General features: G+C 40.8%; 1 long non-coding RNA gene across 1 annotated transcript; it reads right to left on the bottom strand.

The window, feature by feature from the left end:
* Positions 1-25,231: 25,231 nt before the first annotated feature.
* On the bottom strand, positions 25,232-68,100 carry LOC114310543 (uncharacterized). Its single transcript, XR_003646162.2, has 6 exons — positions 68,022-68,100; positions 34,589-34,709; positions 33,053-33,905; positions 26,903-32,348; positions 26,732-26,808; positions 25,232-25,712 (listed from the first exon to the last, which is right to left on the bottom strand). It is a non-coding gene; the product is annotated as an uncharacterized LOC114310543 (long non-coding RNA).
* Between the last annotated feature and the right edge of the window lie 3,989 nt (positions 68,101-72,089).

Below are 72,089 nucleotides of genomic sequence, written 5' to 3'. Positions count from 1 at the left end.
GATAGCCCAGCAAATAACCAGCCATCACTGCTAGCTGAATCAAGTATACAAAAATAAATAAATAAATTGATAACCAATAAATATAATTTTTTCTACAGTTCAATAAATGAACAATTATTTGTAATGTGGTTTCATAGCAAAAAATAAACAATGTACAATACATTTTAAATGAAAAGCCAACAAGATAATTCAAAGTAATTCGTTGTTCAAATCGATGGTTTGATATTTAGATGGTTCAATGATTTGATTCACAAAACCCAAGTCTTAATGACTACGGTCACTTAGCCCGTGACAAGGCCCAGAACCACACATAGGCCGGTGGTAAAGCCCCAAAAGAAACTAGTTTCTGTGCCAATAAATAACCCCCATTGGCTAGGGTCCAAATCATAGTCAGACTAGAGTGATGTTCAAAATTCAAACAATACACAACTTTTAAATAAAACATTCGATATTTTCAGAATAAACGTTTAATACAATTTTCAGAATAGTTTCACCAGATATTCAAATAATTTTCATAATAATATTCGATGTTGTTTTATACTTGACCCATATTTTATTTTAAGAGAACATGAAGGCTATAAATAAATATTTATGATTTTAGACGATTCGATAGGAATAAAAAAAAATGAACCAACAGTGATAAATGGTTACTTACCTCAAACAGCTAAAATAATATTTCCCAAGCTAATCTCAAATTACCAAGATCCACCTCAATCTCACAAACCTAATAAAATATTACACCGCTTAAAAAATTATTATGTGCACCCATCCATCTCTTCTTGTAACAACAATAGAATAAATTATCCCAATAGTCTATTAGGAACTCCCACGATTTTAGCATCAAAACAAAGCCATCACGGCTTCAGAAATTCTCAACCCATATTATTCTATTGTTGTTTATATACATGTAAAAATTTGTAATTGCTTGTAGTCAATCGTGTATCTCACAAATACACCACCATTAAACTTAACCCATCACATATCAATCTCAAAATATGAACCACCCAAACGGAATGCAAAATACACTCTAAAATTGAGCAAAATCGAGACCCCCAACATAACTACATCAATATATCTATTTAATCATATATGCCCATAAAATCTTCTATTGATATATTAACACCAAAATCATAGATAAGAATACAATAAAATAAATCTTACCTTAAGTGATGAATAAAGAAAAATCACCACTCTATGAATCCTCCTTCTTCACTATGGTTTTGTTTTGTTTTCTTTAATTTTTCTTTTACCTTCTCAAACCCTAGCCGCCTATGGAGCAATTCACAGCCTCCATTTTGTTTTTTTCCCAAGACTTAAAGCCACAATATGTGGGCTTATTAACCTATTTTCTCAAAGTTACAAAATTACCCATCTAAGTAATAGAAAATATAATGCCATCTCATAACTAATTCTTTGATATTAATAAATGACCCATGTAAATTAATTTAATTACTAATTTATCCAATAAAATAATCCTACACACAACTTGGGTTTTATAGTCTGCGAATTGGTAATGAAATTTCAAAGGCTTGGAATTAGTTGGAAGGCTGTCGATGACATAAACCACATATAATTGGAGAAGCCGACACACAGTGGTTGAACAAAGCAAGTGAAATGTTAGGATGGCTAAGGGAAGAATTGACTTCTTCATATTATATCTCTTGGAATGTCAAAATTATGTCAAAATTATACGTAACATTTTTATTTTAAAGCAATGTTGGATATAATTCATTTCTTATCTCATTTTCTCACACTTAGACAATAAATAATAGGGGTGTACTGTCACGACCCAAACCCGGCCCTATGGGTTTAGCACCGTAACCGGCCAGTAATTCGAGATTACCGAAGGCCTGCAGAACAGTAGTACAGTAAAACAGAGTACAGGGCCTGGCGGAAGCCAAAACAGTAAATAAACAATACCCAATGAGCTGTGACAGTCTGTATACCACTCTGTCACGACCCAAACCCGGCCCTATGGGTTTAGCACCGTAACCGGCCAGTAATTCGAGATTACCGAAGGCTTGCAGAACAGTAGTACAGTAAAACAGAGTACAGGGCCTGGCGGAAGCCAAAACAGTAAATAAACAATGCCCAATGAGTTGTGACAGTCTGTATGCAAAAAGACTTTCCATACATTTAGACGTAAACAGTACAGAACGGTATGCACAATAGTTACAATCATTCAGACTAGGGACTCAACCCTAGATAACAGTACGATAAACATTCAGTCTATACAGAACAGTAAGACAGTACAGAAGGGGAAAATCTAAAACACCCCTAAGCCTTAACGGTTAGGCTCGGAACCTCGCAGTGAGGCACAAAGGCTGGCTTGACAAAACTGGAGTTACCCTGACGCTCCTAGCTCCGATCTGGTGCCTGTACACCTACATATATATATGAGCAGTGAGCTAAAGCCCAGTGAATAACATAAAGCGTAAAGGGGTTTAGAATGAATGTCCTTACAGTAATGAAAACAGTTCAATTCAATCAGTATTTCAGTTGTTCAGTACAGTAAACAGTCATATGTGGTACATCCATTAGCATAACAGTAACAGTAGGTCTTAAAAGACCGAACAGTAATGATGGCCATCAGTCAGTAAACAGTAGTGGCTCCACGAGGGAACAGACAGAGATCTCTGTAACAGTAACAGTAACAGTAAACAGTAGGTACTAAGGATGCCACAGTACAGTTCAGAAATAAAGGACATTCATTCATTCAGTAATACCAGTTCAGTAAACAGTTCACTTCAGTATTCAAAAGATATCAGTTGAACATATCTTTACACAATTGTTACTCACAGAGTTTGGGCTACGGTATGCTAGAGCGTGTCTCCCCAGTCGCCAACCCTACACAGTTCACAGGTTGAACACACTAAGCTACACAGTTGGGAAATATCATAACTTAATCCCTAATTTGCCTTGGTGTGTTCTACAACGATATCCTCATCAAGATGTCTTAAACTAGGCCTAAGAATGCCTAGGATGGGATGAGGATGCAAAAATGTACACTTAAAAGCACTTTCAGAAAAACAGAGTTCCGCTCGAGCTCAGGTTTCCCCGCTCGAGCGGTAATGCAACAAAGGTACACGCTCGAGCGTAAACATTCCCGCTCGAGCGTACTGTAAAAGTACTGGGTGGGTGAAATCTACGCTTGAGCTCCCAGTCCTCCGCTCGAGCGGACTGCAAAACAGTGCAGAGAGATGCTGGATGCTCGGATTCCACGCTCGAGCGGCACTTCCCCCGCTCGAGCGGAAGTGCGAAATCTGGAAAACCCAGATTGCACCTCCAAGCTCCAAAACCAAGTTCAAAAGCATCAAAACTCAACCTCTTGGGCTAAATTTCCAGAAAACACATGTAAACTCATAGTTAAACATGATTCAAAACTCAATTTGAGAGATCAAAGCCCAAGGGTGTTTTATTCAAACCCAATTTCAAACCATTTTCCAAGGACAATCCTCAAACATGACATGCATGATCTTTAAATCATTTTCAAAGCTTTAATGCTGTTTCAAAAGAGCTCAAACCTTCAAAAACAAGATGAACTCATACAGTATGACCAAAAGATGGACATGCATGTGAGGTATTATGAACTACAACCTCAAAACTCCAATATATGTACATGCATGCAACAATCAAGCTTCAATTCAACAACAATGAACCAAAACAAGACTTAGTTCTACAATGAAGCATGAATCATGCAAGAACAACTCAAGGACACCATTAAGATGATGAATGATCTACCTTAGGTGTAGAATTAGAAGTGAGGGAGCTCAAATAGGCAGATACACTTTAATTTCAAGCAATTCTTCAAGTTGACTAAGCCAAACCCCCAAGAACAATTCTATTCTCTCCCACTCTCCCTCAAGGTCGGTGATGTGCTCAAAATGAGCTAAAGAAATGTTTTGATAAAGCATACACAAGGCTCAAATATGAGTAAACAAAGGCCCCACTAGATGGCAAAAGTGTAATTACGTCAAACTCTTTAATTGGCTTATTTTAATCTAATTAAATCATACCTAATCGGTTTTTCAGATAATTATACCATAAAATCACATTAATTATGAGGATCATAATACACTAACCCATTTCCGGTTCGGCCGCCGATAAGGCCTTCAATTAATAGTTTAAACGTAACACACGAACAGATCAAACAAACAGTCAACAGATAAAATGCAATTCAAACAGATGTATTCACTCAATTCAGTTTCAATTTCGGTCAGTCAGTTCAGTACTTTAATCAGTCAATTCTCAGTTAGTTATCAGTCATTATCAGTTCCGTTTAACAGTAATCAGCAGTTAATCAGTCATTAATCGGTAAACAGTATGAGGGTTGTTACAGTCTCCCCTCCTTATAAAGAGTTTAGTCCTCTAAACTCGAGTTACCTTCAGTCTGGAAGAAAACAAGGTTCAGTGGAAACAGTTCAGGATATCGTTTGGCCATGTCATCTTCCCTTTCCCAAGTGGCATACACGCCACCGTGGTTTTGCCAGTCAACTTTCACTAACGGGATCTCTTTGTTCCTCAGTTTCTTGATTCGTCTGTTTACAATCTGTATGGGCCGTTCCTCGTAAGTGTAGTCATCACTCAGCACTACACGAGTAGGCTCTATTACATGGAAAGGATCCCAAAGGTAGTCTCTCAACATAGAGATGTGGAAGACGTTATGCATGTGCTCCATTTCAGGAGGAAGCGCAACTTGATACGCCACCAGATTGATTTTCTCAATGATCTCGTATGGTCCGACGTATCTCAGTGCTAACTTGCCTTTGACTCCAAAATGAGTCTGGCCCTTCATTGGTGTCACTTTCACAAAAACGTGATCACCCACTTCATACTCTCTGTCCCGTCTTCTGACATCTGCATAACTTTTCTGTCTACTCTGTGCAGTTTTCAGTCTTTGCTGTATCAGTTTCACTTTTTCAGTTGTTTCATACACAATCTCGGGCCCAAGCAAAGGCCCATCTCCAACTTCTGCCCAGCAAATCGGAGATCTACATTTTCTGCCATACAATGCCTCGAAGGGCGCCATACCAATACTCGAATGGTAGCTTTTATTGTAGGTGAATTCAACTAATGGCAGATGACTTTCCCAGTCTCCCTGAAAATTAAGGACACACATTCTCAGTAAATCCTCCAGGTTTTGGATGGTCCTTTCTGATTGGCCATCTGTCTGAGGATGATAGGCACTACTCAGTCTCAGTTCAGTACCCAGTGCAGTTTGTAGGCTTTGCCAAAACCTCGATGTAAACTTCGAATCCCTGTCAGAAACAATAGACACAGGCACTCCATGCAGTCTTACAATCTCATCAATATAGATAACAGCCAATTTGTCCGCATTATAGATTGTCTTGACAGGTAAGAAGTGAGCAGATTTGGTTAATCTATCAACAATAACCCAAATTGAATCCATACCTTTTCTGGAGCGAGGTAACCCAACAATAAAATCCATCGTGATATGCTCCCATTTCCACTCTGGTATGGGTAAGGGTTGCAATAGTCCGGCAGGTCGTTGATATTCGGCTTTGACCTGTTGGCAATGAAGACATTTGGATACAAAATCAGCAATTTCTTTCTTCATTCCCGGCCACCAGAAATTCTGTTTCAGATCTTGGTACATCTTCGTATTCCCCGGATGGATAGACAATTTCGAATTGTGGCCTTCTTGCAGAACTCTTCTTTTCAGTTCAGTATCATTTGGTACACACAGTCTTTCTTGAAATTTCAGTACATTATTCTCAAATTTGAATCCTGGTCTCGGTTTGGATTCTCTTTCCTCGATGATCTTCTTCAAGAAGTCATCCAGTTGCTGTTTCTCTTTAATCTCTTCAATCAGTGCTGGTTGGGCAGAAATAGCAGCTAAGGTTCCACCTTGTTCTCGCAAAACAATTTCGATTTCAGATTTTTCAAGGTCACAAAGCAACTCTTTCTGTCCGGTAAGCAAACAGGCTAAGTTTCCAATCGATTTCTGGCTCAATGCATCGGCAACGGTATTGGCTTTTCCCGGATGGTACAATAGAGCCTACTCGTGTAGTGCTAAGTGATGACTACACTTACGAGGAACGGCCCATACAGATTGTAAACAGACGAATCAAGAAACTGAGGAACAAAGAGATCCCGTTAGTGAAAGTTGACTGGCAAAACCACGGTGACGTGTATGCCACTTGGGAAAGGGAAGATGACATGGCCAAACGATATCCTGAACTGTTTCCACTAAATCCTGTTTTCTTCCAGAACGAAGGTAACTCGAGTTTAGAGGACTAAACTCTTTATAAGGAGGGGAGACTGTAACAACCCTCATACTGTTTACCGACTTATGACTGATTGATTACCGATAACCATCGATTATCGTTAAACTGAATTGATTATGACTGATAATTGAACTGATTAAAGTACTGAACTGACTGACTGAAATTGGAAACCGAATTGATTGAGTATATGTTAGTTAAATTGCATTCTATCTGTTTGACTGTATGATTATCTGTTCATGCTTATATGTTTAAACTGCTAATTGAAGGCCTTATCGGCGGCCGAATTAGAAACCGATTGATGTTCCATGACCCTCGTAATTAATGTGATTTTATGGTGTATTTACCTGAAAACTGATTGGGTATGATTAAATTAGATTAAAATAAGCTAATTAAAGAGTTTGACGTAATTACACTTTTGCCATCTAGTGGGGCCTTTGTTTACTCATATTTGAAGCCTTGTGTATGCTTTATCAAAACATTTCATCAGCCATTTCTTCTTGTTCTAGCCGAATTTAGAGAGAGAGGAAGTGAGAGTCTTGAGTTCACTTGTAGAATTGTTTTGATAAAGCATACACAAGGCTCAAATATGAGTAAACAAAGGCCCCACTAGATGGCAAAAGTGTAATTACGTCAAACTCTTTAATTGGCTTATTTTAATCTAATTAAATCATACCTAATCGGTTTTTCAGATAATTATACCATAAAATCACATTAATTATGAGGATCATAATACACTAACCCATTTCCGGTTCGACCGCCGATAAGGCCTTCAATTAATAGTTTAAACGTAACACACGAACAGATCAAACAAACAGTCAACAGATAAAATGCAATTCAAACAGATGTATTCACTCAATTCAGTTTCAATTTCGGTCAGTCAGTTCAGTACTTTAATCAGTCCAATTCTCAGTTAGTTATCAGTCATTATCAGTTCCGTTAAACAGTAATCAGCAGTTAATCAGTCATTAATCGGTAAACAGTATGAGGGTTGTTACAGTCTCCCCTCCTTATAAAGAGTTTAGTCCTCTAAACTCGAGTTACCTTCAGTCTGGAAGAAAACAGGGTTCAGTGGAAACAATTCAGGATATCTTTTAGCCATGTCATCTTCCCTTTCCCAAGTGGCATACATACCACCATGGTTCTGCCAGTCAACTTTCACTAGCGGGATCTCTTTGTTCCTCAGTTTCTTGATCCGTCTGTTTACAATCTGTATGGGCCGTTCCTCGTAAGTGTAGTCATCACTCAGCACTATACGAGTAGGCTCTATTACATGGAAAGGATCCCGGAGGTAATCTCTTAACATCGAAATGTGGAAAACATTATGCATGTGCTCCATTTCAGGAGGAAGCGCAACTTGATACGCCACCGGATTGATTTTCTCAATAATCTCATATGGCCCCACGTATCTCGGTGCTAGCTTGCCTTTGACTCCAAAACGAGTCTGGCCTTTCATCGGTGTCACTTTCACAAATACGTGATCACCCACTTCATACTCTCTGTTTCGTCTTCTGACGTCAGCATAACTCTTCTGTCTACTCTGTGCAGTTTTCAGTCTCTGTTGTATCAGTTTCACTTTCTCAGTTGTTTCATAAACAATCTCGGGCCCAAGCAAAGGCCCGTCTCCAACTTCTGCCCAGCAAATCGGAGATCTACATTTTCTGCCATACAATGCCTCGAAAGGCGCCATACCAATACTCGAATGGTAGCTGTTGTTGTAAGCGAATTCAACTAATGGCAGATGACTTTCCTAATCTCCCTGAAAATCAAGGACACACATTCTCAATAAATCCTCTAGAGTTTGGATGGTCCTTTCTGACTGTCCATCTGTCTGAGGATGATAGGCACTACTCAGCCTCAATTCAGTACCCAATGCGGTCTGTAGACTTTGCCAAAACCTTGATGTAAACTTCGAATCCCTGTCAGAAACAATAGACACAGGCACTCCGTGCAGTCTTACAATTTCATCAATATAGATAACAGCCAATTTGTCCGCATTATAGATTGTCTTGACAGGTAAGAAGTGAGCAGATTTGGTTAGTCTATCAACAATGACCCAAATTGAATCCATACCTTTTCTGGAGCGAGGTAATCCAACGATGAAATCCATCGTGATATGCTCCCATTTCCACTCTGGTATGGGTAAGGGTTGCAATAGTCCGGCAGGTCGTTGATGTTCAGCTTTGACCTGTTGGCAATGAAGACATTTGGATACAAAATCAGCAATTTCTTTCTTCATTCCCGGCCACCAGAAATTCTGTTTCAGATCTTGGTACATTTTCGTATTTCCCGGGTGGATAGACAATTTCGAATTGTGGCCCTCTTGCAGAACTCTCCTTTTCAGTTCAATATCATTCGGTACACACAGTCTTTCTTGAAATTTCAGTACACTATTCTCAAATTTGAATCCCGGTCTCGGTTTGGATTCTCTTTCCTCGATGATCTTCTTCAAGAAGTCATCCAGTTGCTGTTTCTCTTTAATCTCTTCAATCAGTGCTGGTTGGGCAGAAATAGCAGCTAAGGTTCCACCTTGTTCTCGCAAAACAATTTCGATTTCAGATTTTTCAAGGTCACAAAGCAACTCTTTCTGTCCGGTAAGCAAACAAGCTAAGTTTCCAATCGATTTCCGGCTCAATGCATCGACAACGGTATTTGCTTTTCCCGGATGGTACAATATCTGTAGGTCATAATCTTTAATCAGTTCTAGCCATCTCCGCTGTCTCATGTTCAGTTCTTTCTATGTGAAGAAATATTTTAAACTCTTGTGGTCGATGTATACTTCACATGTCACCCCGCACAGATAGTGACGCCAGATTTTCAGTGCAAATACTACTGCAGCAAGTTCCAGATCATGGGTCGGGTAGTTCTTTTCATGCGGTCTCAGTTGACGGGAAGCATAGGCAATTACTCTCCCATTCTGCATTAAAACACATCCCAAACCCTTATGAGAAGCATCACTAAATACAGTATAACCATCCGTACCTGAAGGTAAGGTAAGAACCGGTGCAGTCACTAATCGAGTTTTCAACTCCTGAAAAGCAGATTCTCTTTGGTTAGTCCAGTCAAATGATGTCCCCTTCTGAGTTAACTGAGTCAATGGTAGGGCAATTTTGGAGAAATCTTTGACAAATCTTCTGTAATATCCAGCCAGTCCCAAAAAGCTTCGGACTTCAGTCACATTTATCGGTTTAGGCCAGTTCACTACAGCTTCAATTTTCTACGGATCAACAGAAATTCCATTTTTGCTAACAACATGCCCCTGAAACATAACATGGTCAAGCCAAAATTCACATTTAGACAGTTTCGCATACAGTTTCTGTTCTCTTAAGGTTTGTAGGGCAAGTCTCAGATGATGTTCATGCTGTTCTATACTTTTGGAGTAAATCAATATGTCATCGATAAATACAACAATAAAGTCATCAAGGTATGGTTTAAAAATTTTGTTCATGAGGTCCATAAAAGCAGCAGGGGCATTCGTGACTCCGAATGGCATAACTAAAAATTCATAATGGCCATACCTCGTTCTAAAAGCAGTTTTATCAATGTCTTCTGGTTTAACCTTCAGTTGATGATACCCCGATCTGAGATCGATTTTGGAAAACACTTGTGAACCCTGTAACTGATCAAATAAATCATCAATACGCGGTAATGGGTATTTATTCTTTACAGTTACCTTATTCAGTTCACGATAGTCAATGCACAGTCTCAGTGAGCCATCTTTTTTTTTGACAAACAAAACAGGAGCACCCCATGGCGAAGTGCTAGGTCTGATGAACTTTTTGTCTAACAGTTCTTGCAATTGCACTTTCAGTTCTTTCAGTTCAGTTGGAGCCATTCGGTAAGGAGCTTTAGAAACTGGTTGTGTTCCGGGAATCACATCAACGGTAAATTCAATCTCCCTGTCAGTCAAATCTCCTGGAAGATTATCTGGAAAAACATCTGGAAATTCTCTGACTATAGGAACACAATTCACATCAATTTTAACACTATCATCAGTAGACGCAGTCAGCACAGAACACAGATACCCTTTACACCCCTTCCTAATTAATTTAACAGCTTTCACTGACGAAATCAAATACGGAGGAGGTACTACTCCACTCCCATTAAACACAAATTCAGGCCAACCAGGTGGACGGAAAACAACTTGCTTGGTCACACAGTCAATAGTGGCATGATATTTTTGTAACCAATCCATCCCCAATATTATGTCAAAATGATCAATGTTCAATGGCAGTAAATCAATAAACAGATGCATATCCCCAACAATGATTTCACATGCGGGGTACATATAAGCACATGTCATGGACCCTCCTACGGGTGATGATACGGCTAGCAGATAGTTCATAGGTTCTAAGGGTCTATTCAATTTCCGTGAGAAAGCATGCGATACATAAGAATGTGTAGACCCCGAATCAATCAATACATATGCATTTTGTGTACAAATAGAGAGAATACCTGACACAACGGTCTCAGTATTTTGCACGTCTCCCGGTACTAGGGCGAACACTCGGCCCTGCCTCATGGGCTCTTTCCCGGTAGCTCTGGGATTAGGCTTTGGTGCTACAGTTGATGCTGCTGCGCTTGGTGCAGCTTTACTACTGGCTTGTGGAGCAGAGGGGCAGTCTTTAACCATGTGGCCCACCTTGCCACACCTGTAACAGGCTCCAGATATTCTGTAGCAGACCCCCTTGTGCTTCTTGCCACACTCAGGACAGGGTGGTATGAACCCACTCCCTTGGCTGGGGCTAGTTGTCGACCCCGTATTCTGTTTCTTGTTGGCTGGGTTGTGCTTGCCTTTCTTGAATTTGAAACCCTGCCTTTTACCATGCCATTCGGTTGTTGGTGTTTCAGATTGTTTCACTGCTGCAATGTTCGACTCGGCCATCAATGCCCGGTCGAGAACACCCACAAAAGTCGGTAGTTTCAAGACATTTATTGGATCAAGGATTGCAACATTAAGGCCACCTTCGAATTTCCTGGCCTTCTTATACTCAGTATCCACCATATGCGGTGCATAACGGGCAAGTTCAGTAAATTTTGTTTCGTATTCGGCAACCGATGTGGTGCCCTGTTTCAGTTGTTCAAACTCAGTTACTTTCCTATCCCTGACACATTGTGGGAAGTACTTTTCAAAGAAGGACTCCTTGAACTGAGCCCAAGTCATAACAGTATTTGTATCACGGATCAACATCCACCACCTTCTAGCCTCTTCTTGTAGGGTGAAGGTAGCTAACAATACTTTGTTCGCTTCTGAGCACGGAAACACTTCGAATAATTTTTCTGTTTCCAGAACCCAAGCTTCAGCTTTTAACGGTTCAAGGCCTCCCTGAAAGGATGGCGGTTTCATTTTGCTGAACTTCTGGGTCAGAGCAATTATATCCCCATCATTCACATTCACATTAGGTTCCGGCTGTACCGGAGGAGGAGGAGGCTGTTGGTTCTGTTGTTCAAGTCTAGCAGTTATCAGTTCCATCATTCTTTCCATTCTTTCCATTCTTGCCTCAGTAGATGAGGACTCAGGTTCATTTGCATTGTCCATTTCACTATAAGCAGTTATAACAGTTTTAAACATAAGCAGTCATTTGTTTAACAGTTTACCACATTAGCATGTATTCAGTCATAACATAACCACACACTTATCATGCTCATGAGATGCCCTAAAACAGAGTACAGGGCCTGGCGGAAGCCAAAACAGTAAATAAACAATGCCCAATGAGCTGTGACAGTCTGTATGCAAAAAGACTTTCCATACATTTAGACGTAAACAGTACAGAACGGTATGCACAATAGTTACAATCATTCAGACTAGGGACTCAACCCTAGATAACAGTACGATAAACATTCAGTCTATACAGAACAGTAAGACAGTACAGAAGGGGAAAATCTAAAACACCCCTAAGCCTTAACGGTTAGGCTCGGAACCTCGCAGTGAGGCACAAAGGCTGGCTTGACAAAACTGGAGTTACCCTGACGCTCCTAGCTCCGATCTGGTGCCTGTACACCTACATATATATATGAGCAGTGAGCTAAAGCCCAGTGAATAACATAAAGCGTAAAGGGGTTTAGAATGAATGTCCTTACAGTAATGAAAACAGTTCAATTCAATCAGTATTTCAGTTGTTCAGTACAGTAAACAGTCATATGTGGTACATCCATTAGCATAACAGTAACAGTAGGTCTTAAAAGACCGAACAGTAATGATGGCCATCAGTCAGTAAACAGTAGTGGCTCCACGAGGGAACAGACAGAGATCTCTGTAACAGTAACAGTAACAGTAAACAGTAGGTACTAAGGATGCCACAGTACAGTTCAGAAATAAAGGACATTCATTCATTCAGTAATACCAGTTCAGTAAACAGTTCAGTTCAGTATTCAAAAGATATCAGTTGAACATATCTTTACACAATTGTTACTCACAGAGTTCGGGCTACAGTATGCTAGAGCGTGTCTCCCCAGTCGCCAACCCTACACAGTTAACAGATTGAACACACTAAGCTACGCAGTTAGGAAAGATTAACAACTTAATCCCTAATGCCTCGGTGTGTTCTACATCTATATCCTCAACAAGATGTTTTAAACTAGGCCTAAGAATGCCTAGGATGGGATGAGGATGCAAAGATGTACACTTAAAAGCATTTTCAGAAAAACAGAGTTCCGCTCGAGCTCAGGTTTCCCCGCTCGAGCGGCAATGCAACAAAGGTACACGCTCGAGCGTAAACATTCCTGCTCGAGCGTACTGTAAAAGTACTGGGTGGGTGAAATCTACGCTCGAGCTCCCAGTCCTCCGCTCGAGCGGCCTGCAAAATAGTGCAGAGAGATGCTGGATGCTCGGATTCCACGCTCGAGCGACACTTCCCCCGCTCGAGCGGAAGTGCGAAATCTAGAAAACCCAGATTGCACCTCCAAGCTCCAAAACCAAGTTCAAAAGCATCAAAACTCGACCTCTTGGGCTAAATTTCCAGAAAACACATGTAAACTCATAGTTAAACATGATTCAAAACTCAATTTGAGAAATCAAAGCCCAAGGGTGTTTTATTCAAACCCAATTTCAAACCATTTTCCAAGGACAATCCTCAAACATGACATGCATGATCTTTAAATCATTTTCAAAGCTTTAATGCTGTTTCAAAAGAGCTCAAACCTTCAAAAACAAGATGAACTCATACAGTATGACCAAAAGATGGACATGCATGTGAGGTATTATGAACTACAACCTCAAAACTCCAATATATGTACATGCATGCAACAATCAAGCTTCAATTCAACAACAATGAACCAAAACAAGACTTAGTTCTACAATGAAGCATGAATCATGCAAGAACAACTCAAGGACACCATTAAGATGATGAATGATCTACCTTAGGTGTAGAATTAGAAGTGAGGGAGCTCAAATAGGCAGATACACTTCAATTTCAAGCAATTCTTCAAGTTGACTAAGCCAAACCCCCAAGAACAATTCTATTCTCTCCCTCTCTCCCTCTCTCCCTCAAGGTCGGTGATGTGCTCAAAATGAGCTGAAGAAATGTTTTGATAAAGCATACACAAGGCTCAAATATGAGTAAACAAAGGCCCCACTAGATGGCAAAAGTGTAATTACGTCAAACTCTTTAATTGGCTTATTTTAATCTAATTAAATCATACCTAATCGGTTTTTCAGATAATTATACCATAAAATCGCATTAATTATGAGGATCATAATACACTAACCCATTTCCGGTTTGGCCGCCGATAAGGCCTTCAATTAATAGTTTAAACGTAACACACGAACAGATCAAACAAACAGTCAACAGATAAAATGCAATTCAAACAGATGTATTCACTCAATTCAGTTTCAATTTCGGTCAGTCAGTTCAGTACTTTAATCAGTCCAATTCTCAGTTAGTTATCAGTCATTATCAGTTCCGTTTAACAGTAATCAGCAGTTAATCAGTCATTAATCGGTAAACAGTATGAGGGTTGTTACATGTACATTCATGCATGTATGATCCACTCACACTTGTATCTTCGAGTGAAAAAATGAGATAGAAAAAGAGATTATATGTAATATTTTCCAAAAAAAATAATACATAATCCTACTTTTAGGGTCTAGTAAAACATTCAATTTTATTAAAAAATAATTAACAAGTATATACTTAAACCCCACACTTCCTTTTAATCAAATGAAATTTATAATATTATGGGGCGTTTGTAGGAATGGCAACGGGCCGGGGCCAGGGATCACACTCCTCGTCCTGGATCCCCGATGGTAAAAATTGTCCTGTCCCCAGTCCCAATCCCCGACGGGGAACCTATCACTGTCCTTGCCCCGCCTTCTCCCCCCAGCGAGGATCGGGTTTCCCTGATCCCGAAAATTCCCTGGCCAAAAAAAAAAAAAAGCATCTGTTTCGGCTCATCAACATCAACATCAACAACAACTACCGTCCACAAAATCATCATCAATGATCATCATCATCAACATCAACAACAACATCAATGAACCAGTGTATATATATATATATATGTATATATATTACCTCATATCGGAAGAACAGTGAGAGAGGGCTAGAGGGCAACCAGTGAGAGAAGAGCAGTGGCGGTAGATCTAGAGACGAGGTGTAACGCCTTGAAATTTCTCACAAAAATCGACTAAAACAAGCACAAGAATATACTCAAGAGTCATCTTTTTCGTTGAACTAAAAGTTAAAGGATTACAATTCATCATGTACATTCTCACAAGATTCAGTACTCATATTCCAGTTCAATGAACTAGATGGTCTTACAAAATATAAGCCTCTAGGGCATACAATAATGACAAAATAACTTGATAGTCTTGCTACAAAAATTCCAATTCAAAATAATCAAAACATGCTTGAGTTAACTTCTTCCCAAAAAGAACTACAATTGAATCCCATCCATCAAGGGGGTGGTACCTCATCAATTCTTGATAAAAAAATAAAAAAATAAAAAACATATGATTGAGCTATTTGCCCAGTAGGAATACATTTATCCAAGTATTTAATCTTTTCAAAATGGATGATGATGTCCTTGTGACAAAATAGAACAAGGAAATATATTTTTTCGAATGGTCTCAAACAATCATAGAGATACATCATGACTCAGGAGTAACAATTTGTAATTTATAACATTAGGTACCAAGCAACTCATGTTATCAAGCGCTACACACAAACAATCACAACCAAGGAAGGCAAGCCATGAGTTCACCTGTAAGTATCCAACACAAAATACCCTTACCCCTACATTTGCCGACTATTATACGGCGGGACTGTGTGGACACCCAAAAACAATTTTTCCCACATTCGTCCAGCGATGAGCCAAGAAAGGGCAATTGGGTACCTTTTAAACTCCCCGCGGGGCTACCAACATAACACCACACTTTCAAAAATGACTCTTACCTGGACTCATGCACTATCAATAATTCAATCACATTTTATTCCAATCAACAAGCATCTAACATAGCCAAGGAATGGAATACAACACCACATTTTGAAGAAATTAACATCCAATCCTCAATTCATCTACCATAAACAACTTCCTCATCTATCACCTTTTTATTGTTCACAACATTCCAAGAGTTGAAGGGAATTTCATTCAATTAAGGGTTTTCAACTCAATTGGGAATTTAGGGTTTCACCAAATTTGGGGGTTTGTCTTGTTTATCATAAAAATGGGTTTCAATACTATTTATATACAAGTTTAGAGAGGAGAGTATAAGAAATTACAAACAAGAATCAAATAAAATGGTTTCTTATATAGAAATTGGGAATAATCCAACAATATTCTCAAATTGGTTCATGAATCACAACCACACCATGAAATCCGTACAAAGCAAAGAAATGCAAGCATAAAAGTATCCCTACCTCGTTAAATAGGAAGAGAATGGAGCCCCCTAGAAGAATCCTTCGCCAAATCAAGATCCAATCGGTGGAAGAGTATGATCTCCAAGTGTTCTTCAGTTTTTGCTAGGTGATCCAAGCCAAATCTTAGTGGAATGGAAGGTATTTTAGAGAGAAACTAGGGATTTTTGGGTAAGAGAGGAGGAGAGGGAAGATAGAAAGAAAAATTGGAAGGAAAGATCTCGTATCGTGTTTTTCAAGCTGCTGAATTCGCGCAGTCCGCTCGAGTGCCGCTTTTCTCGCTCGAGCGTAAGACACAAACTAAGAGGCTCACTCAAGCGACAAGTCCCTCGCTCGAGCGTAGAATGACATGCCTCAGAATTTTTGCAGAGCTACAAGAGAACCACTAGGAGACAACATTCCCTGCTCGAGCGCCACTTCGTGCGCTCGAGCGTCCTACCTACAAACTCGAAAGATACTGAGAGTTAAGATTTTTTGCTCGAGCGTGTCTTTTGACGCTCGAGCCGACCCAGAAACAAAAGTGTCACACGAGGTAGCAAACAGAGGTGTGTGTGTGTGAGAGAGAGAGAGAGAGAGAGAGAGAGAGAGGGTAATAGTGTTGTGATCAGTGATTGACGGTGGTACTAAGAAATCTTCATCGCGAATTCGCGGCGACGGTGACGCTTAGAAATGCTCTCTGTTGCCGATCTCTCTCTAGACTTCTCCATCACAGCTTAGATTCGGAAGGTGCTCAGATCAGAAATGTCCATCTCTCTCACAGAGAGTAGATATAGAGGGAGAAGAACGAGAGAGACAGTGTGTATGTGAGAGAGAGAGTAAGTTGAGATAGATATTATATTAGATATAATATAATAAAGCAATAAAGCCTAAACATATATATATATATATATATATATATATACGGGGGCACTGGTCGAGGATTTTGGGGCGGGGCGGGGCTAGGGAACCTATCACCATCCCCGGCCCAAAAATCAACAGGGGTTTAATTTTCAATACCATCCCCGGCCTTATGGACTTATTAATTGCTACTGGAGTGTTAGACCCGACGACTTTTATATCAGCAATGATAGGATGACATTTAAGAAAATCAATAACTGGAATCCTTAATGATTTTATTTAATTATGATATTTGAGCTTATGCATCATCCATTATCTTGTGTTTGGCTTATCAATAACTTAAATGCAAAATACTATATATATATATATATATAAAGGTTTTAGGAATTGACTATGAAAGTCACAAACAATGATTCATTTTAGTGGAGAATGATTTTGTGAATGTCTTTGAGAGTTTAATTTTAACCCTGAATGTAGTTGTTGAGCTCTAATAGTGGAAAATGCACACATTTGATCCAAAAATTAAAAACTAATACTACATGTATTAAAACTCTTACTAAAAGAATTTGTGTTCACATATCATTGGATTTGCAAAAATATTATTTTTTGACAACCACCAGTCATATTTAGCCTCTTGTGTTTTTAGTAAGATTTTTAGTAAGAGTATTAGCATCTACAGAATTATTCAAAATTAAATAAAATGACTTTTCTCGAGCCCATTATGTAGCTTGTAGTGTGTCCAAGCTCATTAGCACCTATGCTAATTTTTCAGTCTATCTAGGATAGAAGAATCTAAAAATAAAAAAATAAAAAAAAAATCAGTAAGAATTCACTAAAGACCATAAAAAATAAAAACAAAAAAAAATTAACTATTTTTTTTAGTGGATTTTTTTACTAACTTTTAGCTCATGTAGTCAATCAATAGAACCTATAAGACAAGAATCATATATACCAGTTTCTTAAAACAAAAAATTAAAAAAAAAAATCATGTCTACTTATAGTCTTAGACTACGCCGTCAGTGTTATGATCATTCGAGAAGAAAAAGGGGAGTAGAAGGCTGTGTATTATGTGAGCAAGACCTTGGCAATGAGAAACGAGATACCTACCTCTAGAAAAACTAACACTCACCCTGGTAATGACATCAAAGAAACTGAACCATTACTTTCAAGCTCACAAAGTGGTAGTGCTCACAAAGCATCCACTGAAGTCCCTACTGTAACATGGGGACTTAATATGCAAAGTAGCATGATGGGCTATGGTTCTAGGTCAATATGACATAGAATAAAGACCAAAGATAGCAATCAAAGGTCAGGTTTTGGCCGACTTTGTTAGTGAGTTCACACCAAGCGCAATCCCGAAGCCCAGACCAGCAAAACTCAGCCCAGAGTGCACAGAAGAACCAGAAGAAACACAGCTGGCGCCAAGAACTCCACGCCAACAGAACAAAAGAAAGACTAAGAGAAACCGGAGCCTTGTGATATCTACATCGGTGAGTCATTCCGCCTCTTTGTCAATGGTAGTTTAAACCGACAAGGAGTGATAAGAGGAGTAGTGTTGGTCTCACTAGATGGACAAATGATAGAGCAGTCAATCCGATCGGGATTCAAGGCCTCAAATAATGAAGCAGAATATGAGGCATTGATTGCTGGATTGAAATTAGCAGCAACAGTCGAAGCTGAGGAGGTGGTAGTCTATTATGACTCCCAACTCATCATGAACCAAGCAATAGGAGAATATGCAGCCCGAGATGAGAGAATGATGGCCTATGTTAGAGAGGTCATCAAGTTGTTAGCACAATTCTAGAGTTGTAGGTTGTAACAGGTCTACTGAGAAGACAACAGCCATGCTGATGCCCTGGCAAACCTTGCTAGCGCCATAAAGTTAGATACGCTAAGAACGATTATGGTAGACTATCCTATCAGGACCTAGCCTAGAACCCCTAATAATAGAATAGGAGGCATTGTGCATAGAGTTAAGCCCAAGATGGATGAATGCCCTAGTAAAGCTTATCAGAGATGGATAGCTACCAGAAGACAAAAAGAAGGCACACAAGATTAGACTGAAGTCGGCTAAATTTGGCTTATCGGTAGAAGGCCATTTATACAAAAGGTTCTTCACTGGACCCTTGCTGCGATATGTGAATCCTTCCTAAGTGGAAGACTTTCTGTATGAGACCCATGAAGGAGTTTATGGAAGCTACATTGCGGGTAGATCCCTTACCCATAGAGCCATATCACAAGGGTATTAGTAGCCCTACTTGCAAAAGGACGCCAAAGCCTATGTCAAAAAATATGAAAAGTGTCAACAGTTTGCACCCTTGATTCATCATCCAGCTGCAGATCTAAACCCAGTGTAAGTCCCTAGCCATTTGCCTAGTGGGGCATGGATCTGACTGAGCAATTGCCCAAGGCGACTGGGCAAAGAAAGTTCTTATTGGCGGCCAGGGACTACTTTACAAAGGGGGTACCAACTGAACCCCTGGCCAAAATTTGAGACGTGGATGTCAGGAATTTCATATGGAAGAATATTATTACCAGGTTTGAGATCCCAAGACCAATTGTGGCAGGCAATGGCACCCATTTCGATAACAAGTTATTCAAGGACTTATGCACAATATATAAGATCAAGAACTACTACTCAACTTCCAACTTCCCTCAAAGTAATGGCCAGGATGAGGCCTCTAACAAGACCATCTTGGATGGAATAAAGAAGAGATTGGAAGCTGCCAAGGGCAAATGGATGGAGGATTTGCCTAATGTTTTATGGGCATATCGCACTACGCCGAGAAGATCTACTAGAGAATCTTCCTTTACCATGGCTTATGGCACCGAGGCCGTCATACCTCTGGAGATCGGCATTCTTGGAATTAAAACTCAAGGAGTAGAAAATGGGACAAACGAGGCATTCCTTACCCGAGATCTGGACTTAATTGAAGAAATGAGAGAAAGAGCAACAATTCGGCTGGCGGCAGACCAGCAGAGACTTGCAAGGGCATACAATAAGAAGGTGAATCCTAGGGAGTTCCAAATTGGGGACCTCGTCCTAAGGAAGGTTGTTGGCAACAGAAAAGATCCCAGGGAGGGTAAGCTTAGCCCAAACTAGGAAGGATTGTGCAAAATCATCTCAGTTGCAGGCAACGACGCTTACCTATTAGAAGACAGTGATGGCAAGGAATTGCCAAGACCATGGAACATCAGCAATTTGAAATTCCTTTATCATTTATTTTTTCAGTTTTTGATACGTAATCTAAGTGATTTAGCCGAAGTATTAATAAAATACCAGTTCGATTTTGTTCTTTGCAAAATGTTGTTGAAATTTATAACTGTTAAATAAGACTGAAAAGTCTTAAGCCGATGTTCATAAGGTGAACATGACGATTAACTTAGACTTGCTGTGATGGCAAAGTTTAACTAAGTTAAAGAGATGTTTCAATGAGAAACAAGATGAAACCGACCACAATTTGGCTAGTTTGTGCGAAAAGATGAAGTAGATAGCACTCTCAGTACAGTAGGGTTAAGCCTTAAGTGTTTTGTTTGGGCGAGCTAAACATTATAACCTCGGTCATGGATGTCTAAGTCAAACTTAGGCAAGATTCAGACAATGCATCCTTAATGTGAACTTAGTTGATACTTAGATTCACATTAGAGGATAGAAAGTATAAATGAGTTAAGTGAATATGATGTGATACTTGTAAAAAAAAATTTAGACAATTTTGCAAGTCAAAGTTATTCGAGATGAATTCTGCAAGTTGAAGTTATCTGAGATGATTGATCCGAGATGATTGATCCGAGATGATTAATAGTGGTTCTATTCGAGATACATTAACCCAACATATTAAGTTCAGATGATGTCATACTTAGAACGATTCATAAGATTATACAAGGTGTATAAAAGCAGCAAGAAGAAACAATCATACAGGACTTACAACTTAGTGAAAAAAGAAGCCAAACTTGCATTTGAAAAAAGAACTTGTTCTATTACATCAGAAGGCACCTCGACCTGAAAAGGAAAAGAAAAGTACAAACTGAAAGAAATAAAAAAAAATCCTAATTGCTAGGTTCTTGGGCATTGTCCTCAGCTTGCTCCGCAGCCTTCCTAACCTCAGCCGCTATCTCTTCATCAATCTCCTTAAGAGTCTCATCTAGACTCTTCTCAGTAGCAGTGACCTCGGCCTTCTTTGGGGAGGTTCTCTTGATGACCTCATCCCCATCATCCTTAGTTAGGTCTAGGACTCGATCATTCGGAGTTGGAGACTTGGCCCCAGTAACACTGGCAGTAGTGTCGGCAGTAGCCTCTTCTTCTTACTCTTTCTCTTCCTGTTCCTCGGATAGGACGGGAGAAGGGGGAAGGTCACGTCTAGCTAACTAATATCACGTAGAGTGGAGTCCTTAGGGACAAATAGCTTCTTAATGCAACAACCCAGCCAAGGTAATAACCTTTGTTGTAGGCTAGATTGACCTGCTTTTTATATTGATCCTGAATGTCGGCTTGCCCCTTCGCGTATGCCTTCTCATCGGCCACCTTGATCTCAGTGTTGGCAGCTTTATTGTCAGCAACCTTGGTAGCAGCCATGGCGGCAGCCTCGGCCTTATTTTCAGCTGCCTTGGTAGTGCTGGCCGCATCCAATAGGCTCTTGATCTTGGCCTCGACTTTGTTGAGTTGGGAAAAAAAGCCCAGCAGCCTCCCTTGTCTTTTGGGTGAGGCCTTTCTTTACCAACTAAGCCTTGATTGTGTAAAAGTGCGCGTGATGGATGGCCTGCAAAAAGAGAAGTGAATTAATAAACATTTACCAAGTATAAGAAAAACAGAATTTGAAAAGCGTATGGATAAAGAAAAGTTACCAGGACTGAGTGCCTTATCATCAAAGAGAAATTCACGTACTGGTTATAGTCACTGATTTTGTCCATGTCCACGGGCAGGAGTAGGCCCGTGGTTAATGCAGCTCCAACTTCAACATCCTTGATAGAATTATCACTAACTTTCAATAGACGATTTCCCACCCTAATCTCAGGGAGCCAAGCATCCTTGGGGAGGACGTCTCTTTCGCTGCTAAGGCCGACGAACCTCAACTTCCTTATTGGGAGGCCTCGATTGAGTCAGTCGAAGCTGGCCTCTTCTCAGCCTCAACCAACTTTGATATTGGCTCTAAATATTTTGGGTCCCTCTCTTTGTCAGAGAGAACAACGGTGACCTTGGCCTTAGCCTTGGCCTTTTTCACCTTTTTTGGCTTGTGAACAGATTGAAAGGAGGGAGTGGATTAAATGGTAATGACGTCAGGCAGACAGGCGAGTAGGTCCTTGGCTCTTATTGGTTACGACCCATCTCGGCAAAGGTGGCAGTGACAGTCACTCCAGTACCGAGTCTGAAAGTAGGGAGTGCGATAGGAGGGTTAGCAGGATCGTATGCCAGAGCGTTTGAAGCTCGGTGCTTCTTGCTATGCGTCCTCCCAGTTAGAGCGTTTGGAGGTCACGGACAATGCTAGTGTTGGCCTGGTAGAAGGTAATATGATGGGGCTGATGTTGATGATTGGTTTATTGGGTCAGAGGTGGAAGCTTGGTCTGTTCTGGGAGAGGATGCGACTGGTGGAGTTGTTACGTAAGGTGGAGTTCTGCTCCTGGCTGGGATGTCAGGCAGAGGTGATCGATTTGTTGGGATGTAGTTGACTAGAATGGGGGCCATGTGGTCCTAAACAGGTAAGTCCCAAAGTTGGGTTAGGTCAGGGCTTTGGACGTATGACTTTCAGAAGGATTTGCTCGGTTAAGTTAGTAATGCGGAAAGAAAGTAAAAGGAGAAAAACATCAGAAAATGACTAAGTATACAAAGCAGTGTGGGAAAATACATGGTTTGGGATGACTAATTTCTTACCCTCATCCTCCCTAAAAACTCCTCGGCGCAAGGGGAAGAGGTGGAGATCATCATCTGGCGCAAACACTCAGTTGCCCGAGACAATGAGATAGTCTTCTCCTGCTTCCTTGTTGGAGTCTGGAAGGTCAGCTATCAAGTTGTATGCGGTAGACCAGGGTTTGCGAAGGTAAGTGTAGGCATTGGTGGATTTGAGGCTACACATGGTATAACAGTACTGGACATCGACAAGGGCGATCATAGTATTTTGACGACAACACAACTCGGCTATGCCATTGATAACCCTAAAGGTGTTTATGGCCAATTGCATAGGATTGAGTCTATAGAAGTGCATAATCTGATCCCACCATCGATAATTCATACCACGACAAAGGGCATGTAATTCTCCCTGGGCATAATGAAGTCATTCTCACCAGCAAGCCTAAGGTGTACATCGGCTGGAATGTTAAACTCTTAGCGGAAATACTCAAGTTTGCTAGGGGAATCTACCCTCTACTTGAACATGCCCATTATCTCGGCTAGATAATTGGAGATCTAGGGTTTCCAATTGAAGGTAGGGTTCTATGAGGCCAATATTTTAGTTTTCCTATGGTTCTAACAAATCCCAATCCTAAATCTATAGAGGTGAACAAAGAGTTGGATAGAATAATCTGGAAGCATAAAGAGAAATAGAGACAAAGGTAACAAGATTTAGAAATTGAAGGCTGGAGTAATTACAAAAAATATAAAGAAGTAACAAAAATGGACTCAAAACTTGGCATAGAAGTGCAAAAGGCAGAATTTGAATAGAAACATGAGATGCGAGCATAGCAATGGTATGAATGAAGAAAAGCATAATAGCAAGAAATGGACATTATCTCGAAGTATAGCATATGCAATGTTCAAATTCCTAAAGAAGATCAAATATTCATGGAAGTGTGCTCAAGAACATGAAAACATGTGAAAGAGTAGAGTTGATACAGAAACGAGAGACTTACAGAAGAAATGGACATTGAAATCATGTTTTTCAAGGTCAAACGATACTCTTAATCGAAACGAACTGACTGAATGCTCACCGGAAGTAATGAACAAGGAAGGTTGCAAAAAAACTTCAAGGGTCGTTAATGGGGGTTTTTAGAGAGAGAAGCTCTGGGATAAGAGAGAATTATGGATGCAAAAGTGAAGAGACGGAGAGAGAGAGAGAGAGAGAGAGAGAGAGAGAGAGAGGGAGATTTTGTTGAAAAGAGAAAAGGATGCAAAACCCTAATTGAACCGCCTAGGTAGATGTGCCTATGATGACGTTAGACGGCGTGGGTCAAAGACGAAGGGAGACATTTGACGCGTGACGAGTACGAACCAGTTGGGCAATGCCAAGTGGATGAAACGGTTAGGAAAATTATACGTGACAACTCGTGTTTTTTTGGGATTCTTGGAATTCTTGAACTAGTGCGTCATGATGTCTCAGCTAGTAGTACGATCTCAATTGTGATGCTGATCTTAGGTAAAAGAACACATTGGCTCTTGATCCTAGGTTCTTGATTTTTGGTCCTTGGTTCTTGGTTTTTGACGAGTAGACACATGCAAGTCCTTGTTTCTTGATGTCGACAAGTCATGATCTCGATCGGAGAAGTATCTCTAGCATATTGTTTATCCGACATGTTGGAATATCAAACGATATAGGTTCCATCACCTCAGGTTGCCGATGTAATCGAACCTATGGGGCAGTTGTAGTGATATAATTTTAGAGTCCTGCCGTGTGACCGAGGTGCCACGTGGACAAGCCAAATTATCGAGATGATTGTGGTATTGCTAAGATATGGTGTGGTAATACCAGAATCTGAGATGTTTGGATGGAGAACAAGAGTCCTTGATAAGTGAGGCGCTTAGTTCGGATAGGGATGGGGCTCTTATGGAGTTTATCCATGTCTAACTAAGAGTTTGAGATAAGCGTTGTGCTTGAGTCCTATGAAGTGAGATTTCTAGAGGACGAGGGCACTATTAGCTAAAAAAGTGACGCACTACCATGGTTCTAAGGTACGTTTTAATTGACATTTATGTTACTTGTTTGATATCTTTGAGAGATAAGTTGGCTCTCTTGATTGCCGGTGTGTCTCGAGTGGACGAGCCACTACTACAACAAAAAAGGGTTTTTATTACGCCAAATGCACGTCATGGATACAATTCTACGACGTGCAAGGTAACATCATATTATGACCAGTCATGAAAAGTCATTCACTTTCAACAGCATGCCATATCATGCTGTTAAAACTTTTAACAGCACATTTTATACACCATCTTTAATTTTTCTATGACTACTTTCGCACGTCGTTAATTCAAGAAACAAACTATGGCATTCATTGTTAGTCGTTGAATATTTAATGCAATGGCCTATTTTGCCTGTCGTCGATAGCCCAAGTTTCACAGCATTTTCTACAAGTCGTGGAATATGTATATTTTTTTTATAAAAAAAAATTCAACAGGTTTTATTTCACTTGTTTTGTACAATCTAAATATATATATATATATATATATCAATCAACCACCAAAATATTGTTTCAAACATCCAAAAAAAAAAAAAACTACCCATAAATTTTGAACATCCAAAAATGATCTATATATTCCAAACCATCCAAAAACTATGTTTCTAGACATCAAAAACTATCCATAAGTTCAAAACCATCCAAAACATTCAAAATAATCCCCAAAAAAAATCCTTAAGTTATAAACCAACCAAAAACTATCCTTAAATTCAAAATCGCTACTGAGGGGCCTTCTGTCTTATTATAGGCCATGTCGAAATATCATCCCCTCAAGGGCCAGCCAAGGGAACAAGGAAGAGGCTTAGCTCAACACCCACTTTGGAAAACCTGGTAGCTTGACTTGGAAGTCTCACAATCTACGAGAATGAGTACAAGAAAGACAAATGGAAACACCCTGCTTATTAAATGAAATTTAGCAAGTGTTAAAGAGTTAAAAAAACCTTTCTTCTATAGATCATAAGGTATTATGAAAATGAACACGCATGCATGAATGCAAAGCAATCAATGCCAAACTCGGTGTAAACATGATCTTTATATTTGGAGTAGCACCCATAGAGTGCAAAGTGAGGCTTTTATTCAGAAACAATAATAACAAGAAGCACAACCTTTCACCCCTAGTAATGATGCAACATAAAATCAAATTAATTATGAAGGTTAGCTCTATTGGAACTTCATCTAGTATCATGTACCCAATTTTTGAATAGTATGCACACACAAATTGAAGGGAGAAAAAAAAAATCCCATTAAGCATGGGTCCTGAAAATACCTCAAGAAAAGGGAAAAAAAGGGAAAAAATGAGAAACTATTATTTAGAAGGAACCAACTTGTCTGTAATAATTTATATAGTATTGTGAAGAAAATCTGTCTATATACTTGACTTAGAGGTTCATTGTTATTCCAATCAATTAAATTACTTAGATTGAAAGAGCTAAAAAAAACTATTATATTATATATTGTCAGATGGTAGCCATTTTGGTACCAAGCAGACGCTGCATTAAAACAGTCAAATCAGATTTGAGTTTCTCTTACCCTAACAACTTATAAAAAATTGTGCACATGCCACAAAAGCTTAATAATGTTTGGAAAGTCCAATGTTAGTATAACACAAATTTGACAACGAAAAAATATCATACTTGAAGCAGCTAACACGTGCGAAATATGCAGTGGTTTCATATAATGAAATAATATAAAGGACCAGAAACAAAGGGGCATTGTTTTCAATCAAGCATATCAACAAATTTGAGTATTAAGCACCTCTTCAATTATTAAATGTACACATAAAAGATTTAACCTACACATACATACACACACAAAGTATCTATTTGTGTGGATACAAAAAAAATCACATAATAAGGAGATGGAACCTATTAGTCACATGACAGTCAAAATTTCATATAGGAGTCAAGAACAAACCAGTATGCGAGCTGACTCTGGGGACAATGGCTTCCCCTCTTCACAAACAATAAAGTCTAAAACAAGCTCCACCAGCCCTGCTCAGCATGAGCCAGGTCAATGATATATATATACACACGCTACATAATTTGCAAACTGAAGAGAAGAAAACAAAGTAAATCAGTCGCAAACCTTTGTTCAACCTAACAGGCATCCTTTGCTTGTGTAGGAAGGGTTTCATCTCGTATGTGAACTGATCCAAAGGACCTTCTTGAAGCTCCACCTGGAAAATAAGTATAATATACGTGCAGTTTTTGGGAGTTGGGATATATGAGACATACATAATACATAGAATGTATGTCAAACTTTAACAAGCGTTGATCGCTTTATATAGCACAGGCTAAGTGTAGCTTGCTTTTCGTGCTCCTTGGAGGGGTTTAGTCGCCTTGGATATGATAGTCCTACAGTTCGAACTCCTATGGTTCTGAATCTTGTTTCACATGTGCAATGTGAAACAGAGAAACACAAAAGAGTCCAAATGCGGCAATCCGTTTTAGAAAATTAATTTTTAATCAAAAATGCCAAAAATGGACTGTATTGTCAGATTTCAGAGTCGCCACCTAAATAATTCTGGAAAATTTAGGAAACCCACGACTCATACCAAAAGCCATTAGTCCGTTATCACCAAAGTGTCTCGGCTCGGTAATTTAGGTATGAGAGGGGAAGGTCATGATTTGAGCACCCCACTTACCTGATCAAAAATCGACCTCTACTAATCATGATGTGATTTTTATGTACAGTATATGCTCTTGTTTCAATTACTATGCTATCTTTACCATGTGAGGCACACAAGTATAGACTATTTCACAAAATTTGGAATGCTTTGATTTCATGTTTGTTTGAAAAGTGTTTTAAATATGTGTCACTTGAAAAAGCGAACTCATATGTACATTAATCAAATCATCCCAATTTAAGCAATTAGCCTTCATCCACAGGCATTCAAGAGATATTTCAAATAAGCACATAGCCTCATAGTAACATGCTTGATATGGCAACACAAACATACATGCAATATGATAAAGCAAAAACGCTCACCTAGTACTCAATCAAGGCAAGCCAAAATAGAAGAAAAATAGTTAGAAAAAATGCATGATCCTAAACAATGCAACATGAATAATCCAACGTATACAACATGCAACCAATAGGCTCAACTACTAGCATGGCATGTGAGTCAATTCAAGGCATGCGATAAATCACATATTCAAGTAAAGAATTTGAAATTGACAATGATTAGTATGATGAGCCAAACCCTTATGTATGCAAGACGAATGGATGCAAGTCATGGAAAATTCTAATTAAAACATGGTGCTATACAACCACAGTAAGTGGATAAATAATAGGGAGAAAGAAATGGAGGTTAGAAGACATACACACATTATTACATATTTGTCCCCGCGCAAGAGGGTCCAAAATGTCCAAGTGTCCAAATTAAGCTAACTATTACAAATCCAAATGAATAATAAATAACTACAATCTAATTTATTACAACAATGACATTACAATAATATATGTAAAGTATGCACAAGGATCGCATGCGCCCCAACAAAGGCAGTCCTCAGAAACTGCTTTGTCTGCCTCTCAGGAAGCTGTTCTATTTTACCCCAGCCACTGCCCTGTGTTTTAACCAAAAGTGCTCTGTTTACCGTACATTGGAACCCAGCCGGCCCCCAATGAGGCCCGTCCAGGCCCAAAAACATCCAACCATGACCTATTTTCTTGCAGAAAATTGTTTTTGTGCTCTGAGGTGAAAACAATACAGATGGAGCATTCCTAAGCCATGTTTGTCCTTTTTGCTCTTCTCTACCATAGAGATACTCAAGAGAGAAGTGAGTTCGATTCTCAAACCATCAATGGTTGCAAGTTGATTGTGTGAGGATTTTAGACATGATTTGGGCAAAAAATTAATAAAGGCAATGAAAGACAAACAACACCTCCTTCTATCATGAAATTAATTCAAGAAGGGAAGTGGACAAGCCTCAAGAATCATCAATCATCAAACATCACAAAATCGTATGTGATGACTCTAGAAACGACGAATTTGTCATAATGTCCGACCGAATCCAACCAATTTTCTTAGTTTCTTTTATGTCAATTTTAATCGATTTAAAGCCAATTTTATTAGTCTATTTTAATTACCTTTTCATTCTTTAATCATTTAGTCGAAAAATAAGAATTAAGTCCACTAAATGGAGGGAAGTGTCAAACAAGAAGTGATTCTTGACATGAGAGAGATGTAATGCCTTGGTAATGAACCTCCAAAGAGATTAAACCATTAAGCATGGAAAGATCTCTTTCGCATGCATTAAACAACACTCGTTTGAAACGACTCTCAAACAAAGAAAACCAAGAAAGGATGGAGGGAACGGAGATGATTATGCAAAGTGTTGATTATTACAAAGTGAGACTATTTGCATGAAAACTAGGTAAATAAAGCTATCAACTCAAATGAAATGGTGTCTAAGGCCTAAACAACAAAATCCATCAGGACTTACAACACTACAAACATGATATTCAAAGCATAAACTATTTAATAGAATTAAATAGCCCCTAAAACTTTAAAATTAAATTAAATTAAAAAAAAAAAAAGCAACAACAACAACAACAACAACAGTGGCAAAAGCAAGGGAAGGTAAGCAAAAAAAGTAAAGAAAAAGCTATGGAACAAAGCCTAAGGGGGGTGGCTAACCCTCAACTTTTTGCAACTTTGAATCACATATTTCAATCCTTGAAAACAGTCCGAAAATAGTCCTAAAGCAGTACAAAAATAGTGGCTAAAATTAGATAAACGAGTGGGAAACACAAGGATAAAAGCTATGGGATAAAGTTCAAGCAAAGGTGGTTAACCCCTCCACCTTTAGTAGCTATTAAATGACAAGTTTCAGCCCTTGAAAACAATCCCAAAATAGTGTATAAAACAAGAAAAAGAGAGGAAAAGAGTAAAAGAGAAGTAAGGAAAAAGATGCAAAGTTGTAGCTCTTCAAAAGAGAGGTAACTTCTTAATTGACGAACTTGATTCCAAACACCCTCAAGTTTCTCAAATAAGCTTTGAAAGTTCAACAAAAAGCTTCAAGAACAAGCTCAATTGGTGTATGTATTGTGTATGTATAGCTAAAAGGTGATACGAAGTCAAGGAAGCTTTTGAAAGGAAGATGGATGTTTTTAGCTCTCAAAAACCTTCAAAAACTTTGGAAATATTTCCTAACCCTCTAGGTTCTGAAAATAAGTTTTGAAATCTCTACAAGAAAGCTTCAAATCCAAGCTTTAATGGTGTATGGAGGGTGAAAGTTGATTTGAAGAACAAAAGATGCTTGAAGGTTCAAGGATAACTCATCAATGTCTAAGCCTCTTGGAAGGTTTTTATAACCTTAAAATCTGAAGTGGGAGGTCCTATTTATAGAGTTTGAGCCAAATAGGTCTAAAATATCTTCAAAAAACAATAGCTGGCGAATTCCTGCCAGTTGTCCTGTTTGTCGCTAATGAGACCCAACCAGGCCACAAAACAGACGGACAGGCCCAAAAATGAAAAGACGGGTCTAAATGGCACTTATGGACTATTTTTCATTGAAACCCGGCTGGGTCCAAAAATTTGCTTTCAAGCCCGATTTCAAATGGGCATATCTCCCTTATCCGGACTTGGTTTTAGGTGATTGTTGAGTCTAAATTGAAGCACCAGAAGTCTACTTTCCAATGGTGGTAACCTCACATCAAAATTCTAAGTTCACAAAGAGATATTCCAAATTTAGTGAAGGTTGTTCATTTTATTTCTTAACGATTTGATGCTCAACCTCTTCCCCAACTAGTTTTCTTGCATCCCCTCCTATTTCCTTCAACTTCAAACCTATAAATTAGATGTTTTTAAATATTTTTCAAAGAGTTCACCTCCATGTCATTTATTTCCACTTTGTCCTTGCTCGTTTTACTGAAAAGTGCAATAGTTTAATCGAAATGCGAGCCTCGGAATATCGTAGAAACATTTGAAAAAATATTTTGAAAAGAGGGTTTCAAGGTCTAAAATATTTTGGCCAAAATAGGGTGTAAGGTTTGGGATTAGAACTTGAATCCAAATTTCTTTGTTGAAAATTCAAAAGATTGCACAGTGTAAGTTTCATCATCCGGTGTTTGGAATAAAGCACCCAAGTTTTAAGGGTAGTAAAAAACGGGGTGTCTACACTAAGGTGGTACAGTTGCAACATTTGAAATATTATTTAAAACATAGAAAGACAACTCAATGTCAAAGAAATTAAATGCTGTTAATAGAAATTTTTAAATTAGGATGAAGCTAAATTTCTAGAGCAGTGCAATGCAAGTTTTTCTTCTATGGTTGGAAAAGTTCAAAGTTGTGCTTTGCTTATGGTTTATTTACACTAACAATCACATCGGGTCAATAAACTAATGTAAATATAAAACAAATAAAAATAAAACGGAGAAAGAATGATGCATATTGATGTGCCACAGAGAAAGGTGACCATAAAAATCAATTACCTTGAATGGTCCAATGAATAATTTGGCAGGGAAAAAAAATCCAAATTGCAACAAAAACAGGAATAGTTAACAGAAAATCTAAAATTCATCCAATACCATGACTTAAAGGGAATAATCCCATATTCTATAAAGAAATAGGGATCTGCTCTTATTTCAGGGAGCTTACTGTCGTAAGGGCTACACTTCTTGGTGCATAAACTAGGATTGTGGCCTTGTGAATAAAATATCAGTCTAATAATATTGCTGTGAAATTTGCTCTGATTTCATAGATATATACAGGAATGATTTTGTCGATTCAACAATTATATCTAAACTGTTTTTCTACAAAGATAAATCATTGAAAACAAAATAAAAACCAAAACAAAAAATTGAGAAACATTTATTTTGATGAACAAAAGCTTAAGCTGTTGACAACTCATCAATCAACCTATCCATGTTATAATTGATCTACTCGGCTATCTCATTACCTCAAAGTAAGACAGGTCAAGCTTTTCAATACACTGGGAGAGCCAGAAACCACCTAAGGGATAGTAAACAGGGGAAAGCTTTTCATGGTTTCACAAAATACAGGACCATTATAAACAAACAAAAACATCTTGTATAAGGAGATAGAAATGTCTCTATAAATTAAATGGATGAAAAAATTGCACATATCTTAATTCCTCTTTATGAAATATAGATGCATTACAATCTTTGGTTGCCAGACTTACTTTCTCCTTTGAAAGAATGGGTCCATGCTAATAATTTTGGTAAAGTCATCACCTACGTCCCATAATTTGGACATCGCCTTTTTGAGTTCATGGGGTACCTTTTTGCAAACATTGCAAATCTTTCTAAACCTCGTAAAAGTAAGTTCTTAGTAAAAGGATGTAGTACCTAGAAAATTTTATATAAGAGTTTAGCTCTTAAGCATATAACAAGTATCTTAAATGGAAAATGAAAAATAAAACAGCTGAAAAATGAGGAAAATAAACATAATGGTCTCTGCTATTCTGTCATATCTGTTGCCCTTTTCATTTCTGTTTAGGCTAAGTAGTTTAACATTCCACTTTCAATGAGTCGGAGTGCTTACTGATGCCAACACCAAAAGCATCACCTATTCACACCAACATAATAAAAAATATAGAACAATTTAGAAGAGATTAAAAAGAAAAATTAACTTAATCAATTCAACAAACTGTCACAGTATTGGAATCTTGTTATTCTCTCTTCCAAGCATCTTACCCAATTGCATACAAAGAATATGTACACAAAAAGATACTTAAGAGAACTTCTTGAGTGATCCAGATTCATTCAAGGTGTGAATTCTACCACATAAGAGTTGAATATGAACCTACCTTATTTTTCTAAGTATATTTTTGTGCATAAATTCAATGAATATATTTTTACTATTTTGGTAATTTAAGATTTAACTTTATCAGTAAAAATTCCAATTTGGGCCAAATTAATCCAATTTCAAACATTTGTCTGAATAGGTAACAAAATAATTGTAATAAGATTCAGCTATGATCCCTAAGAGATGGGTTCCTTGTCACTATAGCTCTTGAAGTCTGAATTTGTAAATTTCATCCCCAAACACCATAAGACCGACATGAAACATATATTTTAGATATCATACGTGTATTTTATAATCCATTAATGATTTAAAATCTCCAATTGAAATTAAACTAATTAGAATCAAATTGAATATTTAAATGACAAAACTAAAATTAGAGGCAGAAAGTGGCATGAACTTATTTTAAGAAGCATAAATGTATTTTATCTGTAAAACAAATTAACATTTAGGTTCAAGATACTTACATAGTCTAGTAGGAGATTTCCATGCCATTCTTCCATGTTCCTTACTTGCAACAACAAATAAGAGCAATGATCCAAATCCAAAATCAATTGTCAAGTTTGACACACAATTTAGCAATATCATAATTTGAGGAGCGGAACCAAGTTTTTGCTTTGGTTAGTACACCATTGAAGATGCTCTTAAATGTTACCTTTTAAATTTTGTTTTTTTGAGGAATTTGAATACAAAAGAAATGAAAATATAGTTAATACCTGTTTTACCCCTACTTTTATTTTTTATTTTTCAAATGGTGAATTTGTTTGCCCTTATTACTCACCTAATAAAATTTTGTTTTTTCTTCTTTCTCCTCCATCTTTCTATTCTTTTCTTCTCTTTAGTTATTCAAACAATAGAAGATTATCATTTCTTTTTCTTTTCCTTTTTCTTTTCATTGCTTCTGTATGTACTGTACTTGGAGGACTAGTGGAGGCCTCTACTTACACATCCAGCAATGGGCCACCCATGTGAGCACATTTTATGTCTAAAATTAGTGAATTAATTCAACGACTGGTGTGTTCCCATCTAAAAAATAAAAAAGTAAAAAAATGAATGGTTCATTGGTTACGAAGAGTGCAGTGCATGTGGTTAAGGTCAACTAGCATATGAAAACTTCACATATGCCATCCAAGTTTGATGTCTTCAGATTGATGATGTTGTTGCCCTGCTTTTGTCTTAGAAAATGAAATAATCAGATGAACATAATCACAAGGTTTAGCAAACCTTACAATTAGAAGGTCATAAAAATTGGTTACCTCCATGGCCATCATAAACACCAAAGAAAGATGTGGATGTGTCCAAATCTAGATGAGCTGCATGCTTTAGAACACAATAATTTTCATATGAGTATAGCACATAATCAGCTAAAAAGACAACTCCAGCCATTGAGAAAATAGGTTCTACTAATGCAGAATCATTAACAAGTTTTGTTTGAATCACTTCTCTATCATTTAGTTCTCTACCAAGAATTTGATCCCTATTATTCAAGCTTGTCAAGTTGGTCCCAATGGAATGATTGGGTGGTCGTAGTCTTATCGCAATTTAACTCCATATCACAATTTAAGAGCTTAAATAAAACTATCTAAGAATGAGAATCAAAAATAGGAATAGACAGAAACCCTCTGCCATGTAATAGCCCTTAGGAAATGTTTGGATTTGGATTTGGATTGCAAGATACAATTCATTTTTTATTTTATTTATAATCTATATGATAGAACTATAACCAATCACAAACTCTATTTTTTTTTAAAAAAATAATATTGACAATTTAAAACACTATATATGGCACATCCATTACATGACTTTGAAATAACAAGTATGCAAAAAATCTCACACCTAGTGTCAAACTGTTTAAAATGGTATGGTGATCAACATCAACAGGAACAAGGAAACAAGCAAAATTTGTCATGTGGAAAAAACATTTCAAGCAATGACAAGAAAAGGAAAGTGCAATTTTTGTCAGAAATGAACTAGTCCAAAAGGCTTAAAATCATGAAATAAACCTGTTAAGCTTTGTAGGGATTGCTCAATCTCCCAGCAAGCCATTACTACTTCCATGGCATGTACATGAACATGTTGTTGCATCTATTCTTTAAAAGAATAGAGTAATAGCGCATAATGTGCCTACATTATAAAGAGATAAGATATTAGAATTAAGACCACATTATGAATAATCATTTTCTTTTGAACATATGACATGTTTATCTATCAAAATATATCTCGAAGTTATATAACAAAAAAAAAAAATTTATGGCTGAATTGCTTCATGTCCATAAAGAACTCATCAAAGCTAAGGCATGGAAAGGATAATAACAGATAAAAACCAAAACACAATCAACCCAACCACTTCGAACACCTAATCTCAAATACAAGCTCTAATGTTATGGAAGTTAAAAATAAAGTTGCTCATTGGGAATTCCTTGAAAAGTGGTTTGGCTGTCACCCAAAAAGCCACATAATTTTTATTTATTTATTTATTTATTTTTGGAATCTGATCCCACTCACTTATCCCACCATTGAAAACCATTTCATTTCTAAATTTCCACAACACCTAAAAGATTGCTGGGATGGATAACCAGATTGCTCTGACTACTAAGTTGATGAACACTTGATACAATAAAACAACACAAAAACACATAAATCTCTCACAATTTCAGCAATTAAGCACAATGTTTATCAAAAACCCACGTCACAAAAGCTAATTAAGAGTAATCAACATTTCAACATAAACTTGTATAAGTAAATAAAGAGAGAGGGAGAGAGAGAAAGACAGAGATTTGGGGGGAAAAACCTTAAGCATATACATAAAGAAGAATAAATGATGTGTAGAGACCAAATAAATTCTAACAAAAAGACCAAATAAAAAAGAATAAATTCTGATGAAGAGATTATAATATAATAATCAACGACATCAATCCTCATTCTTCAAGTAATCCGAAAGCCTAGTGACTAAAAAGAAAATGTAGGAACTAAACAGATATATGAAACTGATAGTTTAGAGACGAAATAGAACAAATGGTGATAGTTTAAGTGATAAAAGGTGAATTAACTCTAAAAGAGAACAACCTTATTGAGAGGGCAGATTTGCACCGGACAGTACGGCCGAGCTACGGTAGCGCAGGTGTGGCAAACCTCTCGGTGCCGAGCTATCTCCTCGATCGGCACGGCCCTCCGGCCTGTCTTACACGGCCAAGGTAGGTTTGCCGACCAGGCATGGTCTAAGGCTTGGCTGAGCTGTGACTGTTAGGCGTTCGGCGGTAGGCGTGCGTTAGCACGGCGCGACCGAGCAGATGACAGCTTGGAAAGAGTCTAGGCCGGGAAGAGGTCGGCGTGCGCCCGACCGGATAGCTCGGAAGCTCGGTCGTGTTCTTTATGGTTGTGATTTTCTCCCAAGGAATAGGCCGGTCTTGGTATGCCGGTCAGGTGTGCCACTTGAGCCAATGGCGTGAGGGGGAGGATATCTGCTCTAGGCACGTTGTAGCACTTGAGCCCTTTTAAAACTTTTGAGAAGTGTATTCGAATCATGTATTATGTTTTGAGAACCTTTGGTGTTGTTGCACTTTAGTTTTGGAGGGGTACAAATTGATTTAAACTTGTTGGGTTTGGTTGTTCGCACTTATTCTTCTCAAAAGTTCCTTGGAGACTTAGAAATTCCATTCTAGGGTCGACACCAGCCTTCCTAGGGTCGACCCTTACCTGTTGATGATGTTCTGGAGGTGTTGCTGGAACATAGGGTAGACACCAGTCTGGGATGGTGTCGACCCTCTTCTGTCTGTGCGTTGGTTGCTGGAAGATAGGGTAGACACTAGTCTGGGGTGGTGTCGACACCTGCAGTGCAGTCAAAGCTTTCCCAGATTTTTTTTCCTCTTTGGTGTCAACACCACTGTTGCAGGGGTCGACACTTGTGACTTTTTCCCAGATTTTTCTCACGGTTTGGACCTACTTTTTGGGGTTATTTTGACTAGATATTTTGAGTTGACTTTGGGGCTTATATCTATTTTGACCTAGTACTATATAAAGGCCCTCACTTGACCTTTTCTTTCACTTTTTCTTCCATTTCCTCTCTCTAAACCGTGAAACACCTTCTCTCTCTCTCAAAAGGTACTTTTACTCTAAGATCTCTAGATCTACTCACCTAGAGTGATCTTTTCACCATGGTCCTTTGAGATGGATTGTAGATCTCGTCAAGAGCTTCCTTTTGGTCTGAGTGGTTCGTGGTTTCGTCGCCGGTGATTTTTGGGTGGTTTTCTCTCCTAAGCTTGAGGTAGGGATTTCCTTGTTCTTTTTCAATACTTCGTCTATAGATAGACACGTGGTAGTTTTGTATTGCATGAAAATCATATCCATGTTGGATTTGTTTGAAATCATGAGAAGGAACCTAGGGTTGGTTGTTTGAAAATGGTTGTTTTATCATTGATGGTTGTCTTGGGCTAATTGGAGTGTAAATTAGCATGTTATAGTTGAAAGAAGAAAAAGCCCTATATTATATTTTGATTTGGTAAATTAAAATGGGGGGTAGTTAACCTATGTTGTAAATCTCTATTGTTAATGCGAGTTGGGTGAAGGTGTTAATGCCTAAGGGGTTAACTTTGGTTTTTGTAATGGTTTTGAAATAAATGTAGTGGATTAATGTGAGTTATGGCTCTATTATCAACGGAATTGGTTTTGTAAAACAAAGGGATGGAATTGATTTTGTGAAAACAAAAGGGATGGTGTTGGTTTTGTGAAAACAAAAGGAAACGGAATTTGTTTTATGAAATGAGAAAAGTATCTTTGATAAGTATGAAAATTGGATTGTTGTTTCTTGAGTGTTAAACACACACACGTGGGGGTTGTATCTTTAATTACCGTGTTAGTGTTATTGGTGGGTTTATGGTCTCATAGCAATTGAGTCTTTAATGGATGTACTAAATATTTACATCTAGAGGTTTTGTCCTTGGTCATCGGTGGAGGATGACACGGTTGTGTTGAATTGTCGTGTATGCATTATACCATTGTTGATTGAACATCGTATGTGATGAAGTGTTGAGATACATTATATATGTATGCTTGCTCGGGAGGAGGTAGTTATGTGTTCATGTACTTTAACACATTGCTTGTATCTTGATGGTTTGTGTATATGTGTTATACATGTTAAATATGCCATGTTGTGTTGGATTGGTGGTGTTATACCTTGCACTAAGAATCAGAGGTACCGTGACCTTCCAGCTAGCGCCTGGAGAACTGACTGCGCTGAGAATCTAAGGTACCACACCCTTCCAGCTAGCGCCTGGTAAACTGACTGCGCTGAGAATCTAAGGTACCACACCCTTCCAGCTAGCGCCTGGTAAACTGGTATGTTGTTGTGAGAGGTGTAACTTTGGCTTACTACGCACATAGCTAGTAGAGCAAAGTTTTGTTGTTGATATTTTAGTGTGTTTGGGAATATCATGGATTGTGTTGATTACGGTTTTGGAGGGCCGAGTTGCCTCATTGGTTTATCTTATGCATGTTGGTGAGTTGTTATCTCTTTTTTATAATGGTGCATGTCTAGATTTGATTGTACCGGGAAGAAGCCAAAATGTCATTTTTGTCTTTTGGAATGAATGAAGGAGAATGGATATTTTAAGGAGATATATGTTTTGAAAAGGCATATCTGTGTATGTTAGGAAAATGGAAGAGAGTAGTGGGCTTAGTGAATTTGTTTTCTAAGGTAATGTTAATGTTATGAAAGATTGGGAACGGGGATTAATGAAAAGAAAAGAAAATTGAATCGCCTATGGCGTTGATTGAAATGGTTATTTTCAAAAAAAGTTCATACTTATGTATATTTTGTATAAACTGTCACATTACTATTCTAGTATGAGATTGGGTATTCATGATCATAGCTATCTGTATGTTGTTATTGTTGAGGGCCATGTTGAGATCCCTACTGGACTATATGTTCATCCCACATTGTTGAATCTTTTTTAGGTGTTGAGCTGAATGTGCTGCAAGATTTGGATCTTCTGATTTGTTGGCCACGGGGCCTCTCTTATATGGGCAGAATGCCATATGTGTAAAAGGGTTGCACCCTTCTTCTTGATTTGTTGTTAATGATGTAAGCCCAAGGACAATTTATTTATTATACTCATGTTGTATTTACTTGCATACGAATGAGAGCAATGTTATTCACTTCTACGAGTTGAATATACGAGTTTATTTCCGCATGTTATCTCTGAAATGGAATTAAGTAAATGAAATTGGTAATACTTCGAGTAATAAAAAGTGGGGCGTGACAACTTGGTATCAGAGCGAGCCGGGTGTGAATACTTTGGGCTCGTGGGAAGTGGTTTTTACCACAGTGGGTTTACTACGTATAGTGAGGACGTTGCATATAGATATAATGAAAGTTAGGACTTGTGTGTTGCATTTATGTGAGCATGGGATTCAGTCTCTCGGATAGTATTCATAGCCAGTAAACTTGCTTTGAGGTCCTTTCGGAAACACGCCTGATCAACGTGGTTTCTGATAGGAATTCCTTGAGAGTTCCGGGATGAGTGGCTATCTTTGTGGACTTGATTCGATTATGTGTCTACATGTTTAGATGATTATATGCAATAGAGATGTATATTTTGTGACTAAGTGCGTCTTGTGACTTAGTGGTGGTTAGTGTGTGTGCCTTGGAGAAGGCTATTGTGTTATGCACTAGTGTAATTTATTTTGTGCTTTATAGGATGTCTACACGAGGAGGTAGAGGACGGTTGAGTAGTAGGAGTGTCGGTAGGGGCACTGCAGCTCCTTTAGCACCTGCCGTTGCAACATCGGTTGTCGGCGAGGACGTCGCACGTGAGATTGTGAAAGCAGTGCAAGACGCCCTAGCTCGCATTGAGGGCGGCAACGGGCATGCTCTCAAGCTTACTAAAGAGTTTTTCCGCTCTGGCCCACCAGAGTTTGTGGGGGAGGCTAAACCGCTGGAGGCAGAGAGTTGGTTGGAGCAGATTACCAAGACTCTTGATATGCTTAGAGTCGAAGAGGAGGAGTTGAGGGTTTCTTTGGCGACTTTTCAATTGAAGGGCAATGCGAGTTATTGGTGGAAGTATGCTAAGAATACCGTAGGTAGCACGTGGGTTGCTTTTACCGAGGCCTTTTGGGCCAAGTATTTCCCTCCTTCTGCTCGGGAAAGGTTGAGGGATCAGTTTTTGGAGTTGCATCAGGATGATACTCCTATGGCACAATTTGAGATGCGGTTTACTAGTTTGTCGAGGTTTGCTCCAGAGTTGGTGGCAACAGAGGAGCGTCGTTGTTATGAGTTTGAAAGGCGGTTGTGTTTCGATATTCGGGAGAAGGCAGCTGGATCCTTTTGGAAGGATTATTATAATTTAGTCGAGGCAGCGGCCCATGTGGAGGCCATGGTTGTCAGTGATGGTCGGGATAGGGAAGAGACCATCTCGGTAAGTCCTACGATTCCTAAGCGCTCTAGGCTCAGTAAGGGGTGGAGGCGGAAACATGCTCAGTCAGGGGCTAATTCCTTTCCTTCACCAGAGGTTTCGGACTCATCTGTTAGGGGGTCCAGGGAGGTGCAGGTTTCAGACCAGTCTCAGAGTAGGGGGTCTGGTGGTTGTTTTGTTTGTGGTCAGCTGGGCCATGGTAGACGTTTTTGTCCTTTGCGTGTAAATTCTTCGGGTGTTTCAAAACCCAGTCAGACTCGGTTGTACCCGTCCAGTCAAGGGCGTTATCGGTACCAGAAACGGGCAGGCCAGGCTGCAGGAGCCTCGCGAGGGGCGACTTATTAGTTAGTCCTTTGGTATTACCCTGGAGGGGGATTTTTGTGTTATTGACCGGTGATGTATTATATGAATCGTTTTGTGGTTGACCGGTGTACTGTTGGATGCTGAGGCACCATGTTTATGTATCGCATATGTATGCATAGTGTTGTTCGTTTAATCCTCATGTATTGGGGAGTATGTATGGAATTTCGAAACCCCTATAATGTCTATTGAGAAGTTGTTAATGGGATCAATGATCCTATTGTTGTTGTTTGCTTGGTACCTGTATGTTGATTAGTGTTCTGGGCTTTGCTAGTTAAGGAGTCCGTGGTGACCCCATCGGTTGTATAGGGGTAGTGTTTGTATTGTGATTGGTTATCAATTGTGGGGTATGGTTTGTGAGTGGATGCTGGCAGTATTCTTTGGAGGAAGAACAGTTTGAGTTCTAGAGTAATGAGAATAGCGTTGGTCAAAATTGTCCTTCGTGATTAAGGTTGACCATGTCGGCCTTGAGTCGAGGAGATGAGCAGGCTTGCTAGGTAGCAATGGGAGGAGCAAATAGTGATTCCCTTAGATACAGTGTTGATGTGGTTTGATTTTAGGAGATCCGTTGAGATTCCAAAATTTGGGGGTTTGTGTGGGGAACTCCGTGTTTGGGGTTAGTGGCGCATCAGTGTGTGGATTACTGAGTGTGGAGTTTATTGAGTTGATTAGTCACCTTGTTGGTATCGGGTTTTGGGTTGACATCAGTCACCTTGAGGTTAGTCTCGTTTGTTGAAGACTTTGTGTGTTGATTAAGGAAAACCGAAACTAATCATCCGGTTGTGTCATTGAATATGACGGTTATAATAATACAGCAAATTTGTGTATTGAATGATCATTGTGAAATGATTGGATTTTTTTTTTATACATTATGTATGTATATTGTTTGGGAGGAGATAGGGGATGGACTCCGATGATACAGCACCAAAATGTGTATCTATTGAAAGATTGATATAGCTCATATGCTTGTCTATTGTGAAGTGAAAAATGTTTTATATGGGTTACTATCTCATTTAATTGTTTGGCCAGGTTCTGAGCCAGGTGTATATTATTAAATTGGTTAAGTAAAGGGAGGCGGGATGAAATTGCAAAACCATGAATTTCTTATGCCTTATGTGTTGATAGTACTGTTGTTATTTCTATTAACTATCATTATAGAAATGTTCGGTTCTGTGCTGGTTGTGGATGGTGTTATTTTGTAAAGAAATGGAAAGCAAATTTTTTATTTATTTATTTCTTTTCTCTAGTGTTTAGGCCATCTAAAGGCGTTGTTGAGAAATTGATTTAACTCAAGGGTTTTGAGGAATTCCAAATGAATCTTTTTGGCAAATAAACTGTGGAAGAGTTTGTGCTCTGGATAACACCGTGTTTGTGAGAAATGTTTACAAAAGTTTTGAGTTTCGCATAAGAAATGAAAGTTTTATTTCGGAGTGTCAACATTGAGAATTTGTCTATCTTTGAGAAATGTCTCATGAACAAGAAAATGATTTTCTTATATTTATGAAAAAGAGTTGCTTCAGTCATTTTGTTGGGAATTATGGTTGTCGAGTAGTGACTCAGCTTGGAGTGCTAGTCGGGTGTTTTGGTGGTTTGTTTCGGGAAGAGGTGTAGTTTTGTTGAGGTGTAGTTTTGTTGAGGCTTTCGTGCCTAAGAGTTGTCTTTTGGAACGTGATTTCTTGGTAAGCCTTTCTTTTGTGAGAGTGAACCGGAGGTTTGTTGTGAGAATAGTTCCTTTCCTAAGTGCTCGGGTATTGGGTGCTTTGGGATCTGTTGGCCTTGTGTTTTGGTGTTTCCTTAATTTCGGGGACGAAATTTCCTAAGGTGGGGAGGTTGTAGCACTTGAGCCCTTTTAAAACTTTTGGGATGTGTATTCGAATCATGTATTATGTTTTGAGAACCTTTGGTGTTGTTGCACTTTAGTTTTGGAGGGGTATAAATTAATTTAAACTTGTTGGGTTTGGTTGTTCACACTTATTCTTCTCAAAAGTTCCTTGGAGACTTAGAAATTCCATTCTAGGGTCGACACCAGCCTTCCTAGGGTCGACCCTTACCTGTTGATGAAGTTCTGGAGGTGTTGCTGGAACATAGGGTAGACACCAGTCTGGGATGGTGTCCACCATCTTCTGTCTGTGCGTTGGTTGCTGGAGGATAGGGTCGACACCAGTCTGGGGTGGTGTCGACACCTACAGTGCAGTCAAAGCTTTCTCATATTTTTTTTCCTCTTTGGTGTCAACACCACTGTTGCAGGGGTCGACACTTGCGACTTTTTCCCAGATTTTTCTCACGGTTTGGACCTACTTTTTGGGGTTATTTTGACTAGATATTTTGAGTTGACTTTGGGGCTTATATCTATTTTGACCTAGTACTATATAAAGGCCCTCACTTGACCTTTTCTTTCACTTTTTCTTCTATTTCCTCTCTCTAAACCGTGAAACACCTTCTCTCTCTCTCAAAAGGTGCTTTTACTCTAAGATCTCTAGATCTACTCACCTAGAGTGATCTTTTCACCATGGTCCTTTGAGATGGATTGTAGATCTCGTCAAGGGCTTCCTTTTGGTCTGAGTGGTTCGTGGTTTCGTCGCCGGTGATTTTTGGGTGGTTTTCTCTCCTAAGCTTGAGGTAGGGATTTCCTTGTTCTTTTTCAATACTTCGTCTATAGATAGACATGTGGTAGTTTTGTATTGCATGAAAATCATACCCATGTTGGATTTGTTTGAAATCATGAGAAGGAACCTAGGGTTGGTTGTTTGAAAATGGTTATTTTATCATTGATGGTTGTCTTGGGCTAATTGGAGTGTAAATTAGCATGTTATAGTTGAAAGAAGAAAAAGCCCTATATTATATTTTGATTTGGTAAATTAAAATGGGGGGTAGTTAACCTATGTTGTAAATCTCTATTGTTAATGCGAGTTGGGTGAAGGTGTTAATGCCTAAGGGGTTAACTTTGGTTTTTGTAATGGTTTTGAAATAAATGTAGTGGATTAATGTGAGTTATGGCTCTATTATCAACGGAATTGGTTTTGTAAAACAAAGGGATGGAATTGATTTTGTGAAAACAAAAGGGATGGTGTTGGTTTTGTGAAAACAAAAGGAAACGGAATTTGTTTTATGAAATGAGAAAAGTATCTTTGATAAGTATGAAAATTGGATTGTTGTTTCTTGAGTGTTAAACACACACACGTGGGGGTTGTATCTTTAATTACCGTGTTAGTGTTATTGGTGGGTTTATGGTCTCATAGCAATTGAGTCTTTAATGGATGTACTAAATATTTACATCTAGAGGCTTTGTCCTTGGTCATCGGTGGAGGATGACACGGTTGTGTTGAATTGTCGTGTATGCATTATACCATTGTTGATTGAACATCGTATGTGATGAAGTGTTGAGATACATTACATATGTATGCTTGCTCGGGAGGAGGTAGTTATGTGTTCATATACTTTAACACATTGCTTGTATCTTGATGGTTTGTGTATATGTGTTATACATGTTGAATATGCCCTGTTGTGTTGGATTGGTGGTGTTATACCTTGCACTAAGAATCAGAGGTACCGTGACCTTCCAGCTAGCGCCTGGAGAACTGACTGCGCTGAGAATCTATGGTACCACACCCTTCCAGCTAGCGCCTGGTAAACTGGTATGTTGTTGTGAGAGGTGTATCTTTGGCTTACTACGCACATAGCTAGTAAAGCAAAGTTTTGTTATTGATATTTCAGTATGTTTGGGAATATCATGGATTGTGTTGATTACGGTTTTGGAGGGCCGAGTTGCCTCATTGGTTTATCTTATGCATGTTGGTGAGTTGTTATCTCTTTTTTATAATGGTGCATGTTTAGATTTGATTGTATCGGGAAGAAGCCAAAATGTCATTTTTGTCTTTTGGAATGAATGAAGGAGAATGGATATTTTAAGGAGATATATGTTTTGAAAAGGCATATCTGTGTATGTTAGGAAAATGGAAGAGAGTAGTGGGTTTAGTGAATTTGTTTCCTAAGGTAATGTTAATGTTATGAAAGATTGGGAACGGGGATTAATGAAAAGAAAAGAAAATTGAATCGCCTATGGCGTTGATTGAAATGGTTGTTTTCAAAAAAAGTTCATACTTATGTATATTTTGTATAAACTGTCACATTACTATTCTAGTATGAGATTGGGTATTCATGATCATAGCTATCTGTATGTTGTTATTGTTGAGGGCAATGTTGAGATCCCTACTGGACTATATGTTCATCCCACGTTGTTGAATCTTTTTCAGGTGTTGAGCTGAATGTGCTGCAAGATTTGGATCTTCTGATTTGTTGGCCACGGGGCCTCTCTTATATGGGCAGAATGCCATATGTGTAAAAGGGTTGCACCCTTCTTCTTGATTTGTTGTTAATGATGTAAGCCAAAGGATAATTTATTTATTATACTCATGTTGTATTTACTTGCATACGAATGAGAGCAATGTTATTCACTTCTACGAGTTGAATATACGAGTTTATTTCCGCATGTTATCTGTGAAATGGAATTAAGTAAATGAAATTGGTAATACTTCGAGTAATAAAAAGTGGGGCGTGACACGCGTCAATACCGTTTGGCAATTTTGCATGTACTGGATGGAGGATTTGGCCTTTACACGTGTAAGGTAGTGCGAGGCGAGCACGGCCACCTGTCCAGGGAAGGACAGCAGAGGTAGTGCGCGCACAATCCTGAGGCTGCATGGCCAACCTAGAAAAGGGAGGGGAAGATGAACGTTAGAGGTAAGCAATTGATGCCATCTGAAACACACACTCTCTCTCTAACAGCCTTCTTCTTCTTCCTCAAGTGATCTGACTTGATCATCGGCGGGTCTATCCGGTACACCACCGCCGGGCAGCTCACCGTTCTCTGTGTTGCCAGGTTAGACACCGTCATGTGAAGCTTGGACTCCAAGGAGTACGGAAAGCAGAGGATATTTCGCCCCGGTACAATTGGCGCCGTCTGTGGGAATCTCTTTGATACTCAAACCTTGTTTTTCAAGCTTCTTCAACCATCTCCATGGCCAACAACGACGAAACTCCACTGTCCATCGTCGATGGCGTCACACCAGAGTCTGTCCAACGAAGAGAAGGCCCCCCGAATGTTCCAGCCATGGCGGGCCTAGAAACTTTTTCGCGAGGCACGCGAGACAAACGCGGAAGGAGTACTGATCGCTCGAAGAGTCCAGAGGGTCGTCGGCGGCGGGGGGAGTCCCGTGCGCAGTACCTGGAGCACAAACTCAAAGACCAAGACGCCCTCATTCGCAGGATGGCGGCGGATATGGAGATGCTGAAACGTCATATTAAGGGGAAGGGTGTTGCTGGAGAGGGCAACCTCAGTGAGCACACCCCATCCCCCCGTTCTAGCAGTCGCCGCCAAGAGAGGACCCACTCTCTCTCCATCACCAGGAACTATGGGGTTGGAGGTTCCGACAGAAGGGAGGGCAGATCCCTCACTCGAGACAGCACATACCGTCCCTCACGCCATTCTCCGACGTCACGATACTCTTTCTCCACCCGTTCCAGAGACCTGAGGGATGTATTGGAGGAGAGGGCGCGCTGTCGAGAGGCTCAGAGAGTGCCGGCGTGGCAGAGATTGAGCGCCCTAGTTCACTGTAGCGAAGAAGTGGCGATGCCAGCGCCCAGAGTGATGGCCCATGCGCCAGTGGACAAAGAGCTAGTGAGACTTACAGCCACGCCGATGTCTCCGGAGATCGAGAGTACACTACTCCCTGCCGAATTCCACCAGCCTAAGTTCACCTTGTACGACGGCAAAACGGATCCGTACATGCACGTGAGTCATTACCGGCAAGTAATGGCTGGCCACCGGCGCAATGACGCCTTGATGTGCCTCATATTCCCAGCAAGCTTGGGAGAACTGGGCCTGAAGTGGTTCGAAAGGCTTCCAGAAGGGAGTATAGAGGGGTGGCAGCAACTAGCGAAAGCCTTCGTCACCAGATTCAAAACCAACACTCGAATGCCGAAGGAGGTCGATCATTTTCTGGGCGTCAAGATGGAGTCAGGGGGATCATTGAAAGCATACAACGCGAAGTACTGGGAAACTTACAACAAAATCCTCGACTGCCCTACCAATCTGGCGATCACTCAATACAAGCGGGGTCTCCCAGTCGGGCATAGGCTGCGGGATTCGCTCACAATGCACCAACCCACAACCATGGAGTCCTTGATGCAGCGGATCAATGAGCACATTCGTGTGGAGGATGATGCCGCCTCCGCGACCGAGAAGGTTAATCCGGTCGCAGCGGACAGAAGGGTAGCAGGGAAAGTTCACTCAGTCAGGCAAGAGGATAACCGCCCAAGCGACCGGCCAAAAGATCAACGACGTGGCCCAAACCGCGATGACAGAAACAAGGGTCGCAGAAACGACCGAGCTGACGCTTCTCGTGATGCAGCGGAGGATGCTAAGAGAAAATTGAAGGCGCGGATTAGAATCACCACGGTCTTTAAAATCCCTATCTACCGCAGCTTGAGTGAGATCAGAGGCGAGCCTTTTGTCCGCTGGCCAGCCAAGATAGGGAATGCACAGAGAGGCTTCAACTCAAGGTATCGCTGCACCTTCCATGAGGAACAGGGACACCGAACGGAGGACTGCTTGCCGCTCAAACATTTGGAAGAGCTAGTGGCCGCGAGACATCTTGACCAATACATAGATGGGGGTATGAAAGCCGCGCCATTGGGGCAAACCGAGCCAAACGGCCTAGCTGCCCTAGAGGCAGCACCCCAAGGTGTAATCAACGTCATCCATGGCATCGTTGAACCAGCAAGGGTCTGCGAGCTCAGAGGGATGATTAAGAAAGCCGAGCACATGAGGGAAGTGCTCTCCGTTCGGCCCGCTGTGAGGAAAGGAAAAATCGAGGAGAAGGACATTCTTACCTTTTCGAGCAGGGACTTGGAGCGGATCCAGATGACCCATAATGACACCCTAGTGGTAACTCTTCGCGTCAAAGACTTTGACGTCAAGAGGATGTTGATCGACCAGGGGAGTTCGGTCAAAATTATGTACTATGACGCGTTCAAACAAATGAAGTTGGAAGACAATGACTTGGCCCTTGCGACGTCTCCTTTGGTTGGCTTTAACTCTCAGCCAGAATGGCCGATGGAGAAGATCATACTGTCGGTCAAAGCGGGTTCAGTCACAAAGCAAGTAGAGTTCTGGGTGCTCAAAGTCCCATCCACCTACAACTTAATTTTAGACAGGGGCTGGTTGCATGCCATGCAAGCAGTAGCGTCGACTTAGCATCAGGTCTTGCACTTTCCGGCGCCAAACGGACAAATAGAGGAAGCTTGGGGAGACCAGGGGATAGCGAAACAATGCTTCGTTGCGGTAAATGGCAGCCGAGCAGCTAAAGGATTTGTCCAAATGATTGAGAGACCCAAGGGAAAGGAGGTCCTTAAAGACGTAGGAAGAAAGGCCGAGGAAAAATTGGTCGAGGATTTGGTGGAAGTGCGCATCGATGAGAATGACCTAACTAAGTTCTTCCTCTTGGGATCATCTTTGTCTAGCGTCGAGCGGTTGGATTGTGTCAACTTCTTGGTTTCCAACATGGAGGCTTTTGCGTGGACGCCTTACGATATGCCTGGCGTCGACCCTAACTTCATTTGCCATCAATTGAATGTCTTCCCAAATGCGCGACCGATCATTCAGAGGACTCGCCGCTCGGCTCTACACCATGCCGAGGTAGTGGTAGAGGAGGTCAAAAATCTGTTGGAAGCAGGAGTGATAGAAGAAGTGCAATACCCTCGTTGGATATCCAACACGGTGGTAGTCCCGAAAAAGAATGGCAAGTGGCGAGTCTGCGTTGACTACAAGACAGTTAACCGTGCATGCCCAAAGGATAGCTTCCCCCTCCCTCGAATTGACCAGCTGGTGGACTTGACTACTGGCCATCAGAGGTTTAGCTTCCTGGATGCATACCGCGGCTACCACCAGATAGCCATGTATGAATCGGACCGAGAGAGCACGTCATTCACTACTCCTAGAGGCCTGTATTGTTATAAAGTCATGCCGTTCGGACTGAAGAATGCCGGGGCAACTTTTCAGAGGATGGTGACAAAGATGTTCGCTCCTCTTTTGGGCCAAACAATGGAGGCCTACATCGACGATATGGAGGTAAAGAGTAAGGAGAAGTCTCAACACCTCACCGACCTAGCAGAAATGTTTGCCATACTTAAGCGCCACAAACTTCGTTTGAATGCCTCCAAGTGCGCCTTTAGAGTCGGCACCGGGAAGTTTCTGGGGTTTTTGGTCACAAACCGAGGGATTGAAGTCGACCCATCACAGATCAAGGCTATACAAGAGCTGGAGCACCCAAACTCCACGAAGGACGTGCAACATCTTGCCAGGATAGCAGCCGCGCTGAACAGATTTATCAGCCGGTCTTCAGATCGTTATAGGCCCTTCTTTAAAACTTTGAAGGCCAAGTTCTTTTGGGATGACGAATGTGACCGTGCACTGGCAGACTTAAAAATATACCTTTCCTCAGCCCCTATCTTAGTCACACCTCGGCCGAGCGAAGAGTTGTATCTCTACTTGGTAGTCTCTCAACATGCTGTGAGCGCCGTCCTAGTCCGCGCTGAAGGCATCCAGCACTTGCCCATCTTCTATGTAAGCAAGACTTTGCTCCCGGCCGAGACGAGGTATCTTGCGTTGGAAAAATTAGCGCTGGCCCTGATGATGACATCAAGAAAGCTGGCGCACTATTTTCATGCCCATACAATAGTTGTGTTAACCGAGTTCCCACTTAAGGTGCTTTTTGAAAAGGCAGACTTCACCGGAAGAATTTTGAAATGGGCCGTGGAATTGGGGCAGTACGATATCAAGTTCCGCCCGTGCACTGCAATCAAGGCTCAAGCTCTTGCAGACTTTGTGGCGGAATTCGCCCCTGGAACGCATCCAGTTTTCTCGGTTGATTTGGCTGGTGCGGATTTAGCGCAGCCCATGGTTCTGGCAATAGAGACGAGTGTTGGCTCAAAAGTAGGAGAAGGCCGAAGAGCGACCGAACTAGAGGAGCCAGGTGACTTCTTGGAAGACGTGCTCAATCAAGACAAGGAAAGAGACCAGAGTGAACCGATCAGAGACTTGGAATTGAGAAGCTCCCAGAACCCCTCTAATTGCTGGAAGCTGTTTATTGGCGAGATGTGGAAGCTCTTCGTCGATGGGGCATCCAACAGGCATGGGGCCGGGCTGGGTATCGTACTGACTTCACCGGATGGGCTGATTATCGAGCAGGCAATTACGCTCGGCTTCCCAGCATCCAACAACGAAGCGGAGTGTGAAGCCCTCCTTGCCAGACTAAAAAGTGCATTGAGAATGAAGGCATCAGCCCTGATGGTATTCAGCGATTCCAAACTGGTGATCAATCAGGTCTCAGGGGAATATGAGGCAAGGGACGAAAGAATGGCCAAGTATCAGGCGCTGGTACGCGCAGAGATCACGAAGTTCGCCGCAATAAGGATGGAACAAATCAACCGCGAGGAAAACAACGCGGCTGATGAATTGGCCGGACTTGCTTCTACTCAGACAGCTTTTCCTAACCCCTTGATGATAGAATTTTTACCTCGGCCAAGCATTGAGGAACCGGAAGTGACCGAGGTACTCTGCACCGACTTGGGTCCTTCCTAGATGGACCCCATCATCGTCTTCCTGAAAGATAAAATTCTACCAGAAGAGAAGAAGGCAGCCAACAAGATCCGGGCCAAGTCAGAGCAGTTTTGGCTCTCCCCGTTCGGAGCCTTGTATAAGAAGTCTTTTACCAGGCCGTATCTGAAGTGCGTTCACCCCGCTAAGGTGGAAGCCTTCCTCTATGAGGTCCATGAAGGCATCTGCGGTAGCCATACTGGGGGCAGGTCACTGGCTTACTGAGCAATTTCCCAAGGTTATTGGCCGTGCATGCAGGCAGACGCGCAGAAATATGTTCGCTGATGTAAAAAGTGCCAGAAATTTGCTCTCTAGATCCACCAGCCAGCGAGAGAATTGCTCCCCCTTACAAGTCCTTGGTCGTTCGCACTCCGGGGATTGGATATAGTGGGGCCACTCCCAGCAGCCCCAGGCAATCGCAAATTCTTCATCGCCGCCACTGACTACTTCACAAAGTGGGTTGAGGCTAAGCCACTGGCGACCATAAAGGAAAAGGATGTGAAGAAGTCTGCCTAGAAAAATGTTATCACTCGCTTTGGTATACCCAAGGCCCTCATCTCAGATAATGGCACTCAATTCGATGGGAAACTCTTTCACGGATTTTGCGAAGAGTTGAAGATCGAATTCTACAATTCAACGCCGGCCTATCCTCAGTCAAATGGTCAAGCAGAGTCCTCAAACAAGACCATCCTGGACGGGCTGAAGAAGCGGCTTGAGAAAGCCAAGGGGAAGTGGGCTGAAGAACTCCCTGATGTGCTCTGGGCATACGGCACTACGCCAAGGCGGTCGACCGGGGAGACACCATTCGCCTTGGCTTACGGCATGGAAGCCGTTATCCCGTTGGAAATCGGTATGCCATCCGGTCTGAGAGCTTCCAGCCATATTTGAACGAGGAAGCAGTGGCATTGGAGCTTGACCTAGCCGAGGAAAGAAGGGAACGGGCTCTGATCCACATAGCGGCCTATCAGCAAGAACTCCCCAAGAAATACAACAAGGCTGTGCACCCCAGGTTGTTCAAAATTGGGGACTGGGTCTTAAGAAAGGTGATGGACAATACGGTGGCCCCTGGCGAAGGAAAGCTCGGCGTAAATTAGGAGGGGCCATACAAGGTGACTGGCCTAGCAGGCAAAGGGGCATACCATCTAGAGGACTTAGACGGTAAAGCTATCCCCAGACCATGGAATGCAGCGAACCTTAAGATTTTCTACTTTTAAAATGTAATTGCTTTTGTTGCTTAGCTTTCTAGACCTTAAGCCTTTTGGCACTTGATGTAACAGATAACACTGCTTTTTGTAATGAAAAATAGCCCTATCGTTCTTTTGAATTATATCTTTTTGTACGAATGACATGGCAAGGCTACCGGGCCACTATGGATGCCAGGGGCAGGGAGACCAACCTGCGCCGGAAGAACTGATTTCCACTCGCCGGTATAGAAACAGACCGCACAAATAGTTGGTGTATTGTCCAGTGAAATAATTGGTGTGTTCTCCAATTTGCATAATGCCCGAGCTGATTTTTGCTCGCCCAATTGGGATGTTGGTGTCATGACCAACTTAAATGAAATATTGGTGTTCTGACCAATTCACAGGCCGAGCTGATTTTGCCTGGCCTAATCGAAATGTTGGTGTTTTGTCTAGCCGAAAAGAGCCGAGCTGACTTTGCTCGGCCCAACGAAATGTTGGTGTCTTGTCCAACGTACAAGAGCAAAGCTAACTTTGCTCGGGAAAATGAAATGTTGACATTTTGCTCGGCCAATTGGACATATTGGTGTTCTGCCGATCTCCGAAGGCTGAGATGATTTTCGCTCGGAGAAAGGGCCATGATGCCTGGCGTTTTATCAAAATGAAAGGGGCCGCGCAACTCGAGCAAGCCGAGCAGGATTTTGCTCGGCCAAAGTGAAAATTTTGGCAATATATCCAACCTCCTGTTGGGCTGAGCTGAATTTTCCTCGATCACTTCGAAATATTAGTGTTTTATTGCACTTACAAGGTCCGAGCTGATTTTAGCTCGGCCAAGTGAAATGCGATGCTTATCTGAAAATTGAAGAAATACTGATTTTAGCTTGGCATATGGCGCGGCTTAGCCGACCTACCAGTTATGATTCGTGACATTTGAATGAAGAAATTTTGCATGTTGCAGCCGAGCAGAAATTGATGATCAACGAGCAACAAGTTCAAATTTTCATTGATAAGGGAAATTGCATTACAAGGTGGGGCCGAGCCCGGTTACATTCAAAAAAAAAAAAAAAGAGCAGAAAGGAAGAGGGGGAAAACATCAATCTAGTTCTATGTCAACGGTTTGCACGGCAGGATCAACTGTCTGCTCGGTCAAGCCCTCCTCGGCCTCATCGTCAGCGCCTTCCACCGCAACAACCTCCCGCTTAGCCACTTCATCTTTGGCCCGGTCAGAAGCCTCAGGGGAAATTTGATCGGCAGGTTGCGCGGCGACAGCCTCTTCCCCGGCTGCTTTCTTAGCCTCTTCCTCGACGGCCTTCTTCGCCTCTTTGATGAGCCTCTTTTGTGTGGCGCTGGCGTAGGCTTGCATGTAAGGCGGTATGAAGGCAGCGGGTGGATTTTGGAACATCTCCACGTCCTGACCAAGGCCAACTTTCTCCACGGCAGCTTTCCAACCGCATTGGAAAAAGATGTCCTTGGTTGCCTAAACCTACCGTTCGTAAGTCTTCTCGTCCTGCGCATACCCCCAATCTTCGGCGGCGTCAACCGCCTTATCCTTCTCCTCCTTATGGGCATCGCAGAGTTTGCGTAGCTTGGTGAGGTACCGAGCCTTCATCGACTTCACGGCCCGATGTTTATCCTCTTCAGCCCGGCCCAACTTCTGGCTTAGCGTATCGCGCTCGGCCTCGGTCGCCTCTTGCGCGGCTTTCAACTTGGCTATTTCGGCCGTTTTGGCCTTGTTTTCAGCAATGGCATCCCGCAGGCTCTTCCGCGTTGTGATCATTCGATCGTGCGCTAAATAGTTCTTTTGCGCGGCCTGAAAACAAATGAAAGATTGTAAGCGTTCAGAAAACCGAGCAAAAACCGGTCAACAACTTGCAGAAAAAAGAGTGGAAAACTTACCAAAATGATCGATTTTGCCGCCGAGCGAAAGCACCTTCAGGTCGGACAGCTCGTCGTGCTTCTTCATGTCGGCGGGAAGGATCAGCCCCTTGGTCATGTTGAAACCGAGGGAGTAATCCTTGTCCGCGTACACTGAATCGGCCTCAGAGACAGCCCGGCCTTTGTACTTGATCTCGGGCGCCCAGACCGGGGGGGGCGTTGGGGTTTTGGATGGCCCGTTAAGTAGTTGTTCGGTCTGGTCACCCAACTCGGCGGATGCGTGCTCGGTTGAATTTTCGTCGACCAGTTGTTGCCCGGTTTGGTCTTTTCTCGGTCGTTTCTTCGACCGGCCTGTTGGATGTTCGCTTCCAAGAGCCAGCACAGCCCCCTCCTTTTGCTCGGCTGGAGTGGAGGAAGTCCCCCCAGATACCTCTGGTGGCTGGGAGTCGCCCAGTTCTCCGGTGATCATTGATTTGATTGCCCGGATTTTTGCCATTTCTTGTTCGGCGGTGAGGGGAACAAGTTTGATCGCTGGGAGATTTGGATCTGGTTCTGGAGAGGGCGCACGAAGAAAGTCAATCACCCTGCTCTTGCGCGGTGCTGTGTAGTGGTAGGTCAGTTCGAAGCCGAGGAGTTTTGGAGACTCCCTTTCCTCGGCCGGATGATGAAGCAGAACTTTGATGGCCTCTTGTTTAGCTCGGGAGTAGTCGTCGGCTAAGAGCTTGTAATCTGTAAAAAGGAGGACAAGTGTTAGACCGGCAAGAAGAAAATCAGTGCAAAAAGAACGTAGTGCAGTTTGTCGAGCTACTCACCAGCACTGCCAAAATCTTTCCTAATATACCAGCCCGGTATGGGCGCCTCGGTGTCCTCATAACGACCGGACACCCACAAGAAGTCATCGTCGTTTGTCTCTTTATCTGGGTTACCCTCTATGAATTTTGCTCGGCCCTTCTTGACCTTCAGGTACCAGCAAAACCCACCCTTATTTTTGTTAAGGCTGTATTGATGTAATATCTCGGCGAGACCGAGATTGAGACCGAGCCTCCTATTCAGCTCGGCCACACCGTTTATTATCTTGTACGTGTTGTTCGAGACTTGGGTCGGACAAAGCCTTGTCTGCCTCAAAAATTCGCAGATCAAGGGTTGGACCGGGAAGCGAAGCCCTCCTTCCACGATGGATACGACCGTGAAGGGGCACCGATCTAGGTCACCCCATGGGGTATCTCCCTTCTTGGCCATGTCACACCCCAAACTTGCCCCTAAAATTTCGGGCATGACCTACTCAGAAACAGACACTTCCTGCTATATAAAATATCCGGGGCCTGAACGGAAGCGTTAATATAATAGAATAACATGCAGACACATCCATTGAGCTACTACAAATATGCCAGGTCCACGACTCGGAATTAAACATCTAGTGAACATGCATCTGAGATTAAGTTACATACACATTACAAGTCCAGAAATGTACTGAACAGCCTTTCGGCCCAGAAATATATTGAACAGCCTTTCGGCCCAGAAATATACAGAAATGTAGTCAACCTTACATTGTCACCAAGTTCTTATCAATACATATGTTAATGTCGTGTCTACCAGAAAACAGAATGGTCATAACAGATATTAACGGTAAATAAATGTACATTCTGCGTACTATTACTCACAGTGTTGTTGCGGAGCGGTGGTTCCTCTGGTGGTGTGTCCTACACACATAGATAACACATATTAGTTTCTTTCTTCTTTTAAACCATTTCTTACATTATTACATTTCAATTGCATGTACAATCATAAACAGGTATCAAACACAAATTCCCAAAAGAGTTGAGGGTTAAGTACGTAAAACGGAGCGAACAGAATTTTTGACCTGGGCGGCACGTGCGGCCATAATCTCCGCTCGTGCGGACATGTACCGCACGTGCGGTCCCCCTCTACCGCTCGAGCGGCCAAAAACAGTATGCATTTTCCATTTTTCCCCTCTTGGCCGCACGTGCGGCCATGACCTTCGCATGTGCGGTGGTGACCCCTGTTTTGGCAGCTCAACTTCAACACAAATTTTAGCAATACCAATTCATTTTTCATGCAAACCAGGATTAAACTAATGCAATACCTTAATCCAACATCACCAATACATGAATTACAACTTGAGTATCACAAGATAAACATGCTTAGGGGTTTAATCAAATCACAACCTTTCCAAATTTCATCCTTGGATTCAAATTCCTCATGTTCATAAAACATAATGTCATGGGGTTGGCATAAAACCAAAGATTGAAGTATAAATTTCATACAACACCTAAATTAGGTGTCAAAGCAACCAATTGATGAGAACCCTTTTTAATCAAACATAAATCATAAACATAAACCTCAACTACAAACCTTAAGTTGTTAAAACAAGAATAACCCTTTCTTAAGTCCAAATGAAGGTTGATTAGGTTGAATTGAACTTACCTTGAATTAAATCCCACAACTCTCCTCAATTTTGACAAGCTTCTTGTTGAATTTCTTCTCCCCCAATTCTTCTTCTCCACACTCTTTATTTTCTCTCCCTGAAGATATTTCTAGTTTTTTTATCAAGCTTAAGAGGCCTTAAATTGACATATTCATATATAAGAGCATATAGGACAAAATTCAATCGTTTAATCATTTCGAAATTGAAATTTCGTAAACATGCTTAATATTACTTAAAAATTATGTTGATCACAGATATATAACCAATTTCAGATAATTAAGCCGTTAAGGCTTCCAATTTCTGATTCAAACAGTTTAAGTGCGACAGATAATTTCCTTATTCAACAGATAGGAACTCATATTTCCAAGTTTCACTTAATTCAACATACTTTCACATAGAGTTTCACAATGAGCATTCAAAAGCACAGAATAGAGGGCTAAAAAGATACCAGAATCATGTACGAGGGTCGGGTTATTACACTCTCCCCCCCTTAAATAAGTTTGGTCCTCCAAACTTTTTTTACCTTAGGGCGGAAATAGATGCGGATATTGGTGTTGCATTTCATCTTCCTTTTCCCAAGTTGCCTCGGTTCCGTAATGCTCTTGCCATTCCACTTTTACCATTGGAATTTCTCAGTTCCGTAACTATTTCACTTGACGGTCTAGAATTCGAATTGGTTTTTCCTCGTATGTTAACTTGTCGGTCAACACAATTTGGTAATAATCAATAACATGTGACGGATCTGGAAGGTATCCTCGAAGCATAGAAACATGGAACACGTTATCAATCTGACCCATATGTGGCGGAAGGGAAACTTGGTAGGCTACTAGACCCACTTTTTCTAAGATCTGGAAGGGACCAACATATCGGGGTGTTAGTTTACCCCTTTTTCCGAATCTTGGATGTCCTTTCATTGGGGTAACTTTCACAAAAACATGACTGTCCACATCAAACTCCAAATTCCTTCGCCGGTTATCCGCATAACTCTTCTGTCTACTTTGGGCAGTTTTCAATCTTTCTCGAATAATTCTAACCTTTTCAGTTGTCAACTGGACAATCTCTGGCCCTAACAATGGCCTATCTCCAACCTCAGCCCAACACACGGGAGAACGACACGGTCTTCCATACAGAGCTTCGTAGGGTGCCATTTCGATACTCGAATGGTAACTGTTATTATACGCAAACTCAACCAACGGCAGATGAGTTTCCCAACTTTCTTGAAAATCCAAAACACACATTTGAAGCATATCTTCTAGCGTCTGAATTGTCCTCCCGGATTGTCCATCTGTTTGAGGGTGGAAAACTATGCTAAACTTTAATTCTGTACCCATTGCATCCTGTAGACTTTGCCAGAACCTTGAAACAAATTTTGGATCTCTGTCTGACACAATTGAGACCGAAACACCGTGAAGCCTTATAATTTCATTCACATAGATCACAGCAAGTTTATCTGCATTATACTGAGTCTTCACAGGCAGGAAGTGGGCGGACTTTGTCAATCGGTCGACAATGACCCATATAGAATTCATCCCTTGAGGTGTCCGTGGTAAGCCTACAACAAAATCCATGGTCAGATGTTCCCATTTCCATTCCGGGATTGGAAGGGGTTGTAATAATCCTGCTAGTTTCTGATGCTCTGCTTTTACTTGCTGACATTGTAAACACTTAGAGACAAACTCCGCGATTTCTTTTTTCATACTTGGCCACCAAAAATTTTGTTTCAAATCCCGGTACATTTTGGTACTTCCTGGATGCATTGTAACTCTTGAGGCATGTGCTTCTTCCATCAATTTCCATTTAAGTTCTAACACATTAGGAACACATACTCGGTTTTGAAATTTAAGCACAGAATCTGTCAAAGTGAACCCCAGTTTCGGTTTTGTCTCCATTTCATCACATATCTTCTTTAGAGCTCCATCCTCCATTTGGCGTAATTTAATCTCCTCAAGTAATGTCGGTTGGGCCATCATTGTTGCCACTGTTGCTTCTTGACCATGTATCACCAAGTCGACCCCCATCTTATTCAGCTCACTTATCAACTCCTTTTTCTCTGTCAGTAGACTTGCCAAATTTCCCACATTTTTTCGACTAAGTGCGTCTGCCACCGTGTTGGCTTTACCAGGATGATAGTGGATCTGTAAATCATAATCCTTAATAAGTTCCAACCACCGCCGCTGGCGCATATTCAACTCTTTTTGGGTAAAAAGGTATTTGAGACTTTTATGGTCGGTATAAATGTCGCAAGTAGTCCCATACAGATAATGTCGCCAAATCTTTAAAGCAAAAACTAATGCAGCTAGCTCAAGATCATGCGTGGGGTAACTCTTCTCATGGGGTTTAAGCTGGCAAGAAGCATAAGCGATGACTCTTCCACTTTGCATAAGCACACAACCAAGTCCTTTATGTGACGCATCACTGTAAATCACAAATCCCTCAGTACCAGACGGTAAGGCAAGGACCGAAGCTGTAGTCAACTTCATTTTTAATTCTTGGAAAGCAGATTCCCGCAATTCCGACCATTCAAATGCAGCTCCCTTTTTGGTCAACTGTGTAAGTGGTACAGCAATTTTGGAAAAATCCTGAACAAATCTCCTATAATATCCGGCTAACCCCATAAAACTACGCACTTCAGTCACATTAGTCGGAGTCGGCCAGTTCACAATCGCCTCAATCCTGTTTGGATCAACAGAGACTCCTTCCTTAGTTATAGCATGTCCCAGAAAGGCCACTTCGCATAGCCAGAATTCACACTTCTTTAGCTTTGCGTACAACTTCTTTTCTCGGAGGGTTTGAAGAATTAAACGAAGATGATTCTCGTGAGCTTCTGCATTCTCTGAGTAAATGAGGATACCATCAATAAAGACCACTACAAACTCATCTAGATAAGGTTTGAAGACACGGTTCATCAGATCCATAAATGTTACTGGTGCGTTAGTAACTCCAAAGGGCATAACTAGAAATTCATAATGACTGTATCGGGTTCGGAAAGCTGTCTTCTCAACATCATCAGCTTTAACTTTCAATTGGTGGTATCCGGACCGTAAATCAATCTTGGAAAAGACCTGCGCCCCTTGTAATTGATCAAATAAATTGTCAATCCGCGGTAATGGGTACTTATTCTTGATAGTTACTTTATTAAGCTCCCGGTAGTCTATACATAATCGGAGTGTTTCGTCTTTATTTTTCACAAACAGGACTGGTGCACCCTACGGAGAAACACTCGGGCAGATAAACCCCTTATCCAGTAGGTCTTGCAACTGAGTCTCCAATTCCCTCATTTCAGCTGGTGCCATTCGATACGGGGTTTTAGAAATGGGTTGGATTCCCGATAGCACTTCAATTGTGAACTCGATTTCACGGTCCACTAATTCTCCTGGCAAATCTTTCAGAAAGACGTCCAGAAATTCACAGACAACTGGGATCGCATCAGTATTCTCATTCACTATTGGCCCTTCCAAAACACTACATAAGTACCCCTGACACCCTTTCTGAATTAATTTACAAGCCCTTGCTGCAGAAATCACATATGGTAGAGAAGTTACTCCCTGTCCTTGAAAAGTAGATTCTGATTGCCCTGGAGGGTGAAATTTGATTTGCTTTGTCAAACAGTCTATAGTGGCACTTTATTCACCCAACCAATCCATTCCCAAAATAATGTCAAAAGAAGTCATGTCAAGTGGTAATAGATTAGCATATACAAGGATATCCCCAATGAGAAGTTCACAAGCAGAATAGACAGAAGTACAAATCATGGAATTTCCCATAGGTGAAGATACACACAACACATAAGTCAATTCTTCTTCAGGTTTATCTAATTTTTCCGTAAATAATTTTGACATAAAGGAACAGGTAGAGCCAGAATCAAATAAGACGTAAGCAGAATGACAATGAACCATAAATGTACCTGACACCACTGTTGTTGCATTCTGTACATCTCCCGGAACCAACGCAAATACCCAGCCTTGCCTTGTAGTGTCCTTATTGTTAGCAGGTTTAGCAGCTGACTTGGCATTAGGAGTCGGTGTAGACCCTGCTGAGCTTGTGGTGGCCTTATTACCAGTTTGTTGATTCTTTTGTGGACAGTCTTTTATCAAATGACCCATTTTGCCACATCGAAAGCATGCTCCAGACAATCGGTGACAAATCCCACGATGCCTCCATCCACATTCTGGACACACAGGAGTTGAATTTTGAGGAGAAGTAGTGGTGCTGGAAGTCCCTGAATTTTGCTTCTTGTTTGGTGGAGTAGTTGACCCCTTGAACTATTGGTTGTTCTGCCTCTTTCCTTTCCATTCAGAAATCCGAGTCTGAGCAGCAATATTCCCTTCTGCTATAACAGCCCTTTCTAACACATCAACGTAGGGGTGCAACTCGGGCGGGCTCAACCTGAGCAACCCGAGCCCAGCCCGAGGTTTTTTAGGGCTTGGGCAACTATATCTTGTAATCTGGACGGGCTTGGGCAGATTTTTGATGCCCGAATTGCAATTCGGGCCGGGCTTGGGCAGAACCAATGGTCAACCCGAGCAACCTGAACCCGAATTAAATTTAATATATTATATAAATTATATAATATATAATATATATAAATTAAGTAAAAGAGTTAGTCTTAATTTTTATTTTTTATTTATTTTTTTGGTTAGTCTTCTATTTAGTAAAAGAGTTAGTCTTAATTTTTATTTTTTATTTTTTTTTGGTTAGTCTTCTACCATTAGATTAGCATCTTTTATGTCTACCCTTAGATCTACATACAGGTTTCTGGACTCGGGCAATTCGGGCTAACCCGAGTTCAAAATACAAAGCTTTGGCCGGGCTTGGGCAGCAATGCTCGGGTTCATGGTCAGGCTTGGGCACTGCCAAATACAATTCGGGTTGGGCTTGGGCAGACCCCCAACCCAACCGAACCCGCCCGAGTTGCACCCCTACATCAACGTAGGTAGGTAACTTCAACACATTAACTCGGTCCAAAATAGTGCCCCGCAATCCTCCTTCGAATTTCCGCGCCTTCTTATATTCTATATCTACCATGTAAGGTGCAAACCGGGCTAGTTCTGCGAATTGAGCTTCATATTCGGCAACAATTTTGTTTCCTTGTCTCAATGTTTCAATTCGGTCACCTTTTTATCTCGCATACTCTGGGGAAAATATTTATCATAAAACAGTGCCAAGAACCTATCCCATGTCAACCCCTGGTGCATTGTTCTTGTAAGCATCCACCACCTCCGTGCTTCATCTTCAAGAGTGAAAGCAGCAAGTTGCACCCTTTGAACTTCAGTACAAGGGAAAACTTCAAACAATTTTTCTATCCCCAACACCCATGCCTCAGCCTTCATTGGCTCAATTCCTCCTTTAAACGAAGGTGGTTTCATCTTTTTAAACTCCTTTGTAAGTGTAATAGTACGGTCCTCAGCGTGAATATCTTGCACTGCAGGTGGGGGTACTCGTGGTGGTGGCGGCTGTGGCTGTTGTTGCTGTTGTTGTTGTTGCAGGGTTTCCGCTATCTCCATAATCATTCTTTCCATCCTGTCCAACCGTGCTGAGGTAGCATCTTCCTGGTCTTCGGTCCTTGTTCTCACCATAGTCTACAAAACAATCAATTACAACATACACAAAAGACTACAATAGACATTGATCATCATCATTAGCGTTAGCAGAAAACGTTTAACGTTGCTATCAATCTTCCTTTACTACATGATGCCTACATCTTTCTAGACATCCTGAAGCTCAATGGATCCGTGTGTGAGATAGCAACTCGTTCTCTGATACCACTGTCACACCCCAAACTTGCCCCTAAAATTTCGGGCATGACCTACTCAGAAACAGACACTTCCTGCTATATAAAATATCCGGGGCCTGAACGGAAGCGTTAATATAATAGAATAACATGCAAACACATCCATTGAGCTACTACAAATATGCCAGGTCCACGACTCGTAATTAAACATCTAGTGAACATGCATCTGAGATTAAGTTACATACACATTACAAGTCCAGCCCAGAGGTTGGGCATATAACAAACATTAGATACAAATCTACTTCAGCCCACAAAACATTAGTACAAAATGACAAAGTCTAGCAAAACTGCACTAGCATGCAAAGGGCTTCTCGAAGTGCCTGGTTGTCCTTAGGTTGACAAAAGATAGATGATAACGATGCTAGGACTGACCTCCAAGTTGATTACCTACAGAATCAGAAAAAATTACAGAGTGAGACAAGCTCAGTGAATGATAGCACTTAAGCAGTTTAATAACCAACTTTAACCACAATGCATAACAGTGCATTCACAAAAATGAAATCCAAATAGTGAGTCTGATATTGTTTTAATTTCAGAACGGCCTTGGGCCTAGTATTACAGCTATAACAGAACAGCTTACTGGCCCAAAAATACAGAACAGCCTTTCGGCCTAGAAGTATACTGAACAGCCTTTCGGCCCAGAAATGTACTGAACAGCCTTTTAGCCCAGAAATATATTAAACAGCCTTTCGGCCCAGAAATATACAGAAATGTAGTCAACCTTACATTGTCACCAAGTTCTGATCAATACATATGTTAATGTCGTGTCTACCAGAAAACAGAATGGTCATAACAGATATTAACGGTAAATAAATGTACATTCTGCGTACTATTACTCACAGTGTTGTTGCGGAGCGGTGGTTCCTCCGGTGGTGTGTCCTACACACATAGATAACACATATTAGTTTCTTTCTTCTTTTAAACCATTTCTTACATTATTACATTTCAATTGCATGTACAATCATAAACAGGTATCAAACACAAATTCCCAAAAGAGTTGAGGGTTAAGCACGTAAAACGAAGCGAATAGAATTTTTGACCTGGGCCGCACGTGCGGCCATAATCTCCGCTCGTGCGGACATGTACCGCACGTGCGGTCCCCCTCTACCGCTCGAGCGGCCAAAAACAGTATGCATTTTCCATTTTTCCCCTCTTGGCCGCACGTGCAGCCATGACCTCCGCACGTGCGGTGGTGACCCCTGTTTTGGGCAGCTCGACTTCAACACAAATTTTAGCAATACCAATTCATTTTTCATGCAAACCAAGATTAAACTAATGCAATACCTTAATCCAACATCACTAATACATGAATTACAACTTGAGTATCACAAGATAAACATGCTTAGGGGTTTAATCAAATCACAACCTTTCCAAATTTCATCCTTGGATTCAAATTCCTCATGTTCATAAAACATAATGTCATGGGGTTGGCATAAAACCAAAGATTGAAGTATAAATTTCATACAACACCTAAATTAGGTGTCAAAGCAACCAATTGATGAGAACCCTTTTTAATCAAACATAAATCATAAACATAAACCTCAACTACAAACCCTAAGTTGTTAAAACAAGAATAACCCTTTCTTAAGTCCAAGTGAAGGTTGATTAGGTTGAATTGAACTTACCTTGAATTAAATCCCACAACTCTCCTCAATTTTGACAAGCTTCTTGTTGAATTTCTTATCCCCCAATTCTTCTTCTCCACACGCTTTATTTTCTCTCCCAGGAGATATTTCTAGTTTTTTATCAAGCTTAAGAGGCCTTAAATTGACATATTCATATATAAGAGCATATAGGACAAAATTCAATCGTTTAATCATTCCGAAATTGAAATTTCGTAAACATGCTTAATATTACTTAAAAATTATGCTGATCACAGATATATAACCAATTTCAGATAATTAAGTCGTTAAGGCTTCCAATTTCTGATTCAAACAGTTTAAGTGCGACAGATAATTTCCTTATTCAACAGATAAGAACTCATATTTCCAAGTTTCACTTAATTCAACGTAATTTCACATAGAGTTTCACAATGAGCATTCAAAAGCACAGAATAGAGGGCTGAAAAGATACCAGAATCATGTATGAGGGTCGGGTTATTACAGGCCAGCTCTAAATAGACATTGTCTGGAATGTTGTACTTCCTACGAAACTCGGCTAGTGCATCGGGCGAGCTCACCATGAACCGGTATTTCCCCATCTACCTTGGTTTTACTTATTTGGTGGTTTAATTTGTATCTCGGTGAAAAATTCTGGTGTATTTGCTCGGAGTTTGAGCTCCACCAGTGGTAATGCTGTAGAGGCCTGGTCGGTCCTAGTTCTGCATTGTTAAAAAATAAGCCCAAGAGTTAGCGCGGCATAAATTGCACGACTCCTGTTGGTTCTCTTAGCTCGGTCAAAATCCCCCATTATATGTGACCGGTCTACCCCCTATCTCGGCTCGTCTATTCGGCCGATATGGCTCTCCTAGTTCGGTTATGACTCCCTATATCCAGCTCGGTCGCGGCCTCAACGGGAAGCCGCAAACTAATCTTTGCTCGGCTGAAGTCTTATTTATGGATCCAAGTTACCTATTTAGCTCGGTCCTTCCCAGATTCAAGTTGTTCATCCTAGATTCAAAGTTGGTACGTTTTACTCGAAGAAACAAGGGGCATGGGAGCCCCATCTTCTTTTCCGATTCCAGTTCCAGTTCTTCCTAGGGTATGCTACTATTGCCCTAAACGAAGTGCATGACGAACACGAAGAACACAGGCTTGAAAACATGAAGAACACGAAGAACAAGGAGGAAGGAGCTTACCGACAACGGAGTCCAAGAAGGGATCAGTCGATCACGAGCTCTATTGCAGCTCCTGAGGGAGCAAAAACGAATGTAGAGGAGGCAAAGGGGCAACAACGGGAGCAATGGCAAAAGTTGGGAGGTCTTGAGAGCTAGGGTTTGGGGGCTTGTGGTTGGGGATGAACAGTGGGGGGTGTTTGACCCCTCGTTTATGTGTATAAAAGTGGTGGGAAAGCCAATGGGCAGCAGTCGTTTGAATTTCGCGCACGAAAAGACAGCTGTAGGGCTGCATGTCACCAATGGCGTGAGGCCACATGGCACCACGAGGGCGACTCTGTTAGTACGACTGTACGACCCTTGACAAGACTACTGAAGCAATGACCGACCAAATGGGGTAGCTCAATAACGGCTTCGAAACCAATCACGCTCGGCTTGGTACTGGCGCAACTCAGGGATCGTTAGCTCGGTCATGGTGGTAACCCCAATCACGATTAGTTCAGATGGGATTAAGGGGCAATTGAGAGGGCAGATTTGCACCGGACAGTACGGCCGAGCTACGGTAGCGTAGGTGTGGCAAACCTCTCGGTGCCGAGCTATCTCCTCGATCGGCACGGCCCTCCGGTCTGTCTTACACGGCCGAGGTAGGTTTGCCGACCAGGCATGGTCTAAGGCCTGGCCGAGCTGTGACTGTTAGGCATTTGGCGGTAGGCGTACGTTAGCACGGCGCGACTGAGCATATGACAGTTCGGAAAGAGTCTAGGCCGGGAAGAGGTCGGCATGCACCCGACCGGATAGCTCGGAAGCTCGGGTTATGATTTTCTCCCAAGGAATAGGCCGGTCTTGGTATACCGGTCAGGTGTGCCACTTGAGCCAATGGCATGAGGGGGAGGATATCTGCTCCAAGCACGCGTCAGTACCGTTTGGCAGTTTTGCATGTACTGGATGGAGGATTTGGCCTTTACACGTGTAAGGTGGTGAGAGACGAGCACGGCCACCTGTCCAGGGAAGGATAGCAGAGGTAGTGCGCGTACAATCCTGAGGCTGCATGGCCAGCCTAGAAAAGGGAGAGGAAGATGAACGTGTCACGACCCAAACCCGGCCCTATGGGTTTAGCACCGTAACCGGCCAGTAATCCGAGATTACCGAAGGCCTGCAGAACAGTAATACAGTAAAACAGAGTACAGGGCCTGGCGGAAGCCAATACAGTAAATAAATAGTGTCCATTGAGCTGTGACATTCTGTATGCAAAAAGGCTTTTCATACATTTATACATAAACAGTACAGAACAGTATACACAATATTTACAATTATTCAGACTAGGGACTCAACCCTATATAACAGTACAGTAACACTCAGTCTATACAGAACAGTAAAACAGTACAGAAGGGGGAATTGTAAAAGACCCCTAAGCCTTAACAGATAGGCTCGGAACCTCGCAGTGAGGCACAAAGGCTGGCTTGGCAAAACTGGAGTCTAACCCACGCTCCTAGCTCCGATCTGGTGGCTGAGCACCTACATATATATATAAACAGTGAGCTAAAGCCCAGTGAATAACATAAAGCGTAAAGGGGTTTAGAATGAATGTCCTTACAGTAATGAAAACAGTTCAATTCAATCAGTATTTCAGTTGTTCAGTACAGCAAACAGTCATATGTGGTACATCCATTAGCATAACAGTAACAGTAGGTCTTAAAAGACCGAACAGTAATGATGGCCATCAGTCAGTAAACAGTAGTGGTTCCACGAGGGAACCGACAGAGATCTCTGTAACAGTAACAGTGACAGTAAACAGTAGTGCTAAGGATGCCACAGTACAGTTCAGAAATAAAGGACATACATTCATTCAGTGAACAATATCAGTTCAGTAAACAGTTCAGTTCAGTAATCAGAAGATAATCATTTGTGAACATATCTTTACACAATCGTTACTCACAGAGTTCTGGGCTACAGTATGCCAGAGCGTGTCTCCCCAGTTGCCAACCCTACACAGTTAACAGATTGAACACACTAAGCTACACAGTTGGGAAATCTCATAACTTAATCCCTAATTTGCCTTGGTGTGTTCTACAACGATATCCTCATCTAAATGTCTTAAACTAGGCCTAAGAATGCCTAGGATGGGATGAGGATGCAAAAACACACTTAGAAAATATTTTGCAAAGTTGCTGAAAATAGGAGCTTCGCTCGAGCGAGACTTTCTCTGCTCGAGCGTAAGTCCAAAATCAAAGGCTTCGCTCGAGCGAGGAATCCTTCGCTCGAGCGGTCTGCAAAACAGTAAAAGTACTGGATGCTGAGATTTTACGCGCGATGGTCGCTCGAGCGGAGCCCTGGACAAAGGTGCTCGCTCGAGCGGGGAATCCTTCGCTCGAGCGAGGAAGCCAAATCTGGAATTTCCAGATCTGCCTCCCAAGCTCAAACCAAGCATTCTACCACTCCAAACTCGACCTCTTGGGCCCAAATTCTGGAAAACATCACTAAATTCAATGTATAACAAGTTTCAAAGCTCAATTTATGAATTCAAGCCCCAAAGGTGAGTCAATTAAAACCACATTCAAACCCATTTTCAAGAATAACATTCAAACATGTCATGCATGAGTTTTTAAACCAAATTAAAGCTCCAAAGCTTGTTCAAATGAGCTCATTTCTTCAAAACCAGATGAAAACATGGTCTATAACAACAATATGAGCATGCATGTACCAATGTCCATGTAATCAACCTCAAAATGCAACAATACTAACATGCATGCAAGAAATGAGCTTCAATCCACCATTAATGAACCAAATCATGGCTTAGCTCTACAAATGAGGCATGAATCATGCAAGAACTAGCTCAAACACATCCATAAAGGTTGAGTTCTCTTACCTAGAGCCTCAATTACAAGTGTAGGACCACAAAGCAACAATCAACCTTCAATTCTCCAAGTTGTTTAAGCCAAATCTCAAGAACTACACAAACTCTCACTCTCTCTTCCTCAAGGTCGGCTAGAACAAGAGATATGGCTGTTGGGAATGTTCTTCAAGTGTGTACATACAAGGCTCAAGTATGTGTATTGAGTGGGCCACTCATGTGGCAAAATGGTAAATATGGCAAACTCTTTAATTAGCTTATTTTAATCTAATTTAATCATACCTAATCAGTTTTCAGATAAATATACCATAAAATCACATTAATTATGAGGGTCACGGAACATCAATCGGTTTCTAATTCGGCCGCCGATAAGGCCTTCAATTAGCAGTTTAAACATATAAGCATGAACAGATAATCATACAGGCAAACAGATAGAATGCAATTTAACTAACATATACTCAATCAATTCGGTTTCCAATTTCAGTCAGTCAGTTCAGTACTTTAATCAGTTCAATTATCAGTCAGTTATCAGTCATTATCAGTTTCGTTTAACAGTAATCGGTGATTATCGGTAATCAATCGGTCATTAATCAGCAAACAGTATGGGGGTTGTTACAGAACGTTAGAGGTAAGCAATTGATGCCATCTGAAACACACACACTCTCTCTCTAACGGCCTTCTTCTTCTTCCTCAAGTGATCTGACTTGATCGTCGAAGGGTCTATCCGGCACACCACCGCCGGGCAGCTCACCGTTCTCTGTGTTGCCAGGTTAGACGCCGTCACGTGAAGCTTGGACTCCAAGGAGTACGGAAAGCAGAGGATATTTCGCCCCCGTACATTTATCTTAGTGAGGGTTTGACAGAGTTTCACAAGCAACTTAATCTGCCTTCGTCCAATCAACACCTTTTGACTGTGGTGGTTTCGAAACCCTAGCTTCGTAGAGAGAGAGTGAGTGAGTGAGTGAGTGAGTTAAAGAGAAGCAATGACAGTTTCCCAAAACAAGAAAGAGAAGCAATAGCAAAAAGTTGAAATCATTTGGTGAATCGCTTCTTCGATGAGATGATTCAGAGGAAGGAGAGAAAGAAATAGTGTACCAAGTAAATACCCTTCTTCTTCGATAAGACAATTGAGAGAGATTGAGACCGAGCTCCTTCAAATTTGCTCCATTAGAACCCTCTCTCTTGGTTTTGCCTAAGTATCTTCTTCGAACCCTCTCTCTTCTCCTCCCCTTCTCAATTTCTATGTTCCTTTATGATTAGAAGCCAAATAGTTGGTGTATTTTGATATATTTATTTTTGTCTAATATATTTTTGGGTTTGGGGGTTTGGCGCTAGAGTATTTCATTGTGGCGCTTATTTTTATTTCGATCATACTATTCACGACAGAAATTGCATGTTGTGAAAAGTAAAATATTTTTAACGACTAGTATATGTGCATTGTAGAAAGTGTATTTTTTAACGGCTCGCTTTTTGTGCGCCATGAAATGTTTAATATTTTTAATAACTGGTATACGTACGCTATGTATAGTTGATGTATTAACAGTATGTCATATGCACGTCATAGAAAGTTTTATTATTTACAGCTAACATTGCAAGTCATAAAAAAATCATCGTTATTAGCATTCACAACTTACCCAATAGACACATCGTGGTTGGGAAATTATTTACGACAAGCAAAAAAAGCAAGTCATCAAAGTAAGAAACCACAGCTTGCATTTACTGTATGTCATTGATGTGAAGCTGTAAAAACCCAGTTTTGTTGTAGTGGTATTCTTATCTTCTTGTTGGCAGGTGCTTAGTTTAATCTATTTTGTTGCATTCTCTCTAGCTGAGCCCTATATTTAGTTGTGAGGTTGGAAATCAACACCCACAAAGACTTTTGGTTGTCTTAAGAAGAAGTAAAAGATGCTTTGTTTGAAGTCATATTATTTTGTCTTTTTCAAATGTAATGTTTGGCATGATCTAGTATAGTGCAAAAAGTCAAAAAGTTACAAAAAAGCCAAAAAGTCATACTTTTTTTGGTTTCCATGCAGAGGCATGGCTGAGAAGCCTTAGATGGAGAAAAGACAAAATTGCCCTTCTTTGGAGGCTGCCAACTACCACATGGCAGTTGCTAAACCCTAAATAATAATAATAAATAAATAAATAAATAAAACTAATTTATCAGCGTATACATGTGAAAAAGTGCTGATTTGAAAGGACATGATAATATGGGTGAAAAGTAAATTTACAATCTATTCATTATTTTATATCACATTTTTTTGTAAAAAGTAAAAAATTTAACCCAAACATACATCTTTTGTTTACTTACTATTTTAGCAAAAAAGTCAAAAAGTACACTTATTTAGATCATTCCAAACAACTCTTATTGATGGAACTTTTGCTTTGTAACTAAATTATAACTTTGTATTTATTACTTTGCCTATATGTATATTTATATCTTTTGTGAACCTATCATTATCCTGCCGTCAACTTACATAGATCTTATGCTAATACCTTGTTAAGATCTTTTAAAAAGGTAACTTTGCTATACTAGGAGATTAGATTTTCAAGGAAAACTATATTGACTCATCTGATTTTTTATGTGATCTTACTTAATTATTGACCAAAAGACTCATTAATAACGTTTTCTAGACCTAAACCATTAGACTAAGATTTGGAACGTCACATTTGGAGTGCAATGAGGGAGAAAAAGTAGATTTAGAGTGCAAGGTGAGTGGAGAGAAACATGGAGGAGTGAGAAAAGTGGGTTTGTAGAAATGTTATTTTGAACAGATAGAATCATGAATCTAAATATATAAAAAGGCGCGTGGACCATCCTTATGGACGTGGGATCGTCCTTTCGAATTCAAATAAAAAACGGGTAGGCCTATAGCCTTACAAGTTTATTAAAAAAGTCTTGTTTGGTGTAACTGTTAAAATAGATTATAAATTATGATTTTAATCAGAAGTTGTTAATCTGTTTGGTATAGTTGTTGGATTATAGATTTAAGTTGCTGAGTAGTGTTTGTTAAATAAGTTGTGAAGTAACTTTTTCAATTAATTTTTATTTTTTGTTATTCATTATTTATCTACATTTCTCATAAAAAATAATAATAATATTTTATAGTCCATTTGTGTCTTTTTCTATTTTTAAAAAAAATAAAAAATAAAAAAATTAAAGAGTATAACCGTGAATTAACATGTACACAGCAGAAGCTGATAATCAAAAGTAAGGGGTGAGCAGCTTCTCAAAATCAGCTTTTTTGACTTAAAATAAATTGTTAGAATGAGAAGCTATTTGAAATAAGTTTAACTAAATAGTGCAAAATAAGTTGCATGTGTGTGTGTGTTGTGATTAGTTTCGCTTGAGTTAATGTGATCCATGCCTTGTTTTGAAGCCTTGTGTGGACTAAGTGTAGTATGCTTGTCTTGCTCCTTCCTTGATGTGAAACTTAGGTCACGCCTTGCCTGAGTTATACTAGCCGATGTTATTCCGAGCCGAGGTCATCCTTAGTCTAGTAGTAGTATCTTGGAACCCCTTGTTGACCTCCGTCCTTGCCTTGACCACATTAGCCGAGATGTTACCCTGCACCCAAGTGATCTCGTCCTGGAGTGGTATGACCTAGGCCGAGGTGTGGCGCATCTAGGCCAAGATGTGGCACAGCTTAGTCAAGTGTTGTCCTTCCTAGCCGAGGTCATTGTCACCTTAGTTGCCGAAGTCCTTTGCTAGCCGATGTCCTTCCTTGCCGGAGTGCCATTCCGTGTGGCGTATTAGATACGCCTTGTGGTTAGCCGATGTCATTGCCCTGTCAGAGAGCCCATACCGCTTTGCTTGTTGAACACCCTTCCACCATGCTTTGTCTGGTCTGTCAGCCACCTTTTCAGGATGAACCCAACCAGTCGCCGCCACGTGTCTCAGCAGAGGGTTAACCCCAGAACCGAGTATAGAAAACTATTATTTGGTATCATAAACTTGCCTTGTAGAGAGAGAAGCTCTAGGAGGAAGAAAGAGTTTTAGAGTGAGGAAGTAGATCTTCAAGCTTGATTCCTAGAGATCGAACCGTTAGATCCGTGTTCTAAGGTTAGATTCTTGATCTACTCATGATGTTCTCTATGTTCATGTTATTGCATTGCATGATCGGATATGATTTGTAAGCCATGCATCGTTTTGAAGCTCGATTCTTGAAAGAGAAAATGACATTCATGTGTTCTTCAAGAAAAGTCATGTTTTGATCCGAAAGCTTTTTGCCTAGACTCGTGTTTTCTGTTTGTTCTTGCATGATTTTCAACTATGGGTACCCAGGTCCATGTTTTCAAACTCGTAACATGAAAATCCCAGATTTGTGATAACAGATTGTGATCGAACATCCATATTTTTCATGTTTTCACACTCATGTTCTTCATGTTCATCAGCAGAGGGAAACCCAGAGTTTCCCGACCTCTTTTCCTTGCATGTGGCCCTCGGGAACACACCTCGGCGAGGAGGTGTGGAACCTCGGCCTAGACCTGGTTGGTGCCCAGCATGTTTTCCGAAAACATTTGTGTACATACGAAACTTGTTGAAGGTGCATTCAATAGGCTTTGCCATGTGTTTGTAGGATTTGGGCTTGTCTCGACCCCGACGTTTGAAGAAACTATGTGAGTGGTATTTTTAATAAAGCTATGTTACACTTGCTTTCATAAATCTCGTCTTGCCTTGTTTTTGAAAAGTATTTGATCTAGCATGAATGACTATCCCTACTTGTATATTAAACACTATCTTGTTTTGATGACATTACTTGAAAGTCCTTAGCTGCAGGGGACTATAATGCAACTGCACTCTTGTCTTGAAAGTCCTTAGCTGCAGGGGACTATAATGCAACTGCACTCTTGTCTTGAAAGTCCTTAGCTGCAGGGGACTATAATGCAACTGCACTCTTGTCTTGAAAGTCCTTAGCTGCAGGGGACTATAATGCAACTGCACTCTTGTCTTGGGAATGTCATCACCCTCTTGTATTAAGTAGATGTAATAACATCCAAAGAACTTGAAAGGCCGGCAATGAACTTGATTTTCCCTTGATTGTAAAGTATGCTATGTATTGTTTTGAAAGAGATCTTGGATATCAATCATGCAAAACCTTTATTTCTGATATCATTCACTGAGTATCCAAGCTCACCCTCTCTATATATATGTAGGTGATG

Source organism: Camellia sinensis, chromosome 13, assembly GCF_055761805.1.
Source record: "Camellia sinensis isolate YWXY chromosome 13, ASM5576180v1, whole genome shotgun sequence".
Classification (NCBI taxonomy): domain Eukaryota; kingdom Viridiplantae; phylum Streptophyta; class Magnoliopsida; order Ericales; family Theaceae; genus Camellia; species Camellia sinensis.
Note: the sequence above shows the minus strand (reverse complement) of the source record. Positions and strands in the feature narration are given on the sequence as shown.